The sequence below is a fragment of the Drosophila mauritiana genome, chromosome X (assembly GCF_004382145.1).
Source record: "Drosophila mauritiana strain mau12 chromosome X, ASM438214v1, whole genome shotgun sequence".
Taxonomy (NCBI): domain Eukaryota; kingdom Metazoa; phylum Arthropoda; class Insecta; order Diptera; family Drosophilidae; genus Drosophila; species Drosophila mauritiana.
Genome location: NC_046672.1, coordinates 252355 through 313302, shown reverse-complemented (window position 1 = coordinate 313302; position 60948 = coordinate 252355). Strand labels below are relative to the sequence as shown.

The 60948-nt window shown below is 37.0% G+C and overlaps 7 protein-coding genes across 14 annotated transcripts; 4 read left to right on the top strand and 3 right to left on the bottom strand.

The window, feature by feature from the left end:
- Positions 1-3631: 3631 nt before the first annotated feature.
- Positions 3632-8333, top strand: LOC117147705 (DNA-binding protein Ewg). 2 transcript variants are annotated; one of them, XM_033314694.1, is made up of 6 exons: positions 3632-4600; positions 4678-4887; positions 5215-5676; positions 6479-6604; positions 6667-6802; positions 6882-8333. In XM_033314694.1, the coding sequence occupies exons 1-6, from the start codon at positions 3911-3913 to the stop codon at positions 7526-7528; spliced, it is 2271 nt and encodes a 756-aa protein (XP_033170585.1). In that variant the 5' UTR covers positions 3632-3910; the 3' UTR covers positions 7529-8333. The 2 variants fall into 2 exon arrangements, with proteins under 2 accessions (XP_033170585.1, XP_033170586.1); XM_033314695.1 differs by lacking the exons at positions 6667-6802; positions 6882-8333 and having other exon boundaries at positions 3812-4600; positions 6220-6495.
- A 2707-nt stretch (positions 8334-11040) lies between these two features.
- Positions 11041-12470, top strand: LOC117147710 (glycine-rich protein DOT1). Its single transcript, XM_033314708.1, has 2 exons — positions 11041-11186; positions 11303-12470. Exons 1-2 carry the CDS (start codon positions 11181-11183, stop codon positions 11936-11938), a joined length of 642 nt encoding a protein of 213 aa, XP_033170599.1. The 5' UTR covers positions 11041-11180; the 3' UTR covers positions 11939-12470.
- A 5810-nt stretch (positions 12471-18280) lies between these two features.
- LOC117147708 (estradiol 17-beta-dehydrogenase 2) lies at positions 18281-25016 on the top strand. Of its 2 annotated transcripts, none has more exons than XM_033314700.1 (3): positions 18281-18436; positions 23691-24469; positions 24539-25016. In XM_033314700.1, exons 2-3 carry the CDS (start codon positions 23701-23703, stop codon positions 24760-24762), a joined length of 993 nt encoding a protein of 330 aa, XP_033170591.1. In that variant the 5' UTR covers positions 18281-18436; positions 23691-23700; the 3' UTR covers positions 24763-25016. The 2 variants fall into 2 exon arrangements, with proteins under 2 accessions (XP_033170591.1, XP_033170589.1); XM_033314698.1 differs by having other exon boundaries at positions 18281-18619.
- On the bottom strand, positions 25002-27678 carry LOC117147707 (molybdenum cofactor synthesis protein cinnamon). 2 transcript variants are annotated; one of them, XM_033314696.1, is made up of 7 exons: positions 27525-27677; positions 26708-27468; positions 26409-26587; positions 25922-26350; positions 25703-25865; positions 25266-25364; positions 25002-25204 (listed from the first exon to the last, which is right to left on the bottom strand). In XM_033314696.1, the coding sequence occupies exons 1-7, from the start codon at positions 27553-27555 to the stop codon at positions 25061-25063; spliced, it is 1806 nt and encodes a 601-aa protein (XP_033170587.1). In that variant the 5' UTR covers positions 27556-27677; the 3' UTR covers positions 25002-25060. The 2 variants fall into 2 exon arrangements, with proteins under 2 accessions (XP_033170587.1, XP_033170588.1); XM_033314697.1 differs by lacking the exon at positions 25002-25204 and having other exon boundaries at positions 25278-25364; positions 25668-25865; positions 27525-27678.
- Positions 27679-27859: 181 nt separating this feature from the next.
- On the bottom strand, positions 27860-28411 carry LOC117147713 (cytochrome c oxidase assembly factor 6 homolog). The gene is made up of 2 exons (XM_033314710.1): positions 28394-28411; positions 27860-28331 (listed from the first exon to the last, which is right to left on the bottom strand). Exon 2 carries the CDS (start codon positions 28242-28244, stop codon positions 27966-27968), a length of 279 nt encoding a protein of 92 aa, XP_033170601.1. The 5' UTR covers positions 28245-28331; positions 28394-28411; the 3' UTR covers positions 27860-27965.
- Positions 28412-28609: 198 nt separating this feature from the next.
- LOC117148856 (histone-lysine N-methyltransferase EHMT2) lies at positions 28610-37434 on the bottom strand. Of its 2 annotated transcripts, XM_033316516.1 has the most exons (10): positions 35864-36604; positions 33057-34913; positions 32760-33001; positions 32300-32667; positions 32002-32243; positions 31757-31947; positions 31535-31696; positions 30939-31476; positions 30494-30867; positions 28610-30259 (listed from the first exon to the last, which is right to left on the bottom strand). In XM_033316516.1, exons 1-10 carry the CDS (start codon positions 36602-36604, stop codon positions 30091-30093), a joined length of 4884 nt encoding a protein of 1627 aa, XP_033172407.1. In that variant the 3' UTR covers positions 28610-30090. The 2 variants fall into 2 exon arrangements, with proteins under 2 accessions (XP_033172407.1, XP_033172406.1); XM_033316515.1 differs by having other exon boundaries at positions 31535-31947; positions 35864-37434.
- Positions 37435-37559: 125 nt separating this feature from the next.
- Positions 37560-39140, top strand: LOC117148857 (beta-1,3-galactosyltransferase brn). 4 transcript variants are annotated; one of them, XM_033316518.1, is made up of 3 exons: positions 37560-38016; positions 38082-38331; positions 38419-39140. In XM_033316518.1, exons 1-3 carry the CDS (start codon positions 37755-37757, stop codon positions 38987-38989), a joined length of 1083 nt encoding a protein of 360 aa, XP_033172409.1. In that variant the 5' UTR covers positions 37560-37754; the 3' UTR covers positions 38990-39140. The 4 variants fall into 4 exon arrangements, with proteins under 4 accessions (XP_033172409.1, XP_033172411.1, XP_033172410.1 ...); XM_033316520.1 differs by having other exon boundaries at positions 37561-37745; positions 37856-38016; positions 38082-39140; XM_033316519.1 differs by having other exon boundaries at positions 37561-37745; positions 37847-38016; positions 38082-39140.
- The last annotated feature ends 21808 nt before the right edge of the window (positions 39141-60948 follow it).

The window sequence follows — 60948 nt, the reverse complement described above, 5'->3', positions numbered from 1 at the left end:
AAAAAGAACACGGTGGGGTCAATTCTTTGCAGAACAAAACAAATTGTCTTATAATTTTTATTTATAATTTGGTAATTATTGCGGCTGTTAGTCAAAGAAAGAGAAATCATCTTGTATGCTAAAAAATATAAAAAATTGTCTTAAGGTATTTTTTATTTCCCTATATATGTATAGATAGAATAAACGATACAACGGTGTAAACCGGCAGTAGCTTTCGGGAGCTTACTGGGGCTGTGGTTAAAGAATTTAAATATTCAAAAATAGTAGATGTTTTCACCAATACTAAAAATTGCCTTAAGAATACAAATAAAACACGAAAGCACACATACCCTTGCGTAAATAGTACATAAATTAAAAGAAAAAACCGAATATGAACATGATCGGATACAAAAAAAGTATAATTTATTTTCTGATATTTTGATCAAATTGAAACCAAAATTATGTTGTCAAAAACGGCTAATGCGAGTATACACTTTGTGCTAAAAAAAAACCAAACTTGGATTCTTTTTCCTCAATTTCCCTGTGACTTTTCGACTGCTCGATGCAATTACAACCGATATATATTGTACTGGTATATACATATGTACAGATGTTAAAACAATGATGGTACACTTTTTTTCCAATTCTTTTTTTGATTATTCCGTTCCGACTTATATACTATTTGCAAGACAAAGAATACTTTTGGAAAAGACTTTTGGAGACTTTGTAGGAACGTATAGTCGGACGTGGCTTTGTGGTGGTGTTGACACTGATCAATAATAGTATACATCGCAAATGCCTCCTTCACAGGGTATGAAAAGGGAATCACTGTTTAGGCCTTAAATCTTAAAGGACTCTAAAATGGTATGCTTCTATAATTAGAACGGATACTGAAGACTACATCCAACAAATGCAGTGCTTTTAAATTTGATAAAACTTTAGGTTCCTTCACAAAATTTCATCACCCACCTTTTTCAGCATCCGGTTAGGTATGTACATGTGTATGTGTCTTAGGGGGTGAACATATATTCTCTCTGGAAGGTTTAGAAGGTTTAGAAGTGTGTTCACTTTTGCAGGGCCTCTTTTCTCGATTTATGTTTGGCACGCGCAAGTGGGTCGGGCTCACATCCCCTATAAGGACGTGGGAATTGGTGGTGTTTCCACTGCTACCTTTCGCGGGGGTGATTGGGTGGTGCGAGTAGTGCATGCGTGGTAGTTTAAAAAAGATCCAAGAATAATAAATAAACACAGCATAAGATAGTGTCATCATGATGTGCACCTCGAGCTGGGCGAGTTTGCGTGTGTATTCATTACAATAAAAGGTGTGGGATTTAAGGGGTTGGTTTTTTTCAGAAAGCGAATCTCTTCTTTACTTTCCTATTAGGGGTGTTGATAACAACTCATACATATATCTGAGCTCTTCTGGTTTAAAGTAAGGGAGTTTTAATGGAGACACAGTAGTGCTTGAAGTTATAAGGACATGCAAGTAATAACATTTATAACACAAAATATGGTGGTATTGTTAATAAAACCCCTAGACAGAGAAAGGCGGCGAGAATTCCATATACCCATTTCAAGCAGCGATATTGACGCATGGGCGCAGTATTGATTTTTTACTGCGTCGACGTCGGAATCACTCCATGGGGTGGTTTGTCGTTCTTTCTCTTTTCTGCCAGATAGTGCCTTCTCTTGCTATCAGCTAGCACCCTCTCTTTCTGCCGTCGCGTTGCCGTCGTTGGATTTTGAGTTTCTGAGCAAACGCAAATAGAACTTGAGCACAGAGAGCGACTAAAAGCAGTGCCGTGCGGTTCGTTAGCGGCCCTTATCTCGTTCCAAAAATTTCTTATTTTATTTTTTGTGCTACAAAAAGTGTGTGCCAAAAGTTAAGAGTTGACTTAGGATATAAAAATAACCAAAATTGAACAGAAAATTAACTATAGAAACTACCTAAAAAAATAGGTGCCAAATCAACCAAAAAAAATCCCCGATTGCATTTGCCCTCAACAACACATCAATCTAAAATACCTGAGGCAAGCAAAAAAATAAACAAACATTTTTTATGGTTACTGTTTAACCCAATCAGCAACCAATTTTCGAGCTCTATAACAGTGCGCACGTGCAACGGTTCCCAGAAAAGCGAACGAGAGCGATATACTTGAAGAGATAGAAGATTTAGATTACAAATCTGAGCGGGAGCATATGCTTGCGGATTCTGCGCAGTGAAAAATACACCTGAAAACGGGGAGAATCAAAAAATTAACGAACGAGATTAGCGTCTGGTGACAATGAATAAAAAAATTAATATTAAAGAAGAAGGGATATTCAAATAAATGGAAATTTTGTATAGAAAATACAGTTCCAGAATACCAATATTAGAAATTAGACACAAAGCTACGATAGAAGAAATAAGAGTCCAAATCTAAATCGTCCTGGTTGTTTCCAATTTCTTAAGGTGGCCTGCCACCTGTGTCACATAGACCTTATGCTTAGTCTATCTTCATATTTATTTGCAAATAGTGCACGTACCCAAGTCCCGCCGTTTCTTAACTTTCAATCAAAACCAATACGATCTGAGGATAGTAGGATAGGACACTTGAACACAAGAAAAAAACAAGAGAGAATGCTATAGTCGAGTTCCCCGACTATGAGATACCCGTTAGTGTGAATGAGAACGAACAAATTTACAAATTGCTCCAGGTGTGTACGTGACCGGCTTGGCGGATTTAGGGCGTTAGAGAGGGCGTGGCACAGTTTTTTTGCAAATCGATAAAAATGTACACGGCTAATCAAATTATGATAAAATATCAAAAAAAAAAAAAATTTCAACAATGTGGACATTGGGCGGTTTCAGGGCGTTAGAGTGGGCGTGGCAACATGGGTCAACAAGCTTGCTCTGCGTCTTTGTCTCTAGAATCTGTATCTGTAATCTCAACCTTCTAGTTTTTATAGTTCCTGCGATCTCGACGTTCATACGGACATAGCTAGATCGGCTCGACTGTTGATCCTGATCAAGAATATATATACTTTATATAGTCGGGAACGCTTTTGCCTGTTACATACTTTTCAACGAATCTAGTATACCCTTTTACTCTAAGAGTAACGGGTATAATGACTCGATGCTGATGGCAATAATCTGCAACTGTGGATCCTCGCTTGAGTTACAAACAGTTGTTCCTATGCTTCTTGGCATGTATGGTAAATAAATACATACATATGTATTGTTGCCGCTGCGTTTGTTGTCCAATTATTCTCATTTTTGGTGTTGCGCAGTTCTGCTACCTTTACTATTAAACAAACAAACAACGAACTTTTAAATTTTTAAGCATATGAGCGCCGTTGTGGGCTTGGACAAATTGTTGTGTTACATGTATAAACATTGTTGATCTGTATTTTAATCAACCCTGTGACAGCTACTATGGTCTTGGGTTTGAAAAATAGGTGCATACTGAGTAATTTTACATCTCGACCACACCGTTCTTCTGGATGTATGGCTTGCATAATTTACCGCAATTAATACATTAAAACTCTCTTAAGAAATTCCCTTCTTTGTTTTTCCGAACAGTTTTATCACACTGTGCATGCGAATAAGACCTTCTTCAATCCAGTGAGTAAGGCTTGAGGAAAGAAAAGGATCGGAAGCAGAAAGGCTTAAAAGTTAATCCCCACCGCCAAACTGGCCACTACAAGCTATCGGCTAGTCGTGGCGCCGGCGGGCAGCCAAAGGAGTTCGACTGGAAATGTGGTTGTCACCACCACCTCCTCGGGTAGTCACTCCTCGAATGGGGCTAACGGAGGTTCAGGAGGAACTTCTGCCGGGAGCAGCACTTTGGGAAGCGGTCTCAACGTGACCACAATAACAGCAACCAGCGGCGGCCAGCTGCAAAGTGCCGGCAACAGTTCCCAGAGCAACGGAACCACCTACAAGATCGAAATGCTTGATGAGGATATCCAGAGCTTGGGCTCCGACGACGACGACGAGGATCTAATCAGCAGCGATGGCAGTTTATACGAGGGAGATCTGGGTTCAATGCCAGTGAATGATGACGTGGCCCACCAACTAGCAGCCGCAGGACCAGTAGGCGTGGCAGCAGCGGCAGCAATAGCGAGTTCTAAAAAGCGAAAGAGACCCCATTGTTTCGAAACAAATCCCTCGGTTAGAAAACGGCAACAAAATCGATTGTTGCGCAAGCTGAGAGCTATTATCTATGAGTTTACGGGCAGAGTGGGCAAACAAGCGGTAGTTTTGGTGGCCACACCGGGTAAACCCAACACAAGCTATAAGGTTTTTGGGGCCAAACCCCTGGAAGACGTGCTGCGCAACCTAAAAAACATTGTAATGGATGAACTGGACAATGCACTGGCCCAGCAAGCTCCACCTCCGCCCCAAGATGATCCTTCCCTTTTCGAACTGCCTGGCTTGGTAATCGATGGCATACCCACTCCCGTAGAAAAGATGACCCAAGCGCAGCTGAGAGCCTTTATCCCGCTGATGCTCAAGTATTCTACGGGACGAGGGAAGCCAGGATGGGGCAGGGAGTCTACCAGACCGCCCTGGTGGCCAAAGGAGCTACCCTGGGCCAATGTGAGGATGGATGCCCGTTCCGAGGACGACAAACAGAAGGTGGGTGGGGTGGGTGTTCCAACAGCCGCCCCCGATCTCCTTTGAATCCTATTAACTGTATGTGTCTCCCTCTTCAGATCAGCTGGACACATGCTCTACGCAAGATTGTGATCAACTGCTACAAGTACCATGGAAGGGAGGATCTGCTGCCCACCTTTGCCGATGACGAGGACAAGGTTAACGCGTTGATTTCGCAATCGGGCGACGAAGACGAGGACATGGAGCTTTCAAATCCTCCTACCATCCACACGGTGACGACAATGACGCCACCGACGGGCAACAGCAATGTAAGTATAGCACAGGTTCCATTCAAGGTTATGGTTTCAGCTTTTATTTATGTTCTCGGAACCGTGTTGGGTTAAATACAAAAAAAAAAAAAAAAAACACTTTTATTTAACCTAAAAGTGTTTCCACATTTTTGGGTTTTAAATAAATGTAAACATGTTCTATACATTTTTTAAAATGGTTAGGCTACCCTATTTTACACGAACATAATTTGAAATAGTCGAATGCGACGAACTTCCCTGTGAAAAGTCTTGCCCATTATTTATTCGCAACCGGCATTTATCGTATTACTAATCCATCAACCAATCCACATGGAATCATCATCACAGCAACCGCAGCAGGTGAATGTTGTGAAAATCAATAGTGCTGGAACAGTGATCACCACCCACACGGCCCAAAGCAACACTCCTGCTCCGACAATCATCCAGAGTACCAATAACCAGCATGTGACCACGACGGCTACGCTGCCCGCCTCTACAAAGATTGAGATCTGCCAGGCGCCGGCTCAGAATCAGCAGCACCATCAACACCACCAGACGCACTTGCCCAACACTGTTCACATTCAGCCAGTGGCCGGAGGACAGCCACAAACAATCCAGTTGACCACTGCCAGTGGAACGGCAACCGCCACAGCGGTTCAGACGACAGCCGCCGCCGTAAGTGCGGCACAGGCTCACGCGCATTCGCAGTCCCAGGCTCACTCCCAGTCGAGTGCTAACCAGACGGTCACTGCCCAGCAGATCGCCAATGCTCAAGTCTGCATCGAGCCAATTACGCTCAGCGATGTTGATGTTCGTACTAATCCGGATGAAATGCCCTTTAAATTGCTGTTGTGCTCCCCAACCGAGACGGGACTAGGGTCGGGATTTGTCAGACTATGCACATTAGGATAGCAAGATACGAATTTATTTAAATATCTGCAAGTAGCTTTAAACGCTTAATGTAATGTTTTAATGGTTTCCATAACAAAGTATGTTGAGTTTAGGTTTCTTTAAACGAATTGACGTAACGCAGATCATAAAAAATAGTAATCTTATTTTAATTGCATACAGATACAAGGTTTAAAATTAATCAATCCATTTGTAACTAAATTAAAAATAAGGGTTTTTATGTACATAATAGCAGATTTGAAACCTTTGTGCATAGCTTACAAGCCCTACTCCCTTTTCCTAAAAATTGCATTAACTGATTGATGTTTGGCTCAGTATTGCGTTTTTATTGATATTACTCTGCGTTTATGATTTATGTTGTTGGTCCCGATTTTCCTCTTATTTTATTTAAGTCAACCTAATATTACCTGATTTTTTGTTTCATCTGCTTGTGTTCTGTTGCAGCTGATTGTTATCGAGTTATTGGTTATTTCCATCATTATTTGCATCCGCCACAAACTGAAAAACACACCCACATGTAAATACGACTTCCGTCACTCTAAAAACACAGAATCAAACATTTTTATTTTAAGAGTTATTAGTATTGCTTGCTAAAATTGCCTTTCAGTAGTTTTTTTATACTTAAATTCAATTACGGCGTTTTGGCTTAGACATTTGGACTCTTAATAAGTTAATAACTAGTGTAATTAACTTTTATACACAGTACACCACGCAAACGGTCCTCTCACAGAATGCCGATGGTACCGTATCGCTAATCCAGGTAGACCCAAATAATCCAATTATCACACTGCCGGATGGTACAACTGCCCAGGTTCAAGGTGTTGCCACGGTAAGTACATTTCGCGATTACTACATCCGCATTCGAGTTCTTACTTGCAACTTCTTTTTTAGCTCCACCAGGGTGAAGGCGGTGCTACCATTCAGACAGTTCAGAGTCTCAATGATGTAAATGGCCATGAGAACATGACCGTAGATCTTACCGAGACGCAGGATGGGCAAATATATATTACAACCGAGGATGGCCAAGGTATTTATCATCGTTGTGTACTTGGAGTTCACGTTACCTTTATCCTTGCTATACGCACTTACCAAACTCATTTTTTTAGGATATCCCGTTTCGGTGAGCAATGTGATCTCAGTTCCCGTCTCTATGTACCAGTCGGTGATGGCCAACGTGCAGCAGATCCAGACGAACAGCGATGGAACAGTGTGCCTCGCGCCGATGCAGGTAGATACAAGTGTCAATCGCTCCACCAATACCGCCGCCAGCTCCTCATCCTCTTTGGGAAATGGCGGCGTTCAGTGCTATTCGCTGATCTCAGCGGGATCGTCAGTCTTAGGCCGGCGCAGTGGTGGGGTGATTGGGCATCAGGTTACTCCCGGCGAACGTTACTATATAGCCAAATCCACAACCACCTCCAGCAATTTAGGGCACCACAACAACAATAATTTCACCCTTGCAAATAACAATAATAGTGTAAAGATGCCCATAGTATTGGCCACTCCCAGCATTCCACAGGTGGCAAACAAGAGATCCACCAGGAAAAGGTCCACCGGGGTTACTGGGGGAGGAGATGTAATGGTTCAGAAGCGTGGGAGACCCAATTCGTCTCTAAAAAGCAAATCCCAGCTAAATGCCAATGAAAATGACCACTCCTCCGGTACTTCCTCTTCCATCCGTTGTGTGGACAGTGCCAGTTTAACCAGCGTGCAGCTTCAACTGCCGGCCATTAAACTGGAGCACTTGGGGTAGAGTTACCCATTTAATAATCCATATTAACTCGAATCTAGTCAATTACGGCTTTCCACAAATAGAAAAATAAAAAACATAATAAAAAAATGCACTTGCCATTTAAACTTAGACGCGCACATTGTGAATGCCAAAAAATCTAAATAGTTATAGCCAAAGGAAATCCCTCAGTTACTAACTATACAAATTGAATTTAGTGCCGAGAATAGAAAACCAAAAATGTTGTTGAAAATTTAAACCAAAAAATTAATTCTAAATTAAAAACTAAAGTTGTTCCTAATTTACAGAACTACAAAACAGAATATTTTATAGTTTAGCCATTTGTTTAGTTGTTAAAGTGTGGAGTACATATATTTATGCATGTAAACTTACTAAGAGCGCGAATCAAACCAAATATTAACAAATTTAAGTTGTACAATTACGTTAGTTTTAGCCTGTAGGTAATAAAAAAAAACAGGGATCAGCCAGCCTACGTACCTGTAACCCCGTGAGTCTTAGCTCCATACCACTTTTTTGCCCACCATGTAATATTTTAATGTAGTCATTCGCATGAAAAAAGCGCAAACGCGGTTAAATGAGTTTACCAGATATAAGTGTGCTATATATGTGGAGGGATATTTAATATATTCTCCTGAAAGTGTATCCAAAATTTATTTTATGTTGATCTATTACTATTTTCATTATTGCTCTTGTGTTTCAATGAAATCAATATTGATTTTACCGTTATTATTGTGTTTACATGTTTGATTTTCATATCTCATAATCGCAATTTGAATTGTTTTATACCAAATTTTTAATTTAATCAAGCCAAGTTCAATTGCAAAAGAAAGATAATGAAAAAGCAACAAATTTTATTTAAAAGAAAAGCGATTGTTGTGATTTTAATATAATTTTACCATAAAACATTTGCTTGTATATTGTGTAAACTGAAATGCTAAATAAAGCCAACAATTTAACTTAAAATTCATTTTTTATTTTTAATTATTGTTGGTCTCAGATTATAAATACATTTTTTGCTTGTCCTTATTTTATATTGAGTTTATGTAAGTATATTTTGCTATTATACATTTTATCTTATAATTTTATACTTTATATTCTTTTCTTTTAACCAGATAGGAAAACTGGAGAATTTTCAAGGACCCCTTGATCTGTAAAGAAATGCTATGAATTTGCTCTTGTACTAACTAAATCACCCTTTTTTTTTACCTCCTGAAAGGTGGAGAATGGCGATCAGCTGGAGACCATCACCATGTCGCCTGGAATGCACCAGATGATGATCCAAGGAGGTCCTGGCCAAGAGCCCCAGCTGGTACAGGTGGTCAGCTTAAAGGATGCCACCCTGCTAAGCAAGGCTATGGAAGCCATTAATTCCGGCAATGTGAAGTCCGAAGACACGATTATTATGGAACAATAGCTGTAGCCCATAGAAGGCATGATTTCGCCTGGATTAAGCGATTGACGTGCCGTGTTTTCTGGGCCTCGTAGCTCTCCTGACTGACTACCCGTCTATAACTTTGGGTTCCTTTTGCCCCACCAATGTTTTCCAAGTACCTGAAAGGTGTTGCTAACGGAGACAGAAGCAATAGGAACCCCATGGTCCCGTCTACCCAAATATAAACCATCTAGTCATCGCATGTCTAGTCAAGAGTGCTTTCTCTGTATAAAGCGCGAAAGCAGTATAGACTTAGCATAGATAAATATCTTTAAAACCTTAATTCCTACTATTTTTTGTGAGTTTTTTTTTTTGCTCTATAAATAATATAAATCTAAATTTTATTAGCTATACAATTGTAACAAACGTATGTCGAGGTGTAAACATTATAAGCGTTACTTGTAGGTGGGACTTTACTTATATGGTAGATAAACTTGTGCAACATTCGCTATGACTAACCAATTGAATATATAAGGAAGAGAAAGATAAGAGTTTATAAATTATACAATTATCTTAGGTCAACTGATAAAGAACGCAATGCAATGTAACCAGAGAGCATCACATTAAACTTAACTATATTACCTAATAGCTAACGATAATGAATACTACTCAATTATTAAATAAACCAAAGAGTGTACAAGTCAATCATTTTTTCGTAAAAACATTGATATATAGGGGAAAAGGATGCGATAAATGTTTTTTAAACCTTGGTCAGGATATACGACTGTAAATTTTGAGATTGCAGCTATATTAATCTATGACAGCTATCGTATATTGACGTAAGTGTTCGGAAATCGATGAAAGTTTACCCGCCGAACCCACGACTCTTGTTTAATTCACTGATCGCTTTTGTCTCGCTGACTAAACCCCAGCTTGAACACAAATTTTAGACTAGGGGGGAGAAGTGGGCACACACGCCAAAAGTATTATAAGTTCATGGAGGCAGAAAACACGTTTTTTTTGCACCGCATTGTAGTTTAAACAGCCCACGGGACGTTGACCCGCTGATCTACTACACTGCAGATGATGCCGGCTCTGGTGGAGTGACCGAAATTAAATGTAACTGCAGCCTGCCTGGTGGGGAATGATATGCATAAAATACAATACTTAAAGTGAAATTCATATTAAAAGGTTTGTAGTTCTTAAATATATAGTTTAAGATAATAATAACCTTACAAAAATAACTTTATGAAATCCTGTTTTTGTCTGCAAGAAATTAAGTCACGTAATCAATCTATATAATCAAATCTGTATGTATGATTGCTTACAACCTTGTCTCTAGGAATTTAATCAAATGATTAATCTATATATTAAATCGGTAGGAAAGCTAATTGCTAAAGCAACTTCTACCTAAGTAAGCTTATGAAAGGCCCTCTTCGTTCTCAAATCATCATCTTAATTTTTGTAATTTGTTAGTATTTCTCGATTTGTGGATGCATCACTTGCAAATAATCGAATAGTAATCGTGGTTGCCTCTGAGCGATTTTGTCAAAGTTTTTGACCAAATTGCCATCGATACCCTGGAACCTGCAAATTATATAATAGTATCGCACAACGTCACAAGTTGCAAGTTGGTCTGAAGTTGCTATTGTGACCGGCAATGGTGCGGATTATGCAATGGGAAAGGTGCGCCATCAACTTGTCTGTTGGGAGATGTGCATTTACGATACAAACAAATCTTTGGCTGACTACAAAACTATTGCAGATGCAGCAATCGGATGGAGTTGCAGTTATGAGTTGTCTGCAGCTTTCGCCTGCTGTATTTTCCCTCCGTCCATTGGGATTTGAAAACTAATGTCCATTGTTGAATCCTCCCCCTGACGATGATGCGGCATCATTTGGCCCATATTGCGACATTAACACCGAAAAAAAAATGGTATTACTCAAACTTCGTATTTAGGATAAAGCAATTGAATTTTTTATGTCGAATTTGCTTATGGCAAAAAACTTATATGTTTTTTAAAGTACTTTTGTTCACAATATATTCACATATATATAAAACTTTTTTCCTACCAGTGCCCTCGGCAGCACTTCCAACATCTGCCAACCACACAGTTTGCGTTAAAAATATTTTTCCTTTTGCCGTCTGGCAGAGCCAAGCTTTTCCGGTTAAAGTTATGTTGCACTTGGTTTGGTATAAAAACTCTCGCCGCCATCTGCAGTCGTGCCAGTTGTGGATTTGCACTTAACCCACTAGTTAACCCAAACGGAGTATTTCAAGCTATGAAAGTACGGTTCGTTGTAAGCCAGGATAACTAATCCTGAATAATCCAAAATTATTGTGCAGGCTGCCTTGCTACACATTTTTTTTAAAGTGACTGTAATAAAGTGTTTATGCTTTTCAGGCCTTTGTGTGTCTTCTGCTCATTGGAGCGGCCAGTGTGATGGCTAACCCTAAGCCCGGCGGAGGAAGTGGCTGGTCCTCTGGAGGAGGTGGAGGCAGTTGGTCATCGGGAGGTGGTGGCGGTGGTGGCCATGGCGGCGGAGGAGACGTACAAATTATTAAAGTTATCACCGAGAGTGGGTCTTCTGGAGGCGGCGGGGGAGGAGGTGGATGGTCCTCTGGTGGCGGCGGAGGAGGAGGTGGATGGTCTTCTGGAGGCGGCGGGGGAGGAGGTGGGTGGTCTTCTGGAGCTGGCGGGGGTGGCTGGTCCTCAGGGGGAGGCGGCGGAAGCGGCAGCAGCAGCGATGTTAAACTCATCAAAATCATTAGTCTCGGAGGTGGTGGAGGACATGGTGGTGGAGGAGGACATGGTGGTGGAGGAGGACATGGTGGTGGTGGAGGAGGCTGGTCTTCAGGAGGAGGAGGTGGCGGTTGGTCATCAGGTGGAGGTGGTGGCCACGGAAGTAGCGGAGGTGGCGGCACCAAGGTCATCAAAATCATCAAACTGAGCTCTGGAGGCCATGGAGGTGCCGGCAGCGGTGGCGGCCACGGAGGCGGCGGTGGTGGCGGTTGGCAGCCCGCTGGAGGTTGGGCATAATCCTAGTCCAATCCTAGAAAGCCATCAAATTAATCTTCAACCACTTTTGTAAATACTGTATATATGTATCCAAGATAATTTTTTTTAGTATTGTTACATAAATTATATAGCAAATGGCACTTGCTTGTAACAACCAATTCGTTAAATTCCTGTTCGTCTGGTAATTTAAAACGAACTATGATTAAATTTGTATGGCACAAAATCGCCTAAATATAGTCTTGAATGAGTCTTGGGATTGTATATTTTGGCGAAATTTATGGAAAGAACATAAAGGAGAAATTATAAATTTGCTATATCCGTTACTCGCCAAGGAGTACTCGGAAGAAACTTCAACATTTCGTATAGGAAAATGTTCTGTTGAATACAGGTGGATAGCGAATTTACTATAAAATTCAATAAGGTAAGTATTCAAATTTTGGGCAACTATTTTTATAGACTTATCAGGGGTTAGTTCATAACATGCCCAAAAATGAGATCACCGCTAAAATGAAGACTGTTTTGTACTGCCAATAAAAATAGCTAACTTTTCCTATACCTCTTTTTATTATTATCAAAAATAAAAATTTTAACACATTTTCGCATTTTTGATAAGGGGTACCATCATTAAAATTTGCGAAAAATGGCAAAAAAATAGAATTTCCGTTTCCGAACACAGGTCGATAGGGAATTTTATTACGAATTCAACGACTGATTATGATCGCCTGGTATCTAAAATCGAAAAATCCACAAATTTTCGACAAAAATGCGCATTTTGTTAACAAAATTGAGAGATTTTTCGGTTTAAACTACCAGGCGAACTGGAATTCCAGGAGGTGACCAACGATAAGTTGGTTTTCAGTAGACATCCGCTACTGATTATGATCGCCTGGTATCTAAAATCGAAAAATCCACAAATTTTCGACAAAAATGCGCATTTTGTTAACAAAATTTAGAGATTTTTCGGTTTAAATTACCAGGCGAACTGGAATTCCAGCAGGTGACCAACGATAAGTTGGTTTTCAGTAGACACCAGCTACTGATTATCATCGCCTGGTATCTAAAATCGAAATATCCAAAAATTTTGCACAAAAGTGCGCATTTTGTAAGCAAAATTGCGAGATTTTTCGGTTTAAATTACCAGGCGAACAAGAATTCCAGGAGGTGACCAACGATTAGTTGGTTTTCAGTAGACACCAGCTACTGATTATCATTGCCTGGTACCTAAAATTGAAAGATCCAAAAATTTTGCACAAAAATGCGCATTTTGTATGCCAAATTGAGAGATTTTTCGGTTTAAATTACCAGGCGAACAAGAATTCCAGAAGGTGACCAACGATAAGTTGGTTTTCAGTAGACACCCGCTACTGATTATGATCGCCTGGTATCTAAAATCGAAAAATCCACAAATTTTCGACAAAAATGCGCATTTTGTTAACAAAATTTAGAGATTTTTCGGTTTAAATTACCAGGCGAACTGGAATTCCAGAAGGTGACCAACGATAAGTTGGTTTTCAGTAGACACCCGCTACTGATTATCATCGCCTGGTATCTAAAATCGAAAGATCCAAAAATTTTGCACAAAAATGCGCATTTTGTATGCCAAATTGAGAGATTTTTCGGTTTAAACTACCAGGCGAACTGGAATTCCAGGAGGTGACCAACGATAAGTTGGTTTTCAGTAGACACCCGCTACTGATTATGATCGCCTGGTATCTAAAATTGAAAGATCCAAAAATTTTGCACAAAAATGCGCATTTTGTATGCCAAATTGAGAGATTTTTCGGTTTAAATTACCAGGCGAACAAGAATTCCAGAAGGTGACCAACGATAAGTTGGTTTTCAGTAGACACCCGCTACTGATTATGATCGCCTGGTATCTAAAATCGAAAAATCCACAAATTTTCGACAAAAATGCGCATTTTGTTAACAAAATTTAGAGATTTTTCGGTTTAAATTACCAGGCGAACTGGAATTCCAGAAGGTGACCAACGATAAGTTGGTTTTCAGTAGACACCCGCTACTGATTATGATCGCCTGGTATCTAAAATCGAAAAATCCACAAATTTTCGACAAAAATGCGCATTTTGTTAACAAAATTTAGAGATTTTTCGGTTTAAATTACCAGGCGAACTGGAATTCCAGAAGGTGACCAACGATAAGTTGGTTTTCAGTAGACACCCGCTACTGATTATCATCGCCTGGTATCTAAAATCGAAAGATCCAAAAATTTTGCACAAAAATGCGCATTTTGTATGCCAAATTGAGAGATTTTTCGGTTTAAACTACCAGGCGAACTGGAATTCCAGGAGGTGACCAACGATAAGTTGGTTTTCAGTAGACACCCGCTACTGATTATGATCGCCTGGTATCTAAAATCGAAAAATCCACAAATTTTCGACAAAAATGCGCATTTTGTTAACAAAATTGAGAGATTTTTCGGTTTAAACTACCAGGCGAACTGGAATTCCAGGAGGTGACCAACGATAAGTTGGTTTTCAGTAGACACCCGCTACTGATTATGATCGCCTGGTATCTAAAATCGAAAAATCCACAAATTTTCGACAAAAATGCGCATTTTGTTAACAAAATTTAGAGATTTTTCGGTTTAAATTACCAGGCGAACTGGAATTCCAGAAGGTGACCAACGATAAGTTGGTTTTCAGTAGACACCCGCTACTGATTATCATCGCCTGGTATCTAAAATCGAAAGATCCAAAAATTTTGCACAAAAATGCGCATTTTGTATGCCAAATTGAGAGATTTTTCGGTTTAAACTACCAGGCGAACTGGAATTCCAGGAGGTGACCAACGATAAGTTGGTTTTCAGTAGACACCCGCTACTGATTATGATCGCCTGGTATCTAAAATCGAAAAATCCACAAATTTTCGAAAAAAATGCGCATTTTGTTAACAAAATTTAGAGATTTTTCGGTTTAAACTACCAGGCGAACTGGAATTCCAGGAGGTGACCAACGATAAGTTGGTTTTCAGTAGACACCCGCTACTGATTATGATCGCCTCGTATCTAAAATCGAACAATTCACAAATTTTCGACAAAAATGCGCATTTTGTTAACAAAATTTAGAGATTTTTCGGTATAAACTACCAGGCAAACAAGAATTCCAGGAGGTGACCAACGATAAGTTGGTTTTCAGTAGACACCCGCTACTGATTATCATCGCCTGGTATCTAAAATCGAAAGATCCAAAAATTTTGCACAAAAATGCGCATTTTGTATGCCAAATTGAGAGATTTTTCGGTTTAAATTACCAGGCGAACAAGGATTCCAGAAGGTGACCAACGATAAGTTGGTTTTCAGTAGACACCAGCTACTGATTATCATCGCCTGGTATCTAAAATCGAAATATCCAAAAATTTTGCACAAAAGTGCGCATTTTGTAAGCAAAATTGCGAGATTTTTCGGTTTAAATTACCAGGCGAACAAGAATTCCAGGAGGTGACCAACGATTAGTTGGTTTTCAGTAGACACCCGCTACTGATTATGATCGCCTGGTATCTAAAATCGAAAAATCCACAAATTTTCGACAAAAATGCGCATTTTGTTAACAAAATTTAGAGATTTTTCGGTTTAAATTACCAGGCGAACTGGAATTCCAGAAGGTGACCAACGATAAGTTGGTTTTCAGTAGACACCCGCTACTGATTATCATCGCCTGGTATCTAAAATCGAAAGATCCAAAAATTTTGCACAAAAATGCGCATTTTGTATGCCAAATTGAGAGATTTTTCGGTTTAAACTACCAGGCGAACTGGAATTCCAGGAGGTGACCAACGATAAGTTGGTTTTCAGTAGACACCCGCTACTGATTATGATCGCCTGGTATCTAAAATCGAAAAATCCACAAATTTTCGACAAAAATGCGCATTTTGTTAACAAAATTGAGAGATTTTTCGGTTTAAACTACCAGGCGAACTGGAATTCCAGGAGGTGACCAACGATAAGTTGGTTTTCAGTAGACACCCGCTACTGATTATGATCGCCTGGTATCTAAAATCGAAAAATCCACAAATTTTCGACAAAAATGCGCATTTTGTTAACAAAATTTAGAGATTTTTCGGTTTAAATTACCAGGCGAACTGGAATTCCAGAAGGTGACCAACGATAAGTTGGTTTTCAGTAGACACCCGCTACTGATTATCATCGCCTGGTATCTAAAATCGAAAGATCCAAAAATTTTGCACAAAAATGCGCATTTTGTTAACAAAATTTAGAGATTTTTCGGTTTAAACTACCAGGCGAACTGGAATTCCAGGAGGTGACCAACGATAAGTTGGTTTTCAGTAGACACCAGCTACTGATTATCATCGCCTGGTATCTAAAATCGAAATATCCAAAAATTTTGCACAAAAGTGCGCATTTTGTAAGCAAAATTGCGAGATTTTTCGGTTTAAATTACCAGGCGAACAAGAATTCCAGGAGGTGACCAACGATTAGTTGGTTTTCAGTAGACACCAGCTACTGATTATCATTGCCTGGTACCTAAAATTGAAAGATCCAAAAATTTTGCACAAAAATGCGCATTTTGTATGCCAAATTGAGAGATTTTTCGGTTTAAATTACCAGGCGAACAAGAATTCCAGAAGGTGACCAACGATAAGTTGGTTTTCAGTAGACACCCGCTACTGATTATGATCGCCTGGTATCTAAAATCGAAAAATCCACAAATTTTCGACAAAAATGCGCATTTTGTTAACAAAATTTAGAGATTTTTCGGTTTAAACTACCAGGCGAACTGGAATTCCAGGAGGTGACCAACGATAAGTTGGTTTTCAGTAGACACCCGCTACTGATTATGATCGCCTCGTATCTAAAATCGAACAATTCACAAATTTTCGACAAAAATGCGCATTTTGTTAACAAAATTTAGAGATTTTTCGGTATAAACTACCAGGCAAACAAGAATTCCAGGAGGTGACCAACGATAAGTTGGTTTTCAGTAGACACCCGCTATCATTAAAATTTGCGAAAAATGGCAAAAATTTTAATTTCCATTTTTGAATACAGGTCGATAGAGAATTTTGTTACGAATTCAACGAGGTATGGCATCTCACTTTTGGACAACTATTTTTAATGCAATTGAGAAAATACAGAAAGAAGAAAGAGAAAAAAACGAAAGATAAAAATATTGTTAAATCGTAATTATTGTTAAAAATCGTAAATATCTCCATAGCTTCGACAAAAAATTGTGTCACAGCTAATATGAATACTGTTTTTGATGCTTATAAACCTAAGTAACTGTCCCCATAACTTTTTTTTATCTTTTTCGAGTACCAACTATGATCTGTGAAAAATAGAAACTTCCTAAAACTTTAATACACGTCGAAAGGAAATTGTATGAAAGAATGACATTCCAAAACAGGTGCCACTGCTAAAATTAAGTAACGGGTGGCGAGAAACAGGTAAAGAAAGTAAAGCGTTTTTTTAAGCTTTTTTATTTAAAAAGTGGATTAGATTGAATATTTATACAATTCTTGAGACTTCGTCTTTTAGGGAACGGCTGCAGAAGAGCCAGATTCCACCGACTTCTTCTGGAAAAACTTGTTTCTCGTTTTTTCTGAAGCGTTGAACCAATATGGTAACTCCTTTTACTGTCCAAAAGAAAGAAAGAGAGAAATTCACCAGACGCACCGAATGTTTACCTTTTCATAAACCAAATAATATCTATTGACGATTAAAAAAATTGTATATAAAATTTGCTGCATCAATTTTCGCTACTTGTAATGTTCTGTATTGGCTTTACATGATATTTCTCTGAAACCATCAACAGGTTTTTGATCGACTCGGCCAATTGCAGTTGGAACCAAACCGCTTCTTACCCCCTTTTCTTTCAAGCTTGCAATTTTTCTTGTGTTTCAGGTTTTTCTTAGTGCAAAATTGAGCGGAAAAACTCGGTCGATCTTGCTTCCAGTCTATATTCATATATCCAGCTCAACCATTTTGCACTTAACACTGCACTTACCAGCGAAATTTCAATATTTCCACAAGGGACTTAATCACTTAATCGCCGGAATCATGATACTCTTACATTCATAGTTTGAGAAAGAAGTTTGTTTTGTGCATTAAAAAAGGCACCCATATTTGACAGGCACTAGACAGGTTGTAAGCCTTAAAAATGTGGTATGCAATAGATTCATGACTCCGGACCCCAAAAACTTGAAAACCAGTTAAGGATCACCAGCTATCGTTTGACATTTGTTCGCCTAACACACGATCACAAAGCGAGTTTTAAGAAGGCCTTTATAAAAGGTGGGGGCACGACTCTACGTGATGGGGCCGAAAGACCTCGTCTACGCCGCCTGGTCTTCGGCTATTTTTGTTCGGTGAAGCAAACCCGAAATTCAAGCCACCAGTCTTCAGTTCCAACTCAGTCAATAAAGTCGCAGTACGGAACAATATCGCTGAATCGAGAGTTAAAAACAACAAAAAATAAGTAGCATAATCCTCTCTCTGTCGCACTCAATCAGGCCTGGGCTATAGGCAGACTGTGTGTAAAATAAGTAAATCAAAAAACAAAATTCAAGACACTATAGTACGTTTAAAGTGAATGCTTGATATCGCGTCGCGTTGCCAAATATACTTTTTTTTAATTTTTTTGGTTTCTATCATATATTAAAGTTTTGTCTAAGTGTAATTTTTTTTAGCCAACCAGACTTTAACTTTAATTAGACACATTCCAAAAGGTAAGCTCCAAACGTGTCTTAGGTTCAAAAGCTGGGCCTTCGAATGACGACGGCATGAGCCCCCACATTCCCCGCTTTGCATACCGCTTTTATCTTGGCTTCAACTGCAGATTTTTAGTATCTCCTCATTCCACACGCTTTAGCTCGTGCGGAATCTCTGTTATACCAACAGACACAATAATGCGCCAGATATAATTATTAAGTCATGACAAGCGATGGCTTGAATGCAAAAAGCAACAAGTCCTGATATGGGGGAAACCTGTTCTGGAATAGCTCGCACACAAGATTAATGTTGATCCTGTTGCTCAAAGGATTCAGACAGGTTCACTTCTAAATTTGGATGCATTTACTAACTGAGTACCAAGATCGATAAGCCCCTGCTACGCTTTTTGCAAATGTCTTTTTTTGGTTAAGTATTTTTTAACTCCATTTCAGTGCTTGTTTTTACCAGATTTAACAGTACAACTAAAATAAAGGTACACCATACCACTCTTATTGTCAAATTGGACCAAACTTATGTTCAACACCACACTCTTCGGCAATCCAAAAAAAAAAAATGAAAACACACGCTATACACGAGTGCAATGACTGCGAAGCAAATGCAGATATATTTCTAAAAAATAAAAATATTTTTCGAAAGTGTATAGATATTTCGTTGCGGATTATTTTTCAGCTACAAGGAAACGGCGCATGCGCAACAAAAAATTATTAGGCATGTCCGAACAGAGACATATTATTAAGATTCCCGAAGCATACGCAGATCAACCATCAAAAAACCTCAATTATAAAGTGGAATCACCAAGAAAGGAAAGTTTGATGACAACGTCCTAAATGTTCGCGACTACACTGAAAGTGTTTTTTTATTTTTTCGACTATAATGTGCCAACGAGGGTTGAAAACAGATGGTTGAGGAATAGTAGTTTGTAGTTTTAAGTCAGCAGAATTTGTTAATCTGTCTGTCTCTCTTTTATTATCGTTTCCAGCCGTTCTGTGCCTTTCCATTTAATGTAAGAAATCCATGACTTTTGGTCCTTTCCGCAGACACAGTTACATACGTGTACAGTTATATACGTGTAAGCCCCACCTGGTTTGGTGTCTTTTGCCAACAAGAAAAAAGCTTAAAAGTGAATAGGAGGCATTCCAAATGGTTGCAAATAAAAAATAAGAAATAATTAAAAAAAAAAAACATTTTAGAGAAGCAATTGCCTGTTGCAGTAGAAATAGCTTTGAAAGTGGCACAAAGCAATTTTAATGCTGAATGGAGCGTGAAGTTGTTCAGCTGAAACGCAATGCATTTTTTAATTTTTTATTTTCGATTTTTGGGCCAACAAGAGCAGACATCTAAATTTAAAATAAAGTGCTATTATACTTGACACACACGATAGCCGAATTCGCTTTTGAATCAATAATTGGTTCGCAAAGAAAAATACAAAAATAAAAATACATCAAAACAACTTCTTACAAAACCTCGTCGAACAAAGTATCGAATTTTTTTGCAAGACATATAAATCAAATATCTTCAAAATGAAAGACTTATACACAAAGCTATATGAACTCGAATTGTCATACTAACTAAAATTATGTATACATACTTCATAGGGTATCATCAAGTGCTTCCTTCCTTGCATAGAAACCCTTTGATTGAACTCATTTTATCCTAGCCAAGGGAACAATTCTGTCGAAAGCGATGGTAGATTATCGTTTATAGGTTCCCTTTTACTACTCCCACGAAATGTAACCACATATGGATGGGCCGCAATAATGATGTCATCCGATCCCAAATTCTCGGAGTGAAGTGCCATCACGCCCGTGCTTAGCTCACTTGACTGGAAGCCGATGATCTAATCTTAATGGGGAATAGCTACATCAACAATCGCCACTATTTTACATCTGAGCTTGAAAACAAGCGGAATAGAATAAAAAAGTGCTGGGTGTGAACTTCAATAGAATGGCAACGCCGTAAACTTAATCAAAAACAAAGAACTAAAAAGAAAAGTCTTGCACGGGTTTTTTCGTGATACAAATAAGTTCATTGCAGTGGGTATATTAAATCGTGTTAATCATACCCCTTACGCGAGAGCAACACGAGAAAACATAAAAACTTGTTTAAACGAATACGATACGACAATATCCCTATATCTATATATATATTAAAATCTGAGGCCCTGGGTTTTCTTTGGGCAAATTAGCACATGAGCTTCAGCCAAAACTCAAGCATTAAATAATAACTTCAGCAAATGACCAAATCAAATTTTAATTGGTAACTCATTAAATATTTTTTTTTTAAATTATAGAATAAATTACAAAAAAAAATACAGTAAATTATGTATTACAAGTCTTAGCCAAACCTCTCTAAATACAAAAAATGTTTGACCTATTTTTCCACTTGAAGTGCAAATTAATGAGAGCAACTAGATTTGTTTGCGCGCGTCTACAGTGTTTTTTTTTGTTTTTTTTCTCGGTATTTTCTCCGATTTCTTCTCTCGCTTCATCAGTTATGGCAATCAGACAACAATCTGCTTTGCATTTGCTTTTGAGCAACGAAGGAAAAAGGCCGAACCCAAAAATGGTCCAGCGGTTGAGGCAATATTGAAAATATCATTTTAAAAAATATTTATCGTTTCGTTGAATTTTAATTTAGCTATTAAATTATTCATAATTAAATAAAAATATTCAAACGATTTATTAAATATATTAATAACACCGCCAAATTAAACACCAACTACTTGTAGAATCAGACTTTAATAATCGCGTCCACTTTTACCAATCCTTATTTTGCATTGTATAAAATAACGGAAAATATCGATAAACATATGTACATACATACGTACATATATATGAATAAATTATGCTAAATCGCTTTTTACGGTGCTGAATATATGCCTCTATCTAACTAGCTGTGATTTACCCGAATTTTTCCTCTGACTGAATGCGAGCGCTGATCGTGATACGAACAACCGAAAAGAGAGAACACATATGCGATTAAACTAATTAATATACGCAACATTTGTTGAATTGTTTGAAATTAAATACCTTATGATATTATAAACAAAATTTGACCTTTAAAACTGTAAATCATGGGAATTTTTTATCTTAAACTCGCTGGTCCCAAGCACTGCTATTTTTATGAACACAACTGTATATCATGGCTAATAAAACTACCGAATCAAAACAATAAATATAATAATACGAGTGCAACACATATAGTCTCGTTGGCCAAGCACGATAGACTCATACAATATGTATATAGAACAATGAAAGTAATTTTACATCTTAGCTCAGATATGAAATCTTGTAAATATAATTCTAAAAATTATACAAGTAGAATTAGTTAAATCTTCTCACTAAGTTTTTCAAATTTCCTCGTATTGCTTGATTGCCATTATGGCTTTGTTTTTTCCGCCGTTTGTTTGTCTTATTACCCAGCCGGTGTTTGCGGTTGCAGTACCGCTGCATCGGTAGTTAGACCAAAATCAGCGTACATTTCGTTTACCCCACACATAAGTTCCGCGATTAAGCCCGAAAAGCTGCAGATTTGGCAAACCCATTTCCGGGCGTGAACAAATTTCTTTCAGCTTGACAATGAAGGAAAACGCCGAAACCGTCAGAGTATGTAAATTTAACAGCTAGTTCAAGCAAAAGATACAACTTTTATTATGCCTTTAATTTTCATAATTTACCTCGAAGAAAATACTTTAGAGAATTATTTCTTTAAAGTCACCAATGCATTTTTTTAAAATAATGAACACAATATAATAATATAATATCAAAACTTCAAGCCGCCTAAAATTATACCGATCTTAACTATTTATTTGCTGTGTAAATGGGTTAAAAAGACTTGTCATAGCTCTTCAACTAGAGTAGTATATGCACAAACTCTTAGTTCTGTTCATCCCCTGTCTGTAAAGCGCACATACCAGATCCCATCCTTCCTTTATTTTCCTCATCACAAGTGGAAAGTCAAGAAAACGTAGTCATAGCTTACTTCCAAATGGTTAGGCACGCCTCGCTGGACACGTTCGTTTGACGTGTTCATGGATCCAAAAATACTTGGATAGATATGTATCTATATGCCGTTACCCCACCTGGAACATTTTCGATTTCTTTAAGAGATCGGCCGAATTTTTGTACACGCGTTGAAAAATGTGCAATAATTAAATAATTATAAGTAAAAAGAGAGGAAATAGTGCAAGACAAGCTTAAAGTTGTTATTTGAGGCTATCTATACGTCTCTAGGTATATTCAAGCTAAAAATAAATATCCACTTCATATACAGCAAGTGCAATCTCAGGTTACCCAACTCAAGAGGGTGATTAAACTCCTCGTTTGGAAGAGAAAGTGTCCAATAGTGTACAAATATACGTTTCATACACATATTCGTTATTAAACCTTTATATACTTCTTGATGTTTAATTTCCTAATATTTAATATACCCAGACTATATAAATTCAATCTCTGGTTATTTAACTCTAAAAGGTTATTAAACTCCTCGCCTAATTGAAAAAGTGTCGGTTAGATCCAGACACAGTTTCATTATAAAACCTTTCTAGAGTTCTTAATATTTCAATACCTAATCTCATACACATATATTCTTAGAGGTTCAAAACACATTTAGTTTATTATATATTTACATTTCATTACGATATTGTGCTAAAATATTTTTAAATTCGCATAACTAGTACTTTAATTAAAAGGATTTACTTGTCGTGCCAGGATTGCATATTCAGACTTCAGGAGAAAGTAAAAGTAAAAATGCAAAAATATATTATACATATATATTAATATAGCAAAAGAGCTCTTTGGGGTCGTAGTGATAAATGTCATTGACATCACGCTCAAAACGCATATTTATATACAATTTATTTTTTTTTTAATTCGGCTATATAATAAAATCCTCTAAAATGTACCTATTAAATGAACTATAACGTTAAACTCCTGTGAGATTTAAATATTTTAATAAAGAGTGCCGATTGAGTAAATGTAAGAAAGATGATCTTCTATACTGATAAATTACATTTTCTGTGCCATCAGATTGTTCACCTGTAATCTCACCTTTTTTCTTCTATTCCAGCAATGTCATAATGGAGGCAATGACCATGCTGGTGTTGGGCTTCCAGTTGCTGGCGCTTTTTTCGATCGCCGGCGCGCTGCTTATTTACCTGATTTGTAAAGTGCGCGAGGATAGCGCATCTGCCAATGCGCATAGTCATCCCAATCGGGTGGTCCTGATAACCAGTGCGGATACCGCATTGGGTCTTCAATTGTGCACCCATTTGGCTAACAAGGGTTACCGGGTTTTTGCTGGAATGAAGGAGGCCCAAGATTCGCTGCCCGCAAAACTTCTATGCAGTTGGATGAAGATCCGAGAGTACAGTGAGGAACCCATTGCAGGCACAATTATTCCGATGAGATTGGATGTCACCCGAGAGGATGTGCTTCGCGAGGCCACCGTTATTATAGGCGCCAATCTAAATGCAGATGAGCGCGGGATTGCGGCCGTAATTAATACTAGTGGCAGTGTTTTCCGAGGCCAGGTTGAATCGCAGAATGTCCAGCAGTGGGAGCACATGCTCAGAACCAACATCCTGGGCACCTTACGTGTGGCCAAGGCCTTTGTGTGTTTTCTCCGTCCGACACGTGGAAGACTCCTTTACTTGGGAGGAGTAAGTGGAGGTGGAAATGCTCGAAACGGAGGTGATGGACTGGTTGCCTTTAACGCCTCACGTGTTGCCGTAGACAAGTGTGCCGAAGAGCTGCGTAAGGAGCTGCATCCCTACGGGGTCAGCGTGGTCGCTTTGGATACCTGCGGCATGACGGCAGAGTCATTGTACAAGGCACCAGTCGCACAAAGTAATGTAATCCGTCAGGTTTGGGAAATAAATCAATTATATATAATTTTTTGTTTGTAATTTATTTCAGCCATGTCCTTGGTCGTTGGGGCCCCTACGCAGTATACAGCGGACGTGCTCAGTCCGGACGCTCTTCATGTGATCGAGCGGGCGTTGTGGGACTATGTTCCGCAGCAGCGCTATGCGCTCCTAAGTCATAACAAATACCAATTTGCGTTGCCATGTCGCTCCTCGCTGCGACTTCAGATGCCGGTGGCTTCAACAGTCGGCGAGAACGCCAGTCAGTCGGTTTAAGATTTGTCTTCTTCCATTTCCTGTACATATGCTCCTGATCCAATTTAGTATAACGCATCCGATCCTGCTTCTTTTCCTAATTTAATATTTTTACAATATTTTTCGATTGATATTCTTTTTTTTTTCTTTTCTGAGGGCTTTTATAATATTTACTTTTTAATCGTTTTTGTTCACACTGCTAACGGTGTAATTGTTGAACGTTATATTTAATGTTATCATAATAAAGAAAATATATGTGCTATCTGTCCAACATATGTGTTTTATAGGTTTTTTTTTACATTTTACGTTTATGTAGTTCTTATTCGTACTTCGAGATAAAGTCAAGGCGCAACACGGAGGCCGGGAAAATTTCACCAGCTTTCGCCAATGGTCGATCAGAAGTACGTGCAGGAAGGTTTATTAAAACATCGGCACCAACAATGCTCTGCAAGCGACTACTAATCTAGGATAATCGCAAAAAAATTGTCATAATATGGGATTTATTTTAGATAAAGATGGCTTACTTGATTTCCATTAACGCTCGCGTATAACTCTCCAGACTTCGAAATCACGGAGGCCCGAACGAACTCCGGGCGGCTATCTAAGCTGAAGTCATTTAGCAACTGAAAGAAAAATATATCAAGAAATTATTCTAAATTTTAAGAGGCTTGTTCTTAATTTTACGTAGATATGAAAAATGTAATGTACGTATACGGAAAAAGGAATACCCTTATTGATTCTAATATCAATGTTATAAAATCTTTTGCATTGAAAATGTGCAATTTGTCAAACTATTGCCTTTTAAAAGTTTCCAAAGAAACATTTCAGCAAAACAAAGAACATCGAGAGCAGTCTATAGTTCTTACCACTTTGATTAATTGCCACGATAAAACTACTATCAATCATAGAAGTCTGTCGCCACTCACAGTTTCACAATGTGGTTAAATTGATTGGAACCCACCTTCACGTTAACCACAGAAAGGGAGCACTTGCAACGATCCCAGCCAGCAGCAAAGCGTATCGCGGGCAGCGCGAACAGATGAAAAGTAACGAATGCTGACACTGGGTTTCCGGGTAGACCAAAGAAGTACTTATTATTCCGACTTGCAAAGGTCATGGGCTTGCTGAGGGACGGACACAAGATAAATATAGCACTATGCGTTGAGGAAGACAATATTACCCTGGCTTTATGTTTACTCGGCCGCAGTGAATCGTAAATTGAAGGTCTTCCAACACGGACTTTACGAAATCCTTATCGCCCATTGAGACACCACCGCTGCAAATGACAAAGTCCACCACCCCGAAGAGCTCCAATAGCGATTCCTTAGTCTTTTCAAAGCTATCGCTTAGCACACACGTATGCATACAGTTAAAACCAAAGTAAACCAGAAGCTCCGTCAACATGGTGGTATTTGAGTCAAAGATCTTTCCCGGAGTAAGCTGATCGCGCGGTGAACAAAGCTCACTTCCAGTGGACACTATAGCCACCTTAGGCTTGGATAGTACCAACCTATTGCCCACGGAAGCCAGCAGTGATTTGACCACCACGGGAGAAGGATCTAGAGCAGGAAAAATTCGATCATTGGTGCTTAGATCGTAGCCCACAGGCCTAAGGAAATAAAACAAATGTTTTAATTAGTTTCTCCTTAGTATTTCGCAATACATACCTAACATCTAATCCAGCTTGTGGCTCCACCATAATGTCCACAAGGCTTTCCTGGCCGTTCTTATCTAACTGCAGCAACTTGGTGTCCTCCACTTGCACTACGCAATCTGCCTCCAGGGGTAGTGGTGCCCCTGTGTTAATTTTGTAGCACTCATCCTCTGCCAGCGGCAAAGTATTAGGCTGAAACCGAATGGGAAGTGTGTTTAAAAATCGAGACAGGATTTTAAACTTCCATTAAACATTTACTCTCATTCCCACCTGCACATATAGTTTACCACTATAAATAAAATTGAAACTTACTGAATCTCCGGCGGCTATGCATCCCAAAACACGCTTACTGCCAGAAAATCCAGTGGACTTCATGGCATAGCCATCCTTAATGGAAGCCCTAAAGGGCGGAATGTTAACCGGCGCACTCATTTCCAACAGAATCTTGTCCAGATTGGCGGTCTTCTGTACCGTGTTAAAGATAATTGAAAGCACCTCTTGAACGGCCAGCATTGGAAAGGGCGAATTTCGATCGGAATATGTGCCAGTTCCCGTTTTGTGGGGACAAATGTGGCCCTTTTGGGCGGATCCTTGAAACTCCGCATGTGTTTTCCGCACCAGGGACACATCGTCACCTATAAGGTGAACAGCATGGGGCAAAAGTTCCCTAATGGTCTGGAAACACTCTTTTACGGCCTTTTCGCTACCAGGAAGGTTTAAGATGAGAGTATTTCCCGCAATGCCACAGATTCCGCGGGAAAGAGCCGCATATTGGGTTTGTTTGATGGACTCCAGTGTAATATACATAGAGAGTTGTGGGCATTCCTTTTCTAGCAGCTGCCTCGTGGCCTCTGGGGTCACATCCCGTGGTGCAAATCCCGTTCCTCCGGTAGTCAGAATCACTCGCAACTCCTCCCGATCGATCCACTTACGTAGCTCTTGCTGTATTAGATCCTTTTCGTCCGGAACTATGTTTCCAATCACCTGGGTATTAGCAAAGGTTTCAGTGATCAGTTGTCTCAAAATAGGACCACTTGTATCCTTCGCCGGCTCCTGCCAACATGTGTCGCTAACTAGGGGTATAAAAACCATGAAAAGTAGAAGTCTATGGGGATAAAGGCTAACATACTAGTCAAAACTCCAAAGGTAATCGATTCCATTACGTTAACTACACCGTTTCCAACTCAGCCACTGAAGATACTCGATTAAATTGTAAAATTTAATGCATAAATAAATTAGCATGTAACCTTTTTGCTTCTTGTTATCGATAATTCAGTAACGAACTCTGAAGTGGGAACACTGATTACAGTAGCAGAAACATTAACCCTACAATGGGCACGTTATGTCAAGTTTTTAGCTTTATTTTCAAAGTATATACAAAATGAACCCACAATTTAGAAACAAGGTAGAACATGCTTAGTACCATCTGCCAAAAATGTATATGTATATATATTTTAAATGTGGTTTGTTTGTATGTTACTATACAGTTTATTTATTTACCATAAAAAAGAACACAAACAGAGATATAAGCTGGTCAACAGTACTCCTAGAAACCTTGGCGGGCTAAGGGTCAATTGGCTTGCTTTTCGGCCTTCGTACGGTCCTCCAAGGGATCATAACCCTTGGCCATTTTTTCCTTAAACTGGTCATAAGTACGCTTGCGGTCGAAATGCTTTACCCATTGACCAGGGCAGGATTGCTCAAATGATTTGCGAAGACTCTGGCAGGGGGTTGGTACCTTTTCCCCACTGGTAGAACTGTGCTTTGGGGCGTACTCCTCTAAACACTTCCAATACTCGTCCCGGTTGTTCCAGCACTTTGTGCGCTCCGCCTTGTCTGGAAAACTCATCTCTCAGGTTGTTTTCCAATGATTATTTGATGGTCTTGTCAATTGGGGCTATAATAGATTTTCGTTCGAAGTTCAACTTGTCAAACGCTTTGAAGTAAAAGGTCCATATCTAATTTAATGTAATAATATATCAGCCAACAAAAACCAACCTCAAATATTACAAAACAAAAATCAGCTGTTCGTTTCGATAGCTAGTGTAACAACGGGTGGCAACTCTGCAGGGGCGGATGATTGGGCGCTCAAATTTTATGTTAAGCCTTTACAAAATCTGTGTGTTATTTTGTAGTATAAAGACAAAAAATTTTAAGCCCTTGATCAAATCGTAGACACCGACCCAAAAATGAAGCCGCATTAAAAAGTCAATCTTAACTGCACACGATAATATTTGTTTATTGTTCGCACCGTTTCTGCCGTGCTCTTTATGGCGAATTTAATCAATTCAATATTTTATGGTTAAACAATAAGGTAGCTGCAATCGAAAAATGACTTCTAGCATGCCTATTCTTCCAATTATGAGTAAAACTTACAAGTTTGATTGCAAAAGAAAAACAAAACTTAAGAACACAAATGCATTAAGATGGCATTAAACTGTCAGCCGTAACAGTTAATACCGCCAAGGGACACTGCACTGTATAAATATATTTTTTTCATGACTCTTGTCGTTAGGTACATAAATACGGATACAAATGCCAACAGAAAAATAAAGAAGAGCCTTTCGATGACCTATGACTTAAATTACATGTTGTCGTTTTAAACAGATAAAGTTAATTACACATGCAAGCCCCATGTTAACGTTTACAGTCTTGGGTCTAGAGTTCTGTCCCAAATTGAATTGTGAAAGCGGATAGATAGTTTCGATATACAACTATATTGCTTTATAGAAAAATTAGGGTTTTCCTAAGGGGCAACCGGGTAAGAAATAATTTTCTTTTAGGCACTTGTGGCTTGGCTTGCTTAGCAAACTGAAAAATTGTTATATTTGATAAAGATTCCAGATTTAATTGGATTGGTAGAGTGGTAATCAAACTGGGGGTATGTGTCAGTACTTCACCCTGCACAAAACATGTACATATATGTGTTATCCATTATATGACAATGTTTTTTTGCTAAATAATTCCTCCTTTACTTTTGGTTTCTAGTAACATTTAGATGCCCATTACAGGTCAATTTAAATGGTCTAATTTTCATGGTTAACGGTAAAATCAAACAAATTACTTTTTACGTATCACGTATTTACGTATTCTGGAGCATGCTCATACAAATTAAAAAAAAAGCAGACTACTTCTATTAAAAAAATTTGTTTTCTCTTTTCTTTTTAAATACTTTTTCTCCCTCATTCTTATGACTAGATGGTCTTTTCCGCCATTACAATTCTATTTTATGCCTGGTAATGTCCAAGCCTAATTAAAAGTTTGAAACTTTTACGCTCCAGAAACAAGCATACCCACAATGTCGGGAAGCAATTTTGATATGCCCTTCTTATTTAGTTTGTTTCGCGCAGGAAGTATAAACTAATTTGGTTTTACAGTTACTAATAATAAAAACATTATTAATAAGGCGTACAAAAATTAATACAATTCAAACAAAATTAAAAAAAAAAAAAAACAAACACTATTTGTATATGTAAAAATAGATAAAAAGTTGTTAACCACGAAACATTTGGCAGTCAAAGAAGAAAGGCCCGGACGGGCTTCGATAACGATTCATTGTTTATATCGTTATCGAATATGGGGCTGCTGCGATTTCAGATGTCTGGCTTATCTGGTTGCTGATGGTTTAGGTGGGGATTTATTTGTCGGATGAGACTGTAAAATCTGCAATCATTTCAAGTTTATGAGGTTTTAGCCTACGTCTGTCCAATTTTCTCCGTATTTGTAGACGACAGCGTTGTTGCATCCGTGGGCGAGGCATTTGTGCTTGAGGATTGGGAGGCGTACTTGCAGGTTGCTGACAGGCATCGACATCCCACACAGGAGCGATGTTCCACGCGCCAGAATTTTTCTCCGTAGTCAAAGCTAAAGGAAACAACAAAGAGTAAATAAAGTCAACAAAAATATCCAACCCTTAATTCTGATCAATAATGTGTTAAAGGACCAATACTATTCAACGAATAATTATTATATTTTAGTAGAAATATTACAATAAAAAAGGAAGCAATGGCTTAACATTTTTGTCTTTAAAAATTTATTGTAAAATAATTCTCGTTTGACTATCTATCTCTTTGCTTTAAAATCGTTGGATCCACTTACCATATTTCCTCTCCGGCATCGATGTCACGGCAGGAAAAAAAGGCGATCTTAGGGAATCTGTAGTCCTGATGCTCGTAGAAAACACGAACGGGCAAAACATTCGGTTCACACGAGTGGTTAAAAAACCGGGTTACATTTCCATAATAGTTAGCATCGATGCAGTGCCCGTTGTCTAGGTCAAAGTAGTAGCTGTCATCGGTGCGTCGATCTGCCTCCATCGCGGTCAAAATTTCACCCGTATAACTGGCCACAAAAGTGCCTTTGGGCACATTGGCCAGCGCACGTACTCCCCAGCCCTTCGCCTGATCCTCGCACTCGACAATTTGTAGTGGTGTCCGTGTACCATTCTGGACCACGCGGTTTTTGCAGGAGAGCTATTTAAGGAATAGAACCAGTTTAAGAGTTTAGTAAAAAATTGATTATTTCCGATAACCAAGTCTCTAACCTGATTGCAACCGCAGACGTCGTTGCATTCGAAGATTACCGCAGGATCCTCGTAGTTAAAGTCGGCGGTTAGACGACTTTCTGCCGTGTACCAATTCTGCGAGGAGGCCCCATTGCACTGACACCGATCGCTACTGCAACTATCCAGGCAGGAGCATATGCGCATTTGAGAAACGCGTCGGTCAATCTGCACTGAGTTTTGCTGGATGATGCATTGTGTTACGTAGCGAAAATCCGGCCACATAAGCGAGTCGGCCTCATCCTCATTTTCAGACATTGCCAGTTCGTTGCGAACCACCTGGATTGGTCGTGCCTCCCTGCCATTCGACGCATCTGCACATACCACAAAGGTACGGAGGCCCAAAGGCCTGAAACTACGCATTTGCATATTAAAACCTACAGTGCGACCGCACTCAGACTCCTCATTCGGAATGCAATCAAAGGGCAGCTGTTCCGCCTTGTTCTTAATCATTAGATCGGCTCCATTAGCTATTAACGCAATGCACATGCGGGTGACAGAATGACGACAAGCAATGTGCCTAAAAATTATATATATGTTATCACTACATCACTCCATTGATTGGTAAATAAACTCACAAAGGCGTGTCGCCCTCCACATTCTGTACATTGCAGTCCGCCCCTGACTGCAGCAGTACTGTAATCGTGTCCAGACCATCATTGTGCAGCGTAGACCAGTGCAGCACGGTATTGTTGTCATTGTCGCATATGTTTGGATCAGCATCCTGGTTAAGCAGGAAGCTAATGAAGGGAAAAATATTAATCAGCTTTAAGAGAACCCCTTGGGGCAGAGAAGCCAACCTAACTATATCCGTGTGCCCCAGCTCTGCTGCCCAGACCATGGCCGTCCAACCGCCTTCATCCTGGGCATCAATGAAACTTAAAAAACTGGTAATATTTCGAGTAGTTCGATAGCTGTCTACAATCAACTGTGTGGCTTCCAAGTTGCCTAACTGGGCAGCAATATGCAGACTGGTCTTACCATCGGGACCCTTTGAAAGTACAGTTTATAATGATTATAGATCATTTGGAAGAGGCATAAAAACCTTAATGGCCACATCCGCACCACATTGAAGAAATAGATTCAGCATGTCGCACTTCTCGTTCATCACGGCACACATTAAAGCAGTCCGCAGTTCATAATCCACAATGTTAACGAAATCCGGTGAGCTTGCTCCTTTGCAGAGAAGCAGATATGCCATCTGAAGTGTGCCCGAGTGGGCCACCAAATGCAGGCAGGTGCCATTTAGGTACTCCCGTATAGGAGTCAGCACGTTGAAGTCGGCAGCTGTTCCAAAAGCATTAAGCCTTTATAACGTAAATGCCGAGTGCAAACAAACTTACCCAGAATCTCCGCTACACGCTCCAAGTCATCGTTTTGGACTGCATAGTACATATCCCGCGGCGTAAACTCTGTGGTCACGCGACCACTAGCAGAAACCACATGGCCCCGCAGCACTACATTCATTACGGACTCGGGTATAAGTTGAGCAAAGTTGATCGAATTAAGAGCATGTCCGGAGTTAGAATTGGAAGTGCCCGCCCTGCCTCTCTGGGCTCCATTTGTTTTTGAAGCAGGACTTAATGCCGCGCTTAAGGTTACGGCGGTGTATGGTCCCCCATTGTTTCTGGCCGTGGCTCCTGGAGTATTTGCTTTCCCAACTGTTCCAAATTGGGTTAGATGCGAAGAGGTTGTCAACCTAGCGGGTTTTCTGCATGGTTAGTGAAGAATATATTAATACATTTTGAAAATAGATTTGAATTAAATCTAAAACACGCTCAATCTGCAACACTATTTACTCACATCTTGTATTTTTGGGTGCGCAGAAAGACAGGCAGGGACTGACACTTCATGGTCACCGTGGAGGTCCGTTCTGGTGTATCTAATCCGCAGTGGGGGCACTTGAGCACCAACACAGGGCTGCTGAATTTGACGCCCTGATCTTCCTCATCGACGAGTTCCTTCTCGTACGAAGTGTTTAGAATAAATCGCTGGGCACAATCGGGATGAAAGAAGTGCTGCTGCTTGCATAGCACAAATTTTCCCTGAAATATAATTAAAGTATTTGATTGCGGTTCATAATAATAATTCTGTTTTTACCTGTGTACAAAATATGCCACATCCTGCGCAGCAGTTGTGGGATTGTAGGCGCTTTTTGTGCTCGTCGCATAGGATCATATAGCTCACGCGTTGGCTGGGTCTGAGTAGATTGTGAACCTCCGAGGACAGCTCGTTGCAGCAGCCAATTTTTTGTTCGTCGATGTGATCGATGGCACAGCAGTATGATGAGTCCGGGGCATTCCTGGCATAGTACTGGGAAGGCTTCTGACATAGACAAATAAACTTTGCCACTCTGGAGGTGCTGGGCCTCATATCTAAGTCTCTTATCGGGGTAACATCAGCTTGAATAGAAGTGTTCAACGAGTGAAGCTGCTCCACATCCAGTGCAGAAATTGAAACACTTGCTCGGGCTGCCTCAGTCACTTCACCGGTGGCTCTTGCACATATCCTTCTCTTGAGTTTGGCTGCTTGCACGACTGGATTCCGAAGTGATTTTAAAGTGGCTGTTGTGGGAAGCTCCTTGGTAACACTATTCCTCACTCTCAAAGTAACACTTGGTTTTCCCACTTGCACTCTTGTAGTAGGTAAGAATTCATTGTCCGTATTGGAACTGTCGTTATCCGAGGGCTCATCTCTGTGATTTTTTTGCAGTCCCAAATGCTTTAGGTGCTTTTCCTTTTGTTTGGCCAGTTTTCGTTGCTGTTTTTTGTTCAATTTCCTTTCTTCTGGTGATCGATTCGCATTAATTCGCGATGCCTTGATGTCGCTTAGAAATTGTTCGACATCCGGACACGGACGTAACTTACTTTTGGCTAGCATTGCTGCGCCATAGTTCTCAATGTCCCGCTGGGACTTTGAAAACAGTCTTTTCTTTATGGCACTTGTGCCTGCAGGATGTCCTGGACCACCTTCGAAGTTGCTCCCGTCGGACTTGTCGCTCTTTTGCCTTGAGGTCGAGGAATTCGACCCATTACCGCCTGTTGTTGGCGTTTCAAAATCCCCATCTACTGCTGCAGCACTCTCCCAGTGGGTCATACGTTCAATGTGCTTCGTTTCGAACTCACAGCGCAGTTCGTCATTTTCTAATATCTTTGGCGTTGGTTTTATTCGTCTTTTTGATCGCTTGGGCAGCTGAAGTTCGGATCCACCAGAGGAATTCGTTTTCTTGTTGCCATTAGCAAACGGTAGCACGCAGGATGTTTCAGATTCTAACTTCACACCGGGCGTTTTTGCCTTCCGCCCTCGCTTTTTTGGTGGGGTCTTCTCATCTAAGACAGCTAGTGGCAAGATTTCAGAAGTGACCTCCGCCAAGGAAAGCTCTGCAGAAGGCTGAGAGGGAAGTGCCTCTGTCTTTACCTCCTCCCAAGGGCTTCCATCGGCATGTAATCGATTGCCCAAACGGACACTACGTCGCATTCTCTTGACATCTCCCAAGGGAGCTTCACCCAATTCCTCCTCCTCTGTTTTTACCACAACAAAGTCGCTTAGTTGCTGCTGATCTATCGGTTCATCCGGGAGTTTCCTTTTGCGTCCTGGTTTCTTCTCCCCTAATGAAACCTCGCCGGGTAAAATAACCTCACTGGTTTCCACCTCGGCATCGGGTCTTATTTTCCTGGCTCGACCCCTTCCTCGCTTCGGAGCAGGAGCCGAGTTTTCCTCAGGCGATAATGTAGTCGATGACGGTTTGTCAAGTTCACTCTTCAACTGCAGTCTGACAATAGCAGTATTATCGTCCAGTGTGAACCTCTCCAGATGGCTACTACAATCCGTATACTGCTCCGACTTTCCGAATTTTTTATTCTCCACCTGAACATGTTCATCAGTAACTGAAGTGGGCGTGTCTGGGGGTCTGGGTGCTCTTCGAGATCGTCGCGTTCCACCGGGAGAAACTTGTACCTGCAAAATACAGAGACTCATTGAATGTGCCGACTAAAGAAGTACTCAGAATTTTAATATGTATTATATAATATAGAGACCTACTGACTAGAAGTACCAGTCCTCAAAGAAAGCTTTAAATGCCTTCACCGGTTGCCTAGACAACTGTTTCTACCAAACATAAAAGGTCTGTTGACCAAAAGGATGAATGAATGGAATGTTTAACCCTCTTAGAATTGGATGCAATTACTTCAAGCCTTACTTGCATCCAAATTCTGAAAATACGACAAACTAACCATGGGGTATGTACATAATATTAATCGAGAATGGAAATATTCATAAGAATATCTAAATACATAATTCTTTTTATTTTTTTTTACTTCTTTTCTCTTGCTCTTTTGCGAGCGCATGGCATTACCGAGAGACGACTACAATTTTAACAAAAAGTTAACTTCTCCAACATAGTAATTATTTAATTTGTATGACATATCAACATATAACATATATCAACATATCATTGGGCTAAAGAAGTACAAATACATTATAATATTTATGTACATAAATATGTATGTGTACATCAATCATATGTACGTATGTATTTGATTTGAACTACACGTGAAACACTAGAAAGGAAATAACTCAACAGTCAAGGGCTAACTTCTAAATGAATTAACAAATAGTTAACTTCTCAAACATTATAGGTCTTTAATTTGTATGACCTTTCAACAAGTAGGAATTATAAAAGAATCCCTAACCTTTTTTATGATTGGGCTGAACAAAAACAATGCCATACACTACAATATTTATGTACATAAATATGTGTACATTATGTACTTGATTTGAACTACACGTGAAACACTAGAAAGAAAAGAACTCAGCAGTCAACGGCTAACTTCTAAATGAATTCAAATATAAAATAAACAGCAAGAATTTCGAAGCTGATACAAACAAACACACACACATATACTTACATTTTTATCAGCTAATGTCGCTGCCCCTGCCGACGTCGCTGCTCGCATTTGGTTGGTTGCGTCAGCAGCGAGTTTAACGCTAGCAGAACTAACAACAAGTGGAGATGCTACTGTTGCCTCAATTCTTGTTTTTGTCCCTGGTTCTGCATTTGCATCCGATTTTTGTGTTGCCGCTAGTGTGTCTTCTTCTTTCTCAGCAGCTTTCTTATTTTGCTGCTCAGTTTTAAAGCTTTCGTTTTGCCATCTATCTGTCGACGTCGTTGCAATTTCCGTTGCGTGTTTCTCTGCACGCTCGTTGCTTTCCATCTTTACTGTTATGGATGTTGCTTTGCCATTCTGCTTTTCTTCCTTTTCGGAGTATTGTTTTGCGACATCTTGATCGTACTCCATTTCCTTCCTACCTTCTTCCTCTTTTTCGCTTTTTGTATGTTGTTCGACTTTTTCTGCATTCTGCGCTTCTTCTTCTTCCAGCTTGACAGCGGCCGCATCGACAACATCTGCCAAAAGTGCTTTGATGTCTTCGATTTCCTCTTGATTCCTTGCCTCCTTGCGCTCCTCCTCCTTGTCCTTGTGTTTCTTTTCTTTACTAGCGAACTGGTTATTGGCCAAATTACGCCACTTGAGGGTTTTGTCTTCCGCCAAGTTCATATTAAGCAAAGTACCACCCTCCGCTGTTGAAGTAGCACAGTCGCTATTGAATGTACTAGACATGCTGTTCATCAGCTCAACAAAGTCCGTCATCTTGCCTTAATTGTCACTATTTGCTTACTTGGCGTATTAGTTTCTTCGATTTTCGATTTCAGAGTCAATATTCCATCGTTAGGCAAATAAAAACAAAATTTCGGTTTCAGAACCCTATTTTTCCCGATAAGATTCGTGCATCGGTCGTGCAAGCAGCAGCCTTTGTTGTTGCTTTGCTGTTCTGAATTTACAACTATTTTGACACCGATTTCTTGTAGTATAAATGAGCAAACATAAGAAAAAAAAATTCAATCTTTAAAACTTAGACATTAAAATCTGGTTTATCTGCTTTTTATTATGGTCCTTCTTTTTCTTCGTTCTGCCGGCAGCGAAGTCGACTGCGTTTCTTGGTGGGCACAGCTAAATTTGTTGTACTTTTTATAACAAATGCAAAATTTGTTTCTATATTATTTATAGGTTTTTCAACTTTTCCGTTTTTCAATTTCCCTTAAGAAGCACAAAATGTTTGAAGAAATCGCTGTTTTGCTGATTAGCTCACATGCTGTCAAATATTACACTCTCCTTTTCACATCGCTTCATCACCAAGATTGTTGTTCTTGTTGCTACTCTGCCGACGTCGCTGCTACTGCGTTTTTGTTGGTGTTGCAGTCACTGTTTTGAGATTTTGGAATTGGTAAGCTGCAAATTTTTAACGAAATTCTGCAACGAATTTACAAATGCTTGTAGTTTTCGTGGCTTTTTCTTCACAAAGCCAACCAGTTCAATAACATTATTTTAGAAAAATATAAGAAAAGCACACGAACACACATACAGAACTACGTTTTCGACGCACGCACACGCACGCACTCCGCGCTGAAAACTGTTATCCGCAAAGAACAGCAACAACACAACAACTAGAGCTGGCATGGCACAAAAATCGATGTTTATCGGAGATGGCAACGCTGCTGGGAGAGTGTAATCGCTAAATGAAAATAGGGTGACACGGTTCCTAATTTAGCTAACGCTAATTTGATGGGACAGCACTGGCAAAGGCGTGAAAACAATTGTTATTAACGCATCTCTTTATTTTTTTTCTTAATATATAATCGTTCTAGGCATTGTGTTTATTAAAGCTTATCAAGTTACACCAAGCCACATATACATACAGACGGCATAGGACGAGGGGAATCCCACGTAGAATGTAAGAAAAATGCGCATGCGCGGACGAAGATTGCTTCCGATTATCCTGTCGCTATTTTTGATCGTCCTACTGAGTCTTTGTTACTTTTCGAATCACTTGAGGGATTTAAGGCAGTCCCGCGAAAACGGTTTCTTGCTGCACCTACCACTCGAAACGAAGAGGAATCCAGGTAACCCTTATACTCCGTTAAGTAATTCTCTTCTGAATCTCACGGACTTCCAATACTTGCTGGCCAGTAATGTGTGTCGAAAGGCGAAAAGAGAACTCTTAGGTAAGTTCTTCGCTTTAATCAACCATTGTAAGGAATACTAAACCATTTTTGTAATTCCCGATTAGCCGTTTTAATAGTGACTTCGTATGCGGGGCACGATGCCTTGCGATCAGCTCACCGACAGGCAATTCCCCAAAGCAAACTGGAAGAGATGGGCCTGCGAAGAGTTTTTCTCTTGGCAGCACTGCCTTCAAGAGAGCTTTTTATAAGCCAGGATCAACTGGCCAGCGAACAGAAGCGTTTCGGGGACCTTCTCCAGGGGAATTTTATCGAGGACTATCGCAATCTGAGCTACAAACACGTAATGGGATTAAAGTGGGTCTCTGAGGAGTGCAAAAAGCAGGCCAAGTTTATCATTAAACTGGATGATGACATCATTTACGATGTGTTTCATCTGCGCAGGTACTTAGAGACCCTCGAGGTGCGACAACCTGGACTGGCCACATCAAGTACTTTGTTATCAGGCTATGTACTGGATGCCAAGCCCCCCATTCGGCTGCGAGCCAATAAGTGGTACGTTAGCAAAAAGGAGTATCCACATGCTTTATATCCCGCCTATTTGTCGGGCTGGCTTTACGTGACCAACGTGCCAACAGCCGAAAGGATTGTGGCGGAGGCGGAGAGGATGCCATTTTTTTGGATCGATGACACCTGGTTGACTGGAGTAGTAAGGACTCGTTTAGGTATTCCCCTTGAGCGTCACAACGACTGGTTTTCTGCCAATGCAGAGTTCATCGACTGCTGTGTGCGAGATCTCAAGAAGCACAACTACGAGTGCGAGTACTCCATGGGACCCAATGGCGGCGACGACCGACTACTGGTGGAATTTCTGCATAACGTTGAGAAGTGCTACTTTGATGAATGCGTCAAACGGCCGGTTGGTAAGTCGCTCAAAGAGACCTGTTTAGCGGCGGCCAAATCTCGACCCCCTAAACATGGTTTTGCTGAAATAAAAGCATTGCGACTCAGGTGACATTCAAGGACAAATGGCTTTTCATCCTTTAGAAACTAATCGATAATGAAGAATATATTGCAAAGAGGATATGACTCCGGTACTCATCCTTGCATATATGTATATATGTGCATTACAATAAATGTTTTCCCAGAAATCGACTTTAACTGAATTACTATACACCAGTTTTTTAATTATATATAATTTCGGTTGCCATAGTAACAGTCGGAAAATGAAATGAAAAATAATAGGACATAAAATCATACTTTCGTTCTTTTTTTAATCATTAATTTTGAAAATAAAACTGTTCTGCCAGTGCTTATTATTTTAGACTGCATTTATACGAAATAATTAAAATATGATATAAAACCAGAACAAGACAAAACGATTTGGTTGTTTTTATATTGTTTTGATTTTTTTAACCAGAATGTTAGTCGAAAAGAAATGAATTCCGCAAAATATAGTCGTCAAATTACGGAATGTCTTCTCTCCTGGACCCTAATAAAATACCAAATCCATTTACAATAACAGCTGAAAATTAGTAGTAGTTTTGATAAAAGTTTCAGAAGTGAAATTATATATTACGACAGGCACTTAGTTCTAAAGACTAAAAAATTTCCTTTAAATTTCTGAATAATTTTCATCTGTGTAGCAAATTTAGAAGAAAAATGCAAATAAAATTTAATTTAAACTTTTTAATATATTCCGATAGGAAATTTTGTTACGAATTCAACGAGGTATTGCATTCCACTTTTGGAGAACTGTTTTTATTGCGAAAAATGGCCGCGTTCCGCGACTACCAGCTGTTACTCAGCTAGTGTGAATGTGAACGTGACATTTCATAATTTTTCTGGGATATCGATAGATATTGGGGAATAAGCTAAGAACATTTGCGAAAAAATTTAATATCCATTTCTGAATACAGGTCGATAGGGAAATTTGTTACAAATTCGACGAGGTATAGCATTTCACTTTTGGAGAAGTATTTTTAATGCTATTGAGAAAATACAAAAATAAACACAATAAAAATTGCCATAAATCTGATGTTTACAAACGGGATTTTCTCCATAACTTGGCCAAAAAAGAGCCAAAGTAATGAAAGACTGTATTGTACTGCCAATAAACATAGCTAACTATCCCTATCACTATTTTATTATTATCTGCCAATAAACATAGCTAACTATCACTATTTTTATTATTATCAAAAATAAAATATTTTGCACATTTTCGCATCATTAAAATTTGCGAAAAATGGCAAAAAATTTTAATTTCCATTTTTGAATACAGGTCGATAGGGAATTTTGTTACGAATTGCCGATAGGGAATTTTGTTACGAATTCAACGAGGTATGGCATTTCACTTTTGGACAATTATTCTTAATGCTAATGAGAAAATACAGATTCTTTTTTACTAAAAATAAACAGAAAAAAAATGGCCAAAAATCAGATATTTACAAACGGGGTTTTTTCCATAACTTGGCCAAAAAAGATATTACCGCTAAAATGAAGACTTATTTGTACTGCCAATAAACATAGCTAACTATCCCTATCACTATTTTTATAATTATCAAAAATCAAAATTTTAACACATTTTCGCATTTTTGATAAGGGGTACGTACCATCATTAAAATTTGCAAAAATTGCAAAAAATTTTAATTTCCATTTTTGAATACAGGTCGATAGGAAATTGTGTTACGATATAAACGAGGTATGGCATTTCACTTTTGGACATAAATTTTTAATGCTATTGAGAAAATACAGATTCTTTTTTACTAAAAATAAACAGAAAAAAAATTACCAAAAATCTGATATTTACAAACGGGGTTTTTTCCATAACTTGGCTAAAAAAGATATTACCGCTAAAGTGCAAACTGATTTGTACTGCCAATAAACATAACTAACTATCCCTATCACTATTTTTATTATTATCAAAAATCACAATTTTATCACATTTTCGCATTTTTGATAAGGGGTACCATCATTAAAAGTTGCGAAAAATGGCAAAAATTTTAATTTCCATTTTTGAATACAGGTCGATAGGGAATTTTGATTCGAATTCAACGAGGTATGGCATTTTACTTTTGGACATCAATTTTTAATGCTATTGAGAAAATACAGATTCTTTTTTACTAAAAATAAACAGAAAAAAAATTGCCAAAAATCTGATATTCACAAACGGGGTTTTCTCCATAACTTGGCCAAAAAAGATATTACCGCTAAAGTGAAGACTGATTTTTACTGCCAGTAAACATAACTAACTATCCCTATCACTATTTTTATTATTATCAAAAATCAAAATTTTATCACATTTTCGCATTTTTGATAAGGGGTACCATCATTAAAATTAGCAAAAATGGCAAAAAATTTGAATTTCCATTTTTAAATACAGGTCGATAGTGAATTTTGTTACGAATTCAACGAGGTATGGCATTTCCCTTTTGGACAACTATTCTTAATGCTTTTGAGAAAATACAGATTTTTTTTTACTAAAAATAAACGGAAAAAAAATTGCCAAAAATCTGATATTTACAAACGGGATTTTCTCCATAACTTGGCCAAAAAAGATATTACCGCTAAATTAAAGACTGATTTGTACTGCCAATAAACATAGCTAACTATCCCTATCACTATTTTCATTATTATCAAAAATAAAAATTTTAACACATTTTCGCATTTTTGATAAGGGGTACCATCATTAAAAGTTGCGAAAAATGGCAAAAATTTTAATTTCCATTTTTGAATACAGGTCGATAGGGAATTTTGATTCGAATTCAACGAGGTATGGCATTTTACTTTTGGACATCAATTTTTAATGCTATTGAGAAAATACAGATTCTTTTTTACTAAAAATAAACAGAAAAAAAATTGCCAAAAATCTGATATTCACAAACGGGGTTTTTTCCATAACTTGGCTAAAAAAGATATTACCGCTAAAGTGCAAACTGATTTGTACTGCCAATAAACATAACTAACTATCCCTATCACTATTTTTATTATTATCAAAAATCACAATTTTATCACATTTTCGCATTTTTGATAAGGGGTACCATCATTAAAAGTTGCGAAAAATGGCAAAAATTTTAATTTCCATTTTTGAATACAGGTCGATAGGGAATTTTGATTCGAATTCAACGAGGTATGGCATTTTACTTTTGGACATCAATTTTTAATGCTATTGAGAAAATACAGATTCTTTTTTACTAAAAATAAACAGAAAAAAAATTGCCAAAAATCTGATATTCACAAACGGGGTTTTCTCCATAACTTGGCCAAAAAAGATATTACCGCTAAAGTGAAGACTGATTTTTACTGCCAGTAAACATAACTAACTATCCCTATCACTATTTTTATTATTATCAAAAATCAAAATTTTATCACATTTTCGCATTTTTGATAAGGGGTACCATCATTAAAATTAGCAAAAATGGCAAAAAATTTGAATTTCCATTTTTAAATACAGGTCGATAGTGAATTTTGTTACGAATTCAACGAGGTATGGCATTTCCCTTTTGGACAACTATTCTTAATGCTTTTGAGAAAATACAGATTTTTTTTTACTAAAAATAAACGGAAAAAAAATTGCCAAAAATCTGATATTTACAAACGGGATTTTCTCCATAACTTGGCCAAAAAAGATATTACCGCTAAATTAAAGACTGATTTGTACTGCCAATAAACATAGCTAACTATCCCTATCACTATTTTCATTATTATCAAAAATAAAAATTTTAATACATTTTCGCATTTTTGATAAGGGGTACCATCATTAAAATTTGCGAAAAATGGCAAAAAATTTTAAATTCCATTTTTGAATACAGGTCGATAGGGAATTTTGTTACGAATTCAACGAGGTATGGCATTTCACTTTTGGACATCAATTTTAATGCTATTGAGAAAATACAGATTCTTTTTTACTAAAAATAAACAGAAAAAAAATTGCCAAAAATCTGATATTCACAAACGGGGTTTTCTCCATAACTTGGCCAAAAAAGATATTACCGCTAAAGTGAAGACTGATTTTTTACTGCCAGTAAAAATAACTAACTATCCATATCACTATTTTTATTATAATCAAAAATAAAATTTTTAACAAATTTTCGCATTTTTGATAAGGGGTATTCCAGGAGGTGACCAACGATAAGTTGGTTTTCAGTAGACACCCGCTACTGATTATGATCGCCTGGTATCTAAAATCGAAAAATCCACAAATTTTCGACAAAAATGCGCATTTTGTTAACAAAATTGAGAGATTTTTCGGTTTAAACTACCAGGCGAACTGGAATTCCAGGAGGTGACCAACGATAAGTTGGTTTTCAGTAGACACCCGCTACTGATTATGATCGCCTGGTATCTAAAATCGAAAAATCCACAAATTTTGCACAAAAATGCGCATTTTGTAGGCCAAATTGAGAGATTTTTCGGTTTAAATTACCAGGCGAACAAGGATTCCAGAAGGTGACCAACGATAAGTGGGTTTTCAGTAGACACCAGCTACTGATTATCATCGCCTGGTATCTAAAATCGAAAGATCCAAAAATTTTGCACAAAAGTGCGCATTTTGTAAGCAAAATTGCGAGATTTTTCGGTTTAAATTACCAGGCGAACAAGAATTCCAGGAGGTGACCAACGATTAGTTGGTTTTCAGTAGACACCAGCTACTGATTATCATTGCCTGGTACCTAAAATTGAAAGATCCAAAAATTTTGCACAAAAATGCGCATTTTGTAGGCCAAATTGAGAGATTTTTCGGTTTAAATTACCAGGCGAACAAGAATTCCAGAAGGTGACCAACGATAAGTTGGTTTTCAGTAGACACCCGCTACTGATTATGATCGCCTGGTATCTAAAATCGAAAAATCCACAAATTTTCGACAAAAATGCGCATTTTGTTAACAAAATTGAGAGATTTTTCGGTTTAAACTACCAGGCGAACTGGAATTCCAGGAGGTGACCAACGATAAGTTGGTTTTCAGTAGACACCCGCTACTGATTATGATCGCCTGGTATCTAAAATCGAAAAATCCACAAATTTTCGACAAAAATGCGCATTTTGTTAACAAAATTGAGAGATTTTTCGGTTTAAACTACCAGGCGAACTGGAATTCCAGGAGGTGACCAACGATAAGTTGGTTTTCAGTAGACACCCGCTACTGATTATGATCGCCTGGTATCTAAAATCGAAAAATCCACAAATTTTGCACAAAAATGCGCATTTTGTAGGCCAAATTGAGAGATTTTTCGGTTTAAATTACCAGGCGAACAAGGATTCCAGGTGACCAACGATAAGTGGGTTTTCAGTAGACACCAGCTACTGATTATCATCGCCTGGTATCTAAAATCGAAAGATCCAAAAATTTTGCACAAAAGTGCGCATTTTGTAAGCAAAATTGCGAGATTTTTCGGTTTAAATTACCAGGCGAACAAGAATTCCAGGAGGTGACCAACGATTAGTTGGTTTTCAGTAGACACCAGCTACTGATTATCATTGCCTGGTACCTAAAATTGAAAGATCCAAAAATTTTGCACAAAAATGCGCATTTTGTAGGCCAAATTGAGAGATTTTTCGGTTTAAATTACCAGGCGAACAAGAATTCCAGAAGGTGACCAACGATAAGTTGGTTTTCAGTAGACACCCGCTACTGATTATGATCGCCTGGTATCTAAAATCGAAAAATCCACAAATTTTCGACAAAAATGCGCATTTTGTTAACAAAATTGAGAGATTTTTCGGTTTAAACTACCAGGCGAACTGGAATTCCAGGAGGTGACCAACGATAAGTTGGTTTTCAGTAGACACCCGCTACTGATTATGATCGCCTGGTATCTAAAATCGAAAAATCCACAAATTTTCGACAAAAATGCGCATTTTGTTAACAAAATTGAGAGATTTTTCGGTTTAAACTACCAGGCGAACTGGAATTCCAGGAGGTGACCAACGATAAGTTGGTTTTCAGTAGACATCCGCTACTGATTATGATCGCCTGGTATCTAAAATCGAAAAATCCACAAATTTTCGACAAAAATGCGCATTTTGTTAACAAAATTTAGAGATTTTTCGGTTTAAATTACCAGGCGAACTGGAATTCCAGAAGGTGACCAACGATAAGTTGGTTTTCAGTAGACACCCGCTACTGATTATCATCGCCTGGTATCTAAAATCGAAAGATCCAAAAATTTTGCACAAAAATGCGCATTTTGTATGCCAAATTGAGAGATTTTTCGGTTTAAATTACCAGGCGAACAAGGATTCCAGAAGGTGACCAACGATAAGTTGGTTTTCAGTAGACACCAGCTACTGATTATCATCGCCTGGTATCTAAAATCGAAATATCCAAAAATTTTGCACAAAAGTGCGCATTTTGTAAGCAAAATTGAGAGATTTTTCGGTTTAAACTACCAGGCGAACAAGGATTCCAGAAGGTGACCAACGATAAGTTGCTTTTCAGTAGACACCCGCTACTTATTATCATCGCCTGGTATCTAAAATCGAAAGATCCAAAAATTTTGCACAAAAATGCGCATTTTGTATGCCAAATTGAGAGATTTTTCGGTTTAAATTACCAGGCGAACAAGGATTCCAGAAGGTGACCAACGATAAGTTGGTTTTCAGTAGACACCATCTACTGATAATCATCGCCTGGTATCTAAAATCGAAATATCCAAAAATTTTGCACAAAAGTGCGCATTTTGTAAGCAAAATTGAGAGATTTTTCGGTTTAAACTACCAGGCGAACAAGGATTCCAGAAGGTGACCAACGATAAGTTGGGTTTCAGTAGACACCCGCTACTTATTATCATCGCCTGTTATCTAAAATCGAAAGATCCAAAAATTTTGCACAAAAATGCGCATTTTGTAGGCCAAATTGAGAGATTTTTCGGTTTAAATTACCAGGCGAACAAGAATTCCAGAAGGTGACCAACGATAAGTTGGTTTTCAGTAGACACCCGCTACTGATTATCATCGCCTGGTATCTAAAATCGAAAAATTCAAAAATTTTCGACGAAAATGCGCATTTTGTTAACAAAATTTAGATATTTTTCGGTTTAAACTACCAGGCGAACTGGAATTCCAGGAGGTGACCAACGATAAGTTGGTTTTCAGTAGACACCCGCTACTGATTATCATCGCCTGGTATCTAAAATCGAAAAATCCACAAATTTTCGACCAAAATGCGCATTTTGTTAACAAAATTTAGAGATTTTTCGGTTTAAATTACCAGGCGAACTGGAATTCCAGGAAGTGACCAACGATAAGTTGGTTTTCAGTAGACGCCCGCTACTGATTATCATCGCCTGGTATCTAAAATCAAAAAATCCAGAAATTGTTGACAAAAATGCGCATTTTGTTAACAAAATTTAGAGATTTTTCGGTTTAAACTACCAGGCGAACTGGAATTCCAGGAGGTGACCAACGATAAGTTGGTTTTCAGTAGACACCCGCTACTGATTATGATCGCCTGGTATCTAAAATCGAAAAATCCACAAATTTTCGAAAAAAATGCGCATTTTGTTAACAAAATTTAGAGATTTTTCGGTTTAAACTACCAGGCGAACTGGAATTCCAGGAGGTGACCAACGATAAGTTGGTTTTCAGTAGACACCCGCTACTGATTATGATCGCCTCGTATCTAAAATCGAAAAATTCACAAATTTTCGACAAAAATGCGCATTTTGTTAACAAAATTTAGAGATTTTTCGGTATAAACTACCAGGCAAACAAGAATTCCAGGAGGTGACCAACGATAAGTTGGTTTTCAGTAGACACCCGCTATCATTAAAATTTGCGAAAAATGGCAAAAAAATTGAATTTCCGTTTCCGAACACAGGTCGATAGGGAATTTTATTACGAATTCAACGAGGTATGGCATTTCACTTTTTGACATCAATTTTCAATGCTATTGAGAAAATACAGATTCTTTTTTACTAAAAATAAACAGAAAAAAAATTGCCAAAAATCTGATATTTACAAACGGGGTTTTCTCAATAACTTGGCTAAAAAAGATATTACCGCTAAAGTGAAGTGAAGTGATTTATACTGCCAATAAACATAGCTACCTATCCCTATCACTATTTTTATAATTATCAAAAATCAAAATTTTAACACATTTTCGCATTTTTGATAAGGGGTACCATCATTAAAAGTAGCGAAAAATGGCAAAATATTTTAATTTCCATTTTTGAATACAGGTCGATAGGGAATTTTGATTCGAATTCAACGAGGTATGGCATTTCACTTTTGGACATCAATTTTTAATGCTATTGAGAAAATACAGATTCTTTTTTACTAAAAATAAACAGAAAAAAAATTGCCAAAAATCTGATATTTACAAACGGGGTTTTCTCAATAACTTGGCTAAAAAAGATATTACCGCTAAAGTGAAGACTGATTTTTACTGCCAATAAACATAACTAACTATCCCTATCACTATTTTTATTATTATCAAAAATAAAAATTTTATCACATTTTCGCATTTTTGATAAGGGGTACCATCATTAAAAGTTGCGAAAAATGGCAAAAAATTTTAATTTCCATTTTTGAATACAGGTCGATAGGGAATTTTGATTCGAATTCAACGAGGTATGGCATTTCACTTTTGGACATCAATTTTTAATGCTATTGAGAAAATACAGATTCTTTTTTACTAAAAATAAACAGAAAAAAAATTGCCAAAAATCTGATATTTAAAAACGGGGTTTTCTCTATAACTTGGCTAAAAAAGATATTACCGCTAAAGTGAAGACTGATTTTTACTGCCAATAAACATAACTAACTATCCCTATCACTATTTTTATTATTATCAAAAATAAAAATTTTATCACATTTTCGCATTTTTGATAAGGGGTACCATCATTAAAAGTTGCGAAAAATGGCAAAAAATTTTAATTTCCATTTTTGAATACAGGTCGATAGGGAATTTTGATTCGAATTCAACGAGGTATGGCATTTCACTTTTGGACATCAATTTTTAATGCTATTGAGAAAATACAGATTCTTTTTTACTAAAAATAAACAGAAAAAAAATTGCCAAAAATCTGATATTTAAAAACGGGGTTTTCTCAATAACTTGGCTAAAAAAGATATTACCGCTAAAGTGAAGACTGATTTTTACTGCCAATAAACATAACTAACTATCCCTATCACTATTTTTATTATTATCAAAAATAAAAATTTTATCACATTTTCGCATTTTTGATAAGGGGTACCATCATTAAAAGTTGCGAAAAATGGCAAAAAATTTTAATTTCCATTTTTGAATACAGGTCGATAGGGAATTTTGATTCGAATTCAACGAGGTATGGCATTTCACTTTTTGAAATGCCAATAGGTCAATAGGGAATTTTGTTACGAATTCAACGAGGTATGGCATTTCACTTTTGGACAACTATTCTTAATGCTAATAAGAAAATACAGATTCTTTTTTACTAAAAATAAACAGAAAAAAAATTGCCAAAAATCTGATATTTACAAACGGGGTTTTCTCCATAACTTGGCTAAAAAAGATATTACCGCTAAAGTGAAGACTGATTTTTACTGCCAGTAAACATAACTAACTATCCCTATCACTATTTTTATTATTATCAAAAATAAAAATTTTATCACATTTTCGCATTTTTGATAAGGGGTACCATCATTAAAATTTGCGAAAAATGGCAAAAAAATAGAATTTCCGTTTCCGAACACAGGTCGATAGGGAATTTTATTACGAATTCAACGACTGATTATGATCGCCTGGTATCTACAATCGAAAAATCCACAAATTTTCGACAAAAATGCGCATTTTGTTAACAAAATTGAGAGATTTTTCGGTTTAAACTACCAGGCGAACTGGAATTCCAGGAGGTGACCAACGATAAGTTGGTTTTCAGTAGACATCCGCTACTGATTATGATCGCCTGGTATCTAAAATCGAAAAATCCACAAATTTTCGACAAAAATGCGCATTTTGTTAACAAAATTTAGAGATTTTTCGGTTTAAATTACCAGGCGAACTGGAATTCCAGAAGGTGACCAACGATAAGTTGGTTTTCAGTAGACACCCGCTACTGATTATCATCGCCTGGTATCTAAAATCGAAAGATCCAAAAATTTTGCACAAAAATGCGCATTTTGTATGCCAAATTGAGAGATTTTTCGGTTTAAATTACCAGGCGAACAAGGATTCCAGAAGGTGACCAACGATAAGTTGGTTTTCAGTAGACACCAGCTACTGATTATCATCGCCTGGTATCTAAAATCGAAATATCCAAAAATTTTGCACAAAAGTGCGCATTTTGTAAGCAAAATTGAGAGATTTTTCGGTTTAAACTACCAGGCGAACTGGAATTCCAGGAGGTGACCAACGATAAGTTGGTTTTCAGTAGACATCCGCTACTGATTATGATCGCCTGGTATCTAAAATCGAAAAATCCACAAATTTTCGACAAAAATGCGCATTTTGTTAACAAAATTTAGAGATTTTTCGGTTTAAATTACCAGGCGAACTGGAATTCCAGAAGGTGACCAACGATAAGTTGGTTTTCAGTAGACACCCGCTACTGATTATCATCGCCTGGTATCTAAAATCGAAAGATCCAAAAATTTTGCACAAAAATGCGCATTTTGTATGCCAAATTGAGAGATTTTTCGGTTTAAATTACCAGGCGAACAAGGATTCCAGAAGGTGACCAACGATAAGTTGGATTTCAGTAGACACCAGCTACTGATTATCATCGCCTGGTATCTAAAATCGAAATATCCAAAAATTTTGCACAAAAGTGCGCATTTTGTAAGCAAAATTGAGAGATTTTTCGGTTTAAACTACCAGGCGAACAAGGATTCCAGAAGGTGACCAACGATAAGTTGCTTTTCAGTAGACACCCGCTACTTATTATCATCGCCTGGTATCTAAAATCGAAAGATCCAAAAATTTTGCACAAAAATGCGCATTTTGTATGCCAAATTGAGAGATTTTTCGGTTTAAATTACCAGGCGAACAAGGATTCCAGAAGGTGACCAACGATAAGTTGGTTTTCAGTAGACACCAGCTACTGATTATCATCGCCTGGTATCTAAAATCGAAATATCCAAAAATTTTGCACAAAAGTGCGCATTTTGTAAGCAAAATTGAGAGATTTTTCGGTTTAAACTACCAGGCGAACAAGGATTCCAGAAGGTGACCAACGATAAGTTGGGTTTCAGTAGACACCCGCTACTTATTATCATCGCCTGTTATCTAAAATCGAAAGATCCAAAAATTTTGCACAAAAATGCGCATTTTGTAGGCCAAATTGAGAGATTTTTCGGTTTAAACTACCAGGCGAACAAGAATTCCAGAAGGTGACCAACGATAAGTTGGGTTTCAGTAGACACCCGCTACTTATTATCATCGCCTGGTATCTAAAATCGAAAGATCCAAAAATTTTGCACAAAAATGCGCATTTTGTAGGCCAAATTGAGAGATTTTTCGGTTTAAACTACCAGGCGAACAAGAATTCCAGAAGGTGACCAACGATAAGTTGGTTTTCAGTAGACACCCGCTACTGATTATGATCGCCTGGTATCTAAAATCGAAAAATCCACAAATTTTCGAAAAAAATGCGCATTTTGTTAACAAAATTTAGAGATTTTTCGGTTTAAACTACCAGGCGAACTGGAATTCCAGGAGGTGACCAACGATAAGTTGGTTTTCAGTAGACACCCGCTACTGATTATGATCGCCTCGTATCTAAAATCGAACAATTCACAAATTTTCGACAAAAATGCGCATTTTGTTAACAAAATTTAGAGATTTTTCGGTATAAACTACCAGGCAAACAAGAATTCCAGGAGGTGACCAACGATAAGTTGGTTTTCAGTAGACACCCGCTATCATTAAAATTTGCGAAAAATGGCAAAAAAATTGAATTTCCGTTTCCGAACACAGGTCGATAGGGAATTTTATTACGAATTCATCGAGGTATGGCATTTCACTTTTTGACATCAATTTTCAATGCTATTGAGAAAATACAGATTCTTTTTTACTAAAGATAAACAGAAAAAAAATTTCCAAAAATCTGATATTTACAAACGGGGTTTTCTCCATAACTTGGCCAAAAAAGATATTACCGCTAAAGTGAAGTGAAGTGATTTGTACTGCCAATAAACATAGCTAACTATCCCTATCACTATTTTTATAATTATCAAAAATCAAAATTTTAACACATTTTCGCATTTTTGATAAGGGGTACCATCATTAAAAGTTGCGAAAAATGGCAAAATATTTTAATTTCCATTTTTGAATACAAGTCGATAGGGAATTTTGATTCGAATTCAACGAGGTATGGCATTTCACTTTTGGACATCAATTTTTAATGCTATTGAGAAAATACAGATTCTTTTTTACTAAAAATAAACAGAAAAAAAATTGCAAAAAATCTGATATTTACAAACGGGGTTTTCTCAATAACTTGGCTAAAAAAGATATTACCGCTAAAGTGAAGTGAAGTGATTTATACTGCCAATAAACATAGCTACCTATCCCTATCACTATTTTTATAATTATCAAAAATCAAAATTTTAACACATTTTCGCATTTTTGATAAGGGGTACCATCATTAAAAGTTGCGAAAAATGGCAAAATATTTTAATTTCCATTTTTGAATACAGGTCGATAGGGAATTTTGTTAGGAATTTAACGAGGTATGGCATTTCACTTTTGGACATCGTTTTTTAATGCTATTGAGAAAATACAGATTCTTTTTTACTAAAAATAAACAGAAAAAAAATTGCCAAAAATCTGATATTTACAAACGGGGTTTTCTCTATAACTTGGCTAAAAAAGATATTACCGCTAAAGTGAAGACTGATTTTTACTGCCAGTAAACATAACTAACTATCCCTATCACTATTTTTATTATTAACAAAAATAAAAATTTTATCACCTTTTCGCATTTTTGATAAGGGGTACCATCATTAAAAGTTGCGAAAAATGGCAAAATATTTTAATTTCCATTTTTGAATACAGGTCAATAGGGAATTTTGTTACGAATTCAACGAGGTATGGCATTTCACTTTTGGACAACTATTCTTAATGCTAATAAGAAAATACAGATTCTTTTTTACTAAAAATAAACAGAAAAAAAATTGCCAAAAATCTGATATTTTCAAACGGGGTTTTTTCCATAACTTGGCCAAAACAGATATTACCGCTAAAGTGAAGACTGATTTGTACTGCCAATAAACATAGCTAACTATCCCTATCACTATTTTTATAATTATCAAAAATCAAAATTTTATCACATTTTCGCATTTTTGATAAGGGGTACCATCATTAAAAGTTGCGAAAAATGGCAAAAAATTTTAATTTCCATTTTTGAATACAGGTCGATAGGGAATTTTGTTACGAATTCAACGAGGTATGGCATTTCACTTTTGGACATCAATTTTTAATGCTATTGAGAAAATACAGATTATTTTTAACTAAAAATAAACAGGAAAAAAATTGCAAAAAATCTGATATTTACAAACGTGGTTTTTTCCATAACTTCGCCAAAACAGATATTACCGCTAAAGTGAAGACTGATTTGTACTACATCACATTTTCGCATTTTTGATAAGGGGTACCATCATTAAAAGTAGCGAAAAATGGCAAAATATTTTAATTTCCATTTTTGAATACAGGTCGATAGGGAATTTTGATTCGAATTCAACGAGGTATGGCATTTCACTTTTGGACATCAATTTTTAATGCTATTGAGAAAATACAGATTCTTTTTTACTAAAAATAAACAGAAAAAAAATTGCCAAAAATCTGATATTTACAAACGGGGTTTTCTCAATAACTTGGCTAAAAAAGATATTACCGCTAAAGTGAAGACTGATTTTTACTGCCAATAAACATAACTAACTATCCCTATCACTATTTTTATTATTATCAAAAATAAAAATTTTATCACATTTTCGCATTTTTGATAAGGGGTACCATCATTAAAAGTTGCGAAAAATGGCAAAAAATTTTAATTTCCATTTTTGAATACAGGTCGATAGGGAATTTTGATTCGAATTCAACGAGGTATGGCATTTCACTTTTTGAAATGCCAATAGGTCAATAGGGAATTTTGTTACGAATTCAACGAGGTATGGCATTTCACTTTTGGACAACTATTCTTAATGCTAATAAGAAAATACAGATTCTTTTTTACTAAAAATAAACAGAAAAAAAATTGCCAAAAATCTGATATTTACAAACGGGGTTTTCTCCATAACTTGGCTAAAAAAGATATTACCGCTAAAGTGAAGACTGATTTTTACTGCCAGTAAACATAACTAACTATCCCTATCACTATTTTTATTATTATCAAAAATAAAAATTTTATCACATTTTCGCATTTTTGATAAGGGGTACCATCATTAAAATTTGCGAAAAATGGCAAAAAAATAGAATTTCCGTTTCCGAACACAGGTCGATAGGGAATTTTATTACGAATTCAACGAGGTATGGCATTTCACTTTTGGACAACTATTTTTAATGCAATGGAGAAAATACAGATTCTTTTTTACCAAAAATAAACAAAATATAAATTGCCAAAAATCTGATATTTACAAACGGGGTTTTCTCCATAACTTGGCCAAAAAAGATATCACCGCTAAAATGAAGACTGTTTTGTGCTGCCAATAAACATAGCTAACTATCCATATCACTATTTTTATTATAATCAAAAATAAAATTTTTAACAAATTTTCGCATTTTTGATAAGGGGTACCATCATTAAAATTTGCTAAAAATGGCAAAAAAATAGAATTTCCGTTTCCGAACACAGGTCGATAGGGAATTTTATTACGAATTCAACGAGGTATGGCATTTCACTTTTGGACAACTATTTTTAATGCAATGGAGAAAATACAGATTCTTTTTTACCAAAAATAAACAAAATATAAATTGCCAAAAATCTGATATTTACAAACGGGGTTTTCTCCATAACTTGGCCAAAAAAGATATCACCGCTAAAATGAAGACTGTTTTGTGCTGCCAATAAACATAGCTAACTATCCCTATCACTATTTTTATTATAATCAAAAATAAAATTTTTAACAAATTTTCGCATTTTTGATAAGGGGTACCATCATTAAAATTTGCGAAAAATGGCAAAAAAATAGAATTTCCGTTTCCGAACACAGGTCGATAGGGAATTTTATTACGAATTCAACGAGGTATGGCATTTCACTTTTGGACAACTATTTTTAATGCAATGGAGAAAATACAGATTCTTTTTTACCAAAAATAAACAAAATATAAATTGCCAAAAATCTGATATTTACAAACGGGGTTTTCTCCATAACTTGGCCAAAAAAGATATCACCGCTAAAATGAAGACTGTTTTGTGCTGCCAATAAACATAGCTAACTATCCCTATCACTATTTTTATTATAATCAAAAATAAAATTTTTAACAAATTTTCGCATTTTTGATAAGGGGTACCATCATTAAAATTTGCTAAAAATGGCAAAAAAATAGAATTTCCGTTTCCGAACACAGGTCGATAGGGAATTTTATTACGAATTCAACGAGGTATGGCATTTCACTTTTGGACAACTATTTTTAATGCAATGGAGAAAATACAGATTCTTTTTTACCAAAAATAAACAAAATATAAATTGCCAAAAATCTGATATTTACAAACGGGGTTTTCTCCATAACTTGGCCAAAAAAGATATCACCGCTAAAATGAAGACTGTTTTGTGCTGCCAATAAACATAGCTAACTATCCATATCACTATTTTTATTATAATCAAAAATAAAATTTTTAACAAATTTTCGCATTTTTGATAAGGGGTATTCCAGGAGGTGACCAACGATAAGTTGGTTTTCAGTAGACACCCGCTACTGATTATGATCGCCTGGTATCTAAAATCGAAAAATCCACAAATTTTCGACAAAAATGCGCATTTTGTTAACAAAATTTAGAGATTTTTCGGCTTAAACTACCAGGCGAACTGGAATTCCAGGAGGTGACCAACGATAAGTTGGTTTTCAGTAGACACCCGCTACTGATTATGATCGCCTCGTATCTAAAATCGAAAAATTCACAAATTTTCGACAAAAATGCGCATTTTGTTAACAAAATTTAGAGATTTTTCGGTATAAACTACCAGGCAAACAAGAATCCAGAAGGTGACCAACGATAAGTTGGTTTTCAGTAGACACCCGCTATCATTAAAATTTGCGAAAAATGGCAAAAAAATTGAATTTCCGTTTCCGAACACAGGTCGATAGGGAATTTTATTACGAATTCAACGAGGTATGGCATTTCACTTTTGGACAACTATTTTTAATGCAATGGAGAAAATACAGATTCTTTTTTACCAAAAATAAACAAAATATAAATTGCCAAAAATCTGATATTTACAAACGGGGTTTTCTCCATAACTTGGCCAAAAAAGATATCACCGCTAAAATGAAGACTGTTTTGTGCTGCCAATAAACATAGCTAACTATCCCTATCACTATTTTTATTATAATCAAAAATAAAATTTTTAACAAATTTTCGCATTTTTGATAAGGGGTACCATCATTAAAATTTGCGAAAAATGGCAAAAAAATTGAATTTCCGTTTCCGAACACAGGTCGATAGGGAATTTTATTACGAATTCAACGAGGTATGGCATTTCACTTTTGGACAACTATTTTTAATGCAATGGAGAAAATACAGATTCCTTTTTACCAAAAATAAACAAAATATAAATTGCCAAAAATCTGATATTTACAAACGGGGTTTTCTCCATAACTTGGCCAAAAAAGATATCACCGCTAAAATGAAGACTGTTTTGTGCTGCCAATAAACATAGCTAACTATCCCTATCACTATTTTTATTATAATCAAAAATAAAATTTTTAACAAATTTTCGCATTTTTGATAAGGGGTACCATCATTAAAATTTGCGAAAAATGGCAAAAAAATAGAATTTCCGTTTCCGAACACAGGTCGATAGGGAATTTTATTACGAATTCAACGAGGTATGGCATTTCACTTTTGGACAACTATTTTTAATGCAATGGAGAAAATACAGATTCTTTTTTACCAAAAATAAACAAAATATAAATTGCCAAAAATCTGATATTTACAAACGGGGTTTTCTCCATAACTTGGCCAAAAAAGATATCACCGCTAAAATGAAGACTGTTTTGTGCTGCCAATAAACATAGCTAACTATCCATATCACTATTTTTATTATAATCAAAAATAAAATTTTTTCGACAAAAATGCGCATTTTGTTAACAAAATTTAGAGATTTTTCGGTATAAACTACCAGGCAAACAAGAATCCAGAAGGTGACCAACGATAAGTTGGTTTTCAGTAGACACCCGCTACTGATTATCATCGCCTGGTATCTAAAATCGAAAAATTCAAAAATTTTCGACGAAAATGCGCATTTTGTTAACAAAATTTAGATATTTTTCGGTTTAAACTACCAGGCGAACTGGAATTCCAGGAGGTGACCAACGATAAGTTGGTTTTCAGTAGACATCCGCTACTGATTATCATCGCCTGGTATCTAAAATCGAAAAATCCACAAATTTTCGACAAAAATGCGCATTTTGTTAACAAAATTTAGAGATTTTTCGGTTTAAATTACCAGGCGAACAAGAATCCAGAAGGTGACCAACGATAAGTTGGTTTTCAGTAGACACCCGCTACTGATTATCATCGCCTGGTATCTAAAATCGAAAAATTCAAAAATTTTGCCCAAAAATGCGCATTTTGTAAGCCAAATTGAGAGATTTTTCGGTTTAAACTACCAGGCGAACTGGAATTCCAGGAGGTGACCAACGATAAGTTGGTTTTCAGTAGACATCCGCTACTGATTATCATCGCCTGGTATCTAAAATCGAAAAATCCACAAATTTTCGACAAAAATGCGCATTTTGTTAACAAAATTTAGAGATTTTTCGGTTTAAATTACCAGGCGAACAAGAATTCCAGAAGGTGACCAACGATAAGTTGGTTTTCAGTAGACACCCGCTACTGATTATCATCGCCTCGTATCTAAAATCGAAAAATTCACAAATTTTCGACAAAAAATGCGCATTTTGTTAACAAAATTTAGAGATTTTTCGGTATAAACTACCAGGCAAACAAGAATCCAGAAGGTGACCAACGATAAGTTGGTTTTCAGTAGACACCCGCTATCATTAAAATTTGCGAAAAATGGCAAAAAAATTGAATTTCCGTTTCCGAACACAGGTCGATAGGGAATTTTATTACGAATTCAACGAGGTATGGCATTTCACTTTTGGACAACTATTTTTAATGCAATGGAGAAAATACAGATTCTTTTTTACCAAAAATAAACAAAATATAAATTGCCAAAAATCTGATATTTACAAACGGGGTTTTCTCCATAACTTGGCCAAAAAAGATATCACCGCTAAAATGAAGACTGTTTTGTGCTGCCAATAAACATAGCTAACTATCCATATCACTATTTTTATTATAATCAAAAATAAAATTTTTAACAAATTTTCGCATTTTTGATAAGGGGTATTCCAGGAGGTGACCAACGATAAGTTGGTTTTCAGTAGACACCCGCTACTGATTATCATCGCCTGGTATCTAAAATCGAAAAATTCAAAAATTTTGCCCAAAAATGCGCATTTTGTAAGCCAAATTGAGAGATTTTTCGGTTTAAACTACCAGGCGAACTGGAATTCCAGGAGGTGACCAACGATAAGTTGGTTTTCAGTAGACATCCGCTACTGATTATCATCGCCTGGTATCTAAAATCGAAAAATCCACAAATTTTCGACAAAAATGCGCATTTTGTTAACAAAATTTAGAGATTTTTCGGTTTAAATTACCAAGCGAACAAGAATCCAGAAAGTGACCAACGATAAGTTGGTTTTCAGTAGACACCCGCTACTGATTATCATCGCCTGGTATCTAAAATCGAAAAATTCAAAAATTTTGCCCAAAAATGCGCATTTTGTAAGCCAAATTGAGAGATTTTTCGGTTTAAACTACCAGGCGAACTGGAATTCCAGGAGGTGACCAACGATAAGTTGGTTTTCAGTAGACATCCGCTACTGATTATCATCGCCTGGTATCTAAAATCGAAAAATCCACAAATTTTCGACAAAAATGCGCATTTTGTTAACAAAATTTAGAGATTTTTCGGTTTAAATTACCAGGCGAACAAGAATTCCAGAAGGTGACCAACGATAAGTTGGTTTTCAGTAGACACCCGCTACTGATTATCATCGCCTGGTATCTAAAATCGAAAAATCCACAAATTTTCGACAAAAATGCGCATTTTTTTAACAAAATGTAGAGATTTTTCGGTTTAAATTACCAGGCGAACAAGAATTTCAGAAGGTGACCAACGATAAGTTGGTTTTCAGTAGACACCCGCTACTGATTATCATCGCCTGGTATCTAAAATCGAAAAATTCAAAAATTTTCGACGAAAATGCGCATTTTGTTAACAAAATTTAGAGATTTTTCGGTTTAAATTACCATGCGAACTGGAATTCCAGGAGGTGACCAACGATAAGTTGGTTTTCAGTAGACACCCGCTACTGATTATCATCGCCTGGTATCTAAAATCGAAAAATCCAGAAATTTTTGACAAAAATGCGCATTTTGTTAACAAAATTTAGATATTTTTCGGTTTAAACTACCAGGCGAACTGGAATTCCAGGAGGTGACCAACGATAAGTTGGTTTTCAGTAGACACCCGCTACTGATTATCATCGCCTGGTATCTAAAATCGAAAAATCCACAAATTTTCGACCAAAATGCGCATTTTGTTAACAAAATTTAGAGATTTTTCGGCTTAAACTACCAGGCGAACTGGAATTCCAGGAGGTGACCAACGATAAGTTGGTTTTCAGTAGACACCCGCTACTGATTATGATCGCCTCGTATCTAAAATCGAAAAATTCACAAATTTTCGACAAAAATGCGCATTTTGTTAACAAAATTTAGAGATTTTTCGGTATAAACTACCAGGCAAACAAGAATCCAGAAGGTGACCAACGATAAGTTGGTTTTCAGTAGACACCCGCTATCATTAAAATTTGCGAAAAATGGCAAAAAAATAGAATTTCCGTTTCCGAACACAGGTCGATAGGGAATTTTATTACGAATTCAACGAGGTATGGCATTTCACTTTTGGACAACTATTTTTAATGCAATGGAGAAAATACAGATTCTTTTTTACCAAAAATAAACAAAATATAAATTGCAAAAAATCTGAAATTTTTAAAAACGGGGTTTTCCCAATAACTTGGCTAAAAAATATATTACCGCTAAAGTGAAGACTGATTTTTACTGCCAGTAAACATAACTAACTATTTTTATTATTATCAAAAATAAAAATTTTATCACATTTTCGCATTTTTGATAAGGGGTACCATCATTAAAAGTAGCGAAAAATGGCAAAATATTTTAATTTCCATTTTTGAATACAGGTCGATAGGGAATTTTGATTCGAATTCAACGAGGTATGGCATTTCACTTTTGGACATCAATTTTTAATGCTATTGAGAAAATACAGATTCTTTTTTACTAAAAATAAACAGAAAAAAAATTGCAAAAAATCTGATATTTACAAACGGGGTTTTCTCCATAACTTGGCCAAAAAAGATATTACCGCTAAAGTGAAGTGAAATGATTTGTACTGCCAATAAACATAGCTAACTATCCCTATCACTATTTTTATAATTATCAAAAATCAAAATTTTAACACATTTTCGCATTTTTGATAAGGGTCATCATTAAAAGTTGCGAAAAATGGCAAAAAATTTTAATTTCCATTTTTGAATACAAGTCGATAGGGAATTTTGATTCGAATTCAACGAGGTATGGCATTTCACTTTTGGACATCAATTTTTAATGCTATTGAGAAAATACAGATTCTTTTTTACTAAAAATAAACAGAAAAAAAATTGCCAAAAATCTGATATTTACAAACGGGGTTTTCTCAATAACTTGGCTAAAAAAGATATTACCGCTAAAGTGAAGACTGATTTGTACTGCCAATAAACATAGCTAACTATCCCTATCACTATTTTTATAATTATCAAAAATCAAAATTTTAACACATTTTCTCATTTTTGATAAGGGTCATCATTAAAAGTTGCGAAAAATGGCAAAAAATTTTAATTTCCATTTTTGAATACAAGTCGATAGGGAATTTTGATTCGAATTCAACGAGGTATGGCATTTCACTTTTGGACATCAATTTTTAATGCTATTGAGAAAATACAGATTCTTTTTTACTAAAAATAAACAGAAAAAAATTGCCAAAAATCTGATATTTACAAACGGGGTTTTTTCCATAACTTGGCCAAAACAGATATTACCGCTAAAGTGAAGACTGATTTGTACTGCCAATAAACATAGCTAACTATCCCTATCACTATTTTTATAATTATCAAAAATCAAAATTTTAACACATTTTCTCATTTTTGATAAGGGTCATCATTAAAAGTTGCGAAAAATGGCAAAAAATTTTAATTTCCATTTTTGAATACAAGTCGATAGGGAATTTTGATTCGAATTCAACGAGGTATGCCATTTCACTTTTGGACATCAATTTTTAATGCTATTGAGAAAATACAGATTCTTTTTTACTAAAAATAAACAGAAAAAAATTGCCAAAAATCTGATATTTACAAACGGGGTTTTTTCCATAACTTGGCCAAAACAGATATTACCGCTAAAGTGAAGACTGATTTGTACTGCCAATAAACATAGCTAACTATCCCTATCACTATTTTTATAATTATCAAAAATCAAAATTTTAACACATTTTCGCATTTTTGATAAGGGGTATCATTAAAAGTTGCGAAAAATGGCAAAAAATTTCCATTTTTGAATACAGGTCGATAGGGAATTTTGATTCGAATTCAACGAGGTATGGCATTTCACTTTTGGACATCAATTTTTAATGCTATTGAGAAAATACAGATTCTTTTTTACTAAAAATAAACAGAAAAAAAATTTCAAAAAATCTGATATTTA

Coding starts and splice junctions, on each gene's coding strand:
- LOC117147705 (XM_033314694.1), top strand. CDS start 3,911: ATGCTTGATGAGGATATCCAGAGCTTGGGCTCCGACGACGACGACGAG. Junction 4,601..4,677: donor CCGAGGACGACAAACAGAAG/GTGGGTGGGGTG, acceptor CTCCCTCTTCAG/ATCAGCTGGACACATGCTCT. Junction 6,803..6,881: donor TACAACCGAGGATGGCCAAG/GTATTTATCATC, acceptor TCATTTTTTTAG/GATATCCCGTTTCGGTGAGC.
- LOC117147708 (XM_033314700.1), top strand. CDS start 23,701: ATGGAGGCAATGACCATGCTGGTGTTGGGCTTCCAGTTGCTGGCGCTT. Junction 24,470..24,538: donor CAAGGCACCAGTCGCACAAA/GTAATGTAATCC, acceptor AATTTATTTCAG/CCATGTCCTTGGTCGTTGGG.
- LOC117147707 (XM_033314696.1), bottom strand. CDS start 27,555: ATGGAATCGATTACCTTTGGAGTTTTGACTA. Junction 25,365..25,702: donor TTTCTGTGGTTAACGTGAAG/GTGGGTTCCAAT, acceptor TTTTTCTTTCAG/TTGCTAAATGACTTCAGCTT. Junction 25,205..25,265: donor CGAGCGTTAATGGAAATCAA/GTAAGCCATCTT, acceptor CGATTATCCTAG/ATTAGTAGTCGCTTGCAGAG.
- LOC117147713 (XM_033314710.1), bottom strand. CDS start 28,244: ATGAGTTTTCCAGACAAGGCGGAGCGCACAAAGTGCTGGAACAACCGG.
- LOC117148856 (XM_033316515.1), bottom strand. CDS start 36,604: ATGACGGACTTTGTTGAGCTGATGAACAGCATGTCTAGTACATTCAAT. Junction 32,244..32,299: donor GCGTGTAGCGGAGATTCTGG/GTAAGTTTGTTT, acceptor CTTTTGGAACAG/CTGCCGACTTCAACGTGCTG. Junction 31,948..32,001: donor GTGCGGATGTGGCCATTAAG/GTTTTTATGCCT, acceptor GTACTTTCAAAG/GGTCCCGATGGTAAGACCAG.
- LOC117148857 (XM_033316517.1), top strand. CDS start 37,755: ATGCGCATGCGCGGACGAAGATTGCTTCCGATTATCCTGTCGCTATTT. Junction 38,017..38,081: donor GGCGAAAAGAGAACTCTTAG/GTAAGTTCTTCG, acceptor ATTCCCGATTAG/CCGTTTTAATAGTGACTTCG.